Source organism: Homo sapiens, chromosome 9, assembly GCF_000001405.40.
Source record: "Homo sapiens chromosome 9, GRCh38.p14 Primary Assembly".
Classification (NCBI taxonomy): Eukaryota; Metazoa; Chordata; class Mammalia; order Primates; family Hominidae; genus Homo; species Homo sapiens.
In genome coordinates, this window is record NC_000009.12 from 25541028 (window position 1) to 25613116 (window position 72089).

The following is a 72089-nucleotide window of genomic DNA, read 5'->3' on the forward strand; positions in this document are numbered from 1 at the left end:
AAATATTGAGATACGTGTGCAAAAGTCACATCCAGGTCTCGCTTCGTTTATGAGCCACAAGCAATAATAATACAGAATAAGTCTTTTTGCAGAATGGCCAAACTTAACTATTTCTTTATAATCTTCATGTTACAATATTTTTTAGATGCAATTCACCCGATTTCCCATCCCAACCTTATCATTTCCCACTCTTATCAACTTCTGGCTAATAAGGCTCACAAGCCAACAGGGAAAGTATGCCTTTACAGCTATACTAGATAAGCAAGCACTTTACAAATGCCAAGACACAAGATTTATAGTAACGTGTAATCTTAGACGTGGTGTCACCACAGACCCTTCGACTCCCTCCTGCTTCCTATTTATCTCTAATCAAAACCACTTGGGCTCACAGTGTAGCATCCATCAGATGTAAGTGACAAAACTGGGAGAGAATAGTGAACCTCACTGAGACTAGAAGATCTCAGGTGTGTTTAGTATAGGAAAGCAGGCAGTGCATGAGTGACTACAATCCCTGAGCAACACAACTAGAAAGGACATATGGATACAGGTTCAAATTTTTAAAATATATTTACCCTATCCACTAGCAAAATGTGACCAAGTGAATACAAATACACCTACAGTATTTTCTCCAAAACTGCCCTCAGTGAGAAAAGGGATCTTGCACTAATGGCATCTCCTTTCAATGAGTAGAGGCAGGAACATGGAGAAAGCTAGAGAAGGGCTCTCCCTTTCGAAAGAACCAATAGCAAAAAGACTAGTTCTCAATTCTATTTGCTCCAGGATGTGGAGTAAAAATAATTTATTGATAGTTTCTCAGAAGGACAAGAACATTTAGATTTGGAAGGTAGCATCTAGGATACCAATAAAAATATCTAACTATTAAACAGTTACCTGGTGTTAGGTATTACATTGTGACCTCCACATATGGCATTTTATTTAGTCTTCACAGCAATGTCTGAGAACAAATTATACATATGTAACAGATATAAAAACCTAAAAAAAAGATATTAAAGAGTTTACTCAAGGGTGAAAACAGTCAGAATGCAGAATTCAACCATATTATTTTATGAATTTTTACTGACAAAATATAAAAATTTACTATATGAAGTTAGTATGATATTTGATATTATCTGTCAGGAAAAAAAGCAGCATTTAGGATACATAAGCAAGTATAACTGATTTCAAAATATTGTCCCTTCTGCCATGCAATCTTTGCAGGAGTTGCTAATTCAGAGGTAATGAGCTCTTTTCTCTCATACATTGCAAGGAATTTACCTTTGCCTGCACATGAGCAGATGATAATCATCTGTGGAACAAGATGCAGCATAGGGAAGAAGCTGGTGAGGGCAAGACTACTAAGATTTTACAATATGTTATAAACAGGCTCTCTATGTAGGGGCCGGTATGTCACTGGTCTTTTCCTCGCTGATAAAAATCAGTGCGTTAGCCAGGCGCAGTGGCTCACAGCTGTATTCTCAGCACTTTGTGAGGCCAAGGTGGGAAGGTTGCTTGAGTCCAGGAGTTCCAGACCAGCTTAGGCAACATGACGAAACCCCATCTCTACAAAAGTGCAAAAATTAGCCAGGCGTCATGGCATGCGCCTGTCCCAGCTAATCAGGAGGCTGAGGCACAGAAGGATCGCTTGAGCCTTGGAAGTGGAAGTTACAATGAGCTGAGATCACACCACTGCACTGCAGCTTGGGTGGCAAGCCAGACTGTCAAAAAATAAAAATAAAAATAAAAAACAGAAAGAGAAAAAGAAATCAGAGTGCTCATACTTTGAAGTATTCATTTTGCAGGTGGGGAAAAGAGATGTTAATGCACTAAGTAAGAAGTTAATAGGTAATATTTTTCCTTTCTGTCTTTCTGAGAAGGCTTGCATAAATAAAAATACACTCAGCAGCCATTTTCTTTTGCCCCCTATAATTAAATCTCAGAATACTATTACCTTCAAATATTTAGCCTTGGTTTCATTAATTTCATTAATTTCTTTTGGTAGGCATATTGCTTTACCACATGATGTTTGATTGCAAATTGTTTTGAATCCAGAATTTGCTTTGTAGTTCTCCTACCAGGAATTTCTTCAGCATAAGTTTTAACAAAACCTATTTTCTAAAATTTTATTTCAAAGAGAAATATAAGTAAAAAGATATCTGGATTCTGAGTACTCAGTTTTGAAATAAAGACAATAGACTTATTCAGCCAACAATGGTTGGACTTTATATTAGGTTGGTGCAAAAGTAATTGTGTTTTTGCCAGTGCACTTTTTTATTTTTATTATTTTTTATTTTATTTTGTTTTATTTTATTTTATTTTATTTTATTTTATTTTATTTTATTTTATTTTATTTTATTTTATGTTATTTTATTTTATTTTTAGAGGCAGAGTCTCACTCTGTTGTCCAGGCTGGACGGCAGTGGCCCGATCTTGGCTCACTGCAAGCTCCGCCTCCCGGGTTCACACCATTCTCCTGCCTCAGCCTCCCGAGTAGCTGGGACTACAGGCGCCCGGCTAATTTTTTTTTTTTTTTTTTTTTTTTTTTTTAATAGAGATGGGGTTTCACCTTGTTAGCCAGGATGGTCTCGACCTCCTGACCTCGTGATCCGCCTGCCTCGGCCTCCCAAAGTGCTGGGATTACAGGCATGAGCCACCTCTCCCAGTCTTGCCAATACATTTAATGGCAAAAACCACAATTACTTTTGCACCAACTTAATATATTCTCCAGTGTCTTAGGAACTGTGAAATGTACCAAGAAAGTTGTGGCTTATCTCCTTCCTAGAGGGACCATCCGATACTCCTTTACTCCGCTGTTTGCCCGTGTTGCAGTGGTTTTGAGGGCTTGATGAATAACTATTCATCCAATCAGCGAGTATATAGTATTTTCTCTTATGTACTTGGTATGGGCTAGGACCAAGATATTCGATCTTGAATTGGACATGGTAGTAGAGAGGAGCAGATAAATAGCTGACTTTCGAAGTCACAAAATGAAAGTGATTCCCTGAACAGCTGTGACCTGAATTTGAATCTTTGGTCTACTATGTGTAAGCTGTATGACCTTGAAAATAATGTGATTTCTGTAAATCCCAGACCCGAATTAGTAGCATGAGATCACAAATTTCTTCTTCACTGGCTTGTTATGAGGATTAAATGACCATGTATATAAAACACTACAACCTAGAAATTGTTTAATAAATAGTAGTTGTTTCCTCATCCTTTTTTCAGCCACACATAAAGGTAGACCTAAAAAAAAAAAAGCAAATTCAGGAAGGATATGTTGATTATGGAGGTAGAAGGTGAATAAGACCTTTGGGGAAATGAGCCCTGTGTTGCAATAATCTCACTTATGAGACTAAGAGAAGTTCTCTTAGACAGATCTGGTATTTTCTCTTTCTCTCTCTCAACTCTTTAATCTTTGTTAAGCCATACCCACCAGGGTACATAAAACCAGAAAATATTCCATTAAGCCCCTGATGGTTTCAGCCTATTTTTCACCAGAGCACAATCTAATAAATCTTTTCTTGGGATCCTTTACTCTTTCATTGAACTGATAGACTTTGGTTTTGAAGATAGATTAATAATTCCACTTATTATGCTATAACTATGTTCCAAAGAATTTATCCTTGGTCTTCAAAGAAACACTCTGAAATAGGTCCTATAATTATATTTATTTTATACAAGTGGAAAGGGAGAATAATAGAGAAGAAATAATTTGTTCAAAGTCACATGTCTACTATGGAGAAATGAACCAAGGTTTGTATGGCTGCAGTAGCTGCTGTTTTGAAATTGAAAATAACAATAATAGTTATTCAACATTCTAGTTATTCAGCATTCTAAGCAAATTCACCAAGAAATAAAGGACAGGGGCCCTTGCTTCTTCACTTCAAAAGCTCTTGAAATGATGTCGTGTAGCTGTTACTCTCTGAAATTGGCTTATCCTCTGGGAATAATTATGCAATAATCACTTATAAATGGCTGCAGGGAAATGCTGAAGCTGGACTGTGTAAGTCTTGCACTGCTAAAGAAAATAATTGCAAATATTACCATGGTTAAGACAGCTGTTTATTTCTGTCGAATGCATGAGAATATATGGAACAAATAAAGACTAATTTATCTGTGTAAAAACATATATACACATTTGATTCAAAATTGATATCCGGGGAAAAGTTTTATCTTTTTTTTTTTTGCCCTGATGGAAAGATAATGCTGCCTAAAAATAATACACTATGTAAATGTCATCAGATTCAATCATATCTTTACCATGTTCAGCAGTTTTTAATGCCGGAATGGGTATTGTAGATATAACAAAAAGTAAACTCAGTTTTTCATACTATACTCTCACAACAAAAACACTTCTGTGACCAAATGTATGTGGGGGGAGTAAGCAAGCAATTCTGCAGATGATTCTGCAGGAGATCCTGTAGTGAATACCAGCTAGACGTTCTCTATTTCAATTCAGTTTTGACATTATCCACCTGAAGACAGTATCACATCCCACAGACTGAGGGCTCAGTCCCACAGGACTGCTCTGCACTTCCAATGGCAATCACAGGTCCCAGGTTGTTTTACCTGTGTTTCTGACCAACTGGCTATAAATTTGCGTTCCCATGACCCCCTTCCTGTGTTGCATTAATTAGCTAAAGAGGCTCAAAAAACTCAGGGGAACACGTACTTACATTTACCAGTTCAGTATAAAGGATATTACAAAGGATAAAGATGAACAGCCAGATGGAAGAGACACATAAGGCAAAGCGTGGGAGAAGGGAGCACCAAGATTCCATACCCTCTCAGCACACACCACCCTCCAGGAACCTCCACTTGTTTAGCTATCTGGAAGCTACTGACCCCAATTCTTTTGGGTTTTCATGGAAGTCTTATTATGTAGTCATGATTGATTAAGTCATTGGCCATTGGTGACCACCTTAACTTTTAGCCCTTACCTTCCTCCAGAGGTAGGAGGGGAGGGGTTAAAAATCCCAACCCTCTAACAAAGCCTTGGTCTTTCTGGTAACCAGCCTCCATCCTGAAGCTACCTAGGGGCTGCTAGTCACTAGTCATCTCATTAACATATAACAGATACTCTCCATTCTACTTACTCCAAGGATTTTAGGAGCTATATGTCAGGAAATTGGGATAAAGACCAAATATGTATTTCACAATATCACAGTTATATTTTAACAAACACCATTAGTGAGTAGTATTTTTAGTGAAAATGAATGCATTATTTCCATATTATTGAAAGGAGTATTTGTTCTTCCTCTTTACTAAAACTAAGCTACAGTTTCAATGAGAAAAAATAAAGTAATGGTATCAATCATGAAATTGAGTAGATAAGATTAATGCATTCTTGTATCCTGAGTATAAACAAAACAAATAGTTCCACCATGGCTCAGTTCCTCAGTTTGCTAAATTTTATCACATCTTCTAACTTCAGACTATGTTCTTCTTTCACATGGACTACCTGCCTTCATCCCCAAATTTTTATTGAAACTAACTTTCATTGTGCATTGTATTTTTTTTTTTTTTTTTTTTTGAGACAGAGTTTTGCTCTGTTTCCCAGGCTGGAGTCCAGTGGCATGATCTCGGCTCACTGCAACCTCTGTCTCTCACATTCAAGCAATTCTCCTCCCTCGGCCTCCTGAGTAGTTGGGACTACAGGCACATGCCACCACGCCTGGCTACTTTTTTTGTATTTTAGTAGAGATGAGATTTCACCATGTTGCCCAGGATGGTCATGAACTCCTGAGCTCAGGCAATTTGCACGCCTCGGTCTCCCAAAGTGCTGGAATTACAGGCATGAGACACCGTGCCCAGCCTGTGCATGGTATTTATCACTATTTGCAGTTCTACATTTCTGTTGGATAACTTATTTACCTATTATGTTGACACCTTAAACTACAATCTCTATCAATTTGCTTATTTATCTATCCCAGATTCCAAAAAGTTATAGATACGTAGTAAGTTTTTGAAATAAAAAATTTATTATATTCCACTCCTTTGCACATCACTCATTCTCATCCCATTCCTTTTTCAGTGCTGGTCTTGAACATTTTTCCTATTCCTACATGAATTAATATATCTAAACCTTGTTTCATACTGAATCTAGTGCACAGAGTATTACTGGTTGTTATCTTAATGTGTCCCCCAAATTTCATGTGTTGGAAACTTCATCACCCAATTCATGTGTTGATAGTATTTGGAGGTGGGGTCTTTAAGAGGTAATTAGGATTATATAAAGTAATCAGAATGGGATTTCCATCATGGGACTGGTGGCTTTATAAGAAGAGAAAGACCTGAGCTGATGTACTCTAGCACTCTGGCCATGTGATGGCATCTGACATGTTATGACACAGCAAAAAGGCCCTAACAAGATGAGGCTCCTGACCTTGGACTTTCCTGCCTCTAGAACTGTAAGAAATAAATTTATGTTAAGTATAAATTGCCCAGTCTCAGGTATTCTGTTATAGCAACAGAAAACAGACTAAGACAGTGGTGGCTTTAATAATTAATTATTTTGTCTCCTTCATTTATTTGCCGATTATTCAAATTGTATATGTGTCACATATGCACAAATATGATTTTTCTGTACCAAGTCCATCATTTAGTCAAATAACTTGGCCTTAATAGTATTCTGGTAGTGTTCAATTTAAATGACTAGTCAACAAATAAAAATAATTACTTTGTTTCTTTTACCTTTTCTTCTCTGTTACCTTAAGTACTTACATTTGATATTTCATCACCGAATTATATATTTAGGGAGTTATTTTCAGTTCTACCCACAGTATAAAATTTGGTTTTTATTTTTGTTAATGCTGTTTTTCCCATAAAAGATCAGAGTATTTTAAATAGGGCATTGTGTTCAGGAAACCTGTCATAGATATTATATAAATGTTCTTTAGCTATTGACTTTTAAATGTAACATCAACTGATTAATGTACAAAAGGGATGTGCATCATGGGGATACAAACACTGACCTAACTGCAATAACTAAATTTCAAAATGTGGTTTAAAAAAACCCAGCAAACCCTACATTAAGAATCAGGATTCTAGTCTTGGTTTTTCTACTTGGTGACAAAGTTTTGGATCATTGGTAATATGACTAGGTTGACGTAGTTTTCAAATACGTCTAAACAGTTGTATCCATTTTCCAAAGAAATCCTTCAATAGAACCCATTAGATTAAACAGGTAAAGTGAATGCGATCTGGCTGAAACTTGAAAGGAAATGTGAGGGCCTCCAAAGAAGCATGTAAATCTCCCCTTGTCTCAGTTCCCAGGCTTTCCACTTAAAGCTACCCGCAAGGCAACTTCATGGAACAGCTTAAAACCAGTGAAACTAGATGATCTTTAAAATTTCTTCTAGCTTTAACATTTTATATCAAGCTGCAATAACTACATGTATCACAAAGCTTGAGTGTTTTGTTATTTTTATTGTTGTTACTTGTTTTGCTTTTAAAGTGCGTTAGAATTCATTAGGAGAAGAAAAGCTATCCCTTTTTCTATGGGCAATTATATGATGAGAAGAATCATGTCAATTTATTGCCTAGAGTCCACGGGGACATTTTGACTGGAGATAGAATCCCTTACCTGTGAATTCCACTAGAATAAAATGGCCTAAAAATCCAACTCCATATTTTGTGTATGTAAATATTTGAGAGGTACATTGAAAAGCAGAATTAGTTCTGATTATTTCTTTTTCTGGTGGGGAGCAGAAAGCGTAAAGGTGAATGTTCATTCCTATAAATTAGGGGCGACTGGTATAAACTTTAAGATCCCTGTTAAATGCAGAAAACATTCAATCTCTAGACCATCTGTAGCAAATTTACAGCAAACACTTCTGCATCCCTGGAAACAGTTTTATGCCACAAACCAGGAATTTCTCCAAAGTTACAATTACGTGATGCAAAACAGGTAATTTTCACCCCAATCTCGTGTTTTCATTCCAGGTCTTAGTTAATGCTGTCTTGATGGTTGCTGTTTGATGAATCAGCTTTCCTGTTAACTAGAGGTGCAGGGCCATCATCTAATGAAAACACTCTGTATTTTATTACTCCCTGGGCTGCAGTTCTGCATATTAAAATAGAATTTCAATCTCACTGTTAGAAACAAAATCAAACGTAGCATCTGTGGTTTGAACAGAACTGAGAAAAATGCTGCTCATTTAATCTTAACAATATTTTTCATGCTAGACAGTATAAAAAAAGAGGCCCTGGATATAATTTTAAAATGCCTATAAATTAGAAATAAATTGGTAGAAATCAGCACAATAGTTCAGAGCACGGGTTAGCTCATTTTACCTACAAATTTGCTGAAAGTTTTCTGTTCTAGTTATAAGTTCATGAAAATATTCACAAATTAAGGTTTCCTGTGTTCCTCAAATATCACTGTTAGCAGATCACTTTCATTCTACTTACTGCAAGAATTGAGCCACTCTGATTACTTTCTGAACGTTTCTGTTTTATTCAGGAATCATTGCACATTCACATTCAAGAAGAAGAAATAATTTCATAGCTAAAAGTTCAAGTCAAGGCAACATACTAATAAAAGAGTTGAAACTTCACCATCAGGTAGTTTTCACCAATCATGTACACACAAAAGTACAACAAGATCACAGGGAGACAAAGTAGCAAATTTCCCATTCATCAGTTAACAAACAACATGGCCTTATGGAGTGTGTTCAGTGTTTGCCCATCCAGCTCTTTCACCCCTGTCCTTTACTATCTCTCTCTCATTCTTTCTCTCTCTTACATACACACACTCATATACACACACAAGGCATATTAATTATGCAAGAGTTTTTAAAGCTTCTGTGTAAGTAAAATTTTTAAGAGAGTATAATACAATAAATATAAATGCAAACCACCTATTTATACAACACATACTATATCTCAAGAATTATGCTAATCCTGTGCCCAGTCTTTATCTTGTTCAGTGTTCTCAACAATCCACAAAGTAGGAGCTATTAATAGCCTCCTTTTATCAAATGTAACTAAAATTCAAAGTACTTAAGTCATTTCTCCAGGTCATAAAACTGATATGTTTTGAAATGAGGATTTAAACTATTGGTTTTGCAATTACAAATCCCATGCTCGTAACTTTTAAATCATATTGCTTTATACAGCTAATTGTGTGGCTATATATGGGGGTTTGGTACAACTGGCATTTATATCTCTATAGAACATGGTCTTATGAGAGAAAAATACTTTGAACTTGGGAAAGAACTGGGGCTGTGTTCCATGCTTGTTCTCATTTTATTTCTACTGCCACACCTCCTGCTGTTTACCTAATTCTTTTCTTCATCTTCTTACTCTTTCTTTGCCTCATATTTTCATCCTCAAAAGAACTCTCAACATGCACCATACAGAATCATCTTCATTCTAGTTAGCTTTTACGGAGTTAGTTAAAGCACTTTACACCTATTACCATATTTAATCCTCATCTATGCAATATGAACTATTATTATCATTACCATTTTATAGATGAGGAAGTTAAATCTTTGACCAGGTAACTGTTGCTCCTCTTCAAAACCCACACACATAAGATTATTACACTGTTTAAAACAGACAGAATTGGGGAGAAAAAGATAAAATGTTGGTATCAAGAAGAAAAAAAAACTGTAAGAAGTTTTATGGTATTTCAGCTAAACTCATCTTCCCTCAAATTAAATAGCACAACTGAGAGCCTTCTAGCCTCTTCAGCGTCAAACACATGTTTGCCAGAGCATCTATTGTTCGGTTCTGGAGTTTCTGCAGGAATTTTACATAGTTTATTGTATTAAATTTAGCTCTCAAAGAACTTATAATTTAACCAGACAATTTTAGACATAATATTCTAACATGAAGTGCCACCCCCAACTACTTGCTACCAGGTTCCTTTGACTATAACCTCTCTTTCAGAATTTCTCTTGCTTTTTACTCTTAAAATACTACCAGAACATGACCCCAGGGTCTATGCATTACCTCAGGGTTTTTTCAGTCTCAGGTTTGGACTTTAATTTTCCTTGGCTACTGTATTTCCTGCCAAAGACATGAAACGGGCTAATGTACTGAAAGTTGCAGAATTTTATTATATGGAAGAAAAACACACTTTGGGAAAAATTACTCTATTGTTAATGTGAGTGATCTTGAAAGCCAAACACCACCTCAGTTCTTTACATTAAATTTTGACAAAAGAATACACACCATACGCTAAGTAGTAAGGTGAATTCACAGATTGAAAGCCCTTAAAAGATTCACTTTTTCAATTTAAGTTAGGTGAAACAGTTATTTCCCCCTCTTTAGAGAAGAATTAGTAGCCATAAAAACTAGTAAGTGATTTCTACAAGGTTACAGGACAACGTTAGCAGGTCGAAAGGCTGAAACTTTGGGCACCTTTTTCTTTTATTTGACAAATGGGGCGGGGAGGGGGGTCAGTAGCATTTAATATGTGTCTTCAGTAAAATTCTTGCGTGTGGGAAGTATTAGCTATCTGTTTTACAGATGGAAAAGCACAGGCTCAGAAAGGTTTGTTTATTTATCAGTAGTCAAACCTATTTGAAAATGGCCTATCCATTTTCAAAACTCAAGATCTTTGTATAAATAGTCATTCACCATATAAAGACATTTTAATCAACAATGGACCACATATATAACAGAGGTCCCACAAGATTATAGTACTGAATGCTGGGGACAGGTTTTTAGCCTAAGGGCACTAGGATACACCAAATAGCCTACGTAGATAGAAGGCTGTACCATCTACATTTGCGTAAGTACACTCTATGATGTTTGCACAAAATGAAATTGCCTGAGGAAACGTTTCTCCAAATGTATACCTGTCATTAAGTGACACATGACTATACCACAGCAGCCTTCTTAAATGTGCCAGTAATTAATAATGTGTCAACAGTTCGCATCTCTACATATAATAAAGAAAATAATAAAAGTTGTTCTAACACATTATGAGAAAAGAAAACATAACTAATCATTTAAGTAACTTTCTTATCTTTATCAATATTCCACATAAACTTGATTCACCTTGTTAAACATAGCCAATCCAGTAATTTCCTGGAACACTTAGACAAAGATGTACATAGTAATTTAAACTCTTACATGACTCCATCTTGTTATGGGTTGATAGAAATAAGACATGATTTCTAATCACTATATGCTTAAGGTTTAGTTGAGAAGGGTGAAAAAACGTAGAACACTTACAGACCTATCCCCATCTAATGTTAAATTGTGTGGCTTTTAAGTGCGGAAGAAAGATACATTGGGTTGTGTTTCTGCGACCCAAGTTTCACTGTGGGGGTTGCAGGGTTTGACTTAAGCTGTGTATTAAAGCAATTATAAGGTTTCTATTTGTGAGTGTGGGAATAAGTTTACATTTTAGATAACATGATGACCTTAAGATAATGAAAGTGTTATTAATTCCTCAATTCCTAATATTCAGCCCTGAAATCCACAAAGTTCTGAAAAATGAAAGTTTTTGTAACACACTTATTGATAAAATAGGACCTGAACTGATGTAAAGATTTTAATAGTCTATATGTATCACAATTAGTGTGAGTCTTTACCTATTTAGCTGAAAAATATTAATATGTTTATTTAAGGATGCTGCCTTGGATCTAACTAGGATTGCTACATAGTTTACAGATATGCCTCCATTAGTATCTTTCCAAGATCTAAAGATTTCTGAAATCTTTTCTACATCTGATCCCTAAACAGCCATGTTTAGACACATAGAGCCCAGCATCATTGGGTTAAATTTATTCTTCCACTTTGGTGTGCCATACTTATAATATGGATTACCCAAGCATTCTGAGTAAACGATTATGATACTTTATTTGTGTTGAGGATTGAGAAGAAGAACTAAGATGTTGAGGAGACCAGAGTGTATGGTGCAAAATGAAGCTGATTACATAGCCCCTTAAAAATTGGTTAATAATAGAAATTAATGCGGGAGGCATTGAGTAGGTGTTATTAACAGTGATATTTATAGGGAAGGGTTGCCTGTCAATGCATTTGATATAGATTGGATGGAGGAAAGAAAGAGAAATGTAAAACAACAACACAAAATATCAAAAAAATACTGTAATACTTCTCAACTTTGCAACTGTAAGGTCATGAGCAAGCTAAACCTTCTGACTGCATTTCCTTTCACATAAAACAAATAATAGCATGTAAATTATTAGGGTGTTATGAACATTAAATGTTTTAATGCACGTAAGCCACCTAAAAAGTTTCTGGTATATATGAAGGGCCCAACTAACATATGTAATTGTCATTCTCATTATTAGCAGAGAAAGACTCTGTCAAAAATGTGGCAGGACAAGGAATTCAAGACATAGTTTAAAGAAAATTATAAGACTAACGAATGTGGATAAGAATAGAAGCAAATGTCAAAATTGACCCTAAAGTTTCTTCTCCCAGGAAATGGGGAAAAATGGCCTTACTATACAAGAAAGAAATATAAACACTGTTATGGCTTTATTTGTTCGCCTCAAGGTCCGAGGGTAGATGCTCTGATTTTTGGAAAAGACAGATAAAAATATCATGAAAATTATTGTCACCTAAATCAAATGCAGGAAAGATAATATATCAATAGAATCATGCAAATCTCTAGTAGATGTAGGATTCATAACTGATAAACCACTAGGATATCAAATGGGCAAACAGATGAAAAGTTTGTCACTTTTTTTGTTTTTTTCCCCATAAAATGTTAAAATAACTAAATGACAAAAATTCATCTCATTTCCGTGATTCAAATATGGTCAACTTGCCTTGTATATTACTAACTAGCCCATGGGAATGTCAAAATACCACTTGAACCAGCACAGAATCAAGCTACTGGTAGAGTAGGAAACACACCATGGACAGGGAATTGTCCTAGTGGAGGGTTGAAGGCATACCTTATAGGCATATCTCTGTCTAACTGTAGAATCCCTTCTCTTCAAAACAGCCATGCTTAGACACATAGAGCCCAGCATCATTGAGTTAAATTTATTATTCCACTTTGGTGTGCTATACTTATAATATGGATTACCCTAGCAAAGAATATGATCAAACTTTCTCTGGAATATTCCTAATAAATAAAAAAATGTATTGAGCAAAAATGATAATGTAGGGAGAGAGAGTTTGCTTTATCTAGGGATATACCAGAGGAATATTTTAACAAATAAAAATTTCCATTATAAACTAAAAATTAAGCTCTTCACTGCACATACAAAAATAAAAGGTATAATTCCTGTGTTCTTGGGTGTTAAAATGCCTGAAACCAGATTCCAACTGAGCATCCTGAGTCACCAGTCTGGAATAGATTCCTGTCCTGCACATAGAATATGGCTCACTTAATGCCAGACTTTCGCTGTTACTGGTGTGTTGAAGTGCTTAAGCTGTAACATGCGTCAAATTTAATTCAAATGTTTACTGCCGTTTGCTAAGTTTCTGATCCTGGACAACTTAATTTTCTGCCTGTTCATTGTTTTCACTGACAAAATTCAGATAATAATATATTTCCTATAGCACCATTGTTCTTACTGAACATATATAAAGAGTTCAGCAAAGATAGAGAAGATACTCAACAAATATGAGTTCTCTTTCTAATGCTAATGTCTCGCCCTGGTTTTCTGTGTCCCTTCAATTCCTGTGGCTTCCTGGTTCCAGATGTATCTCAGTCTTTTGACAACCCTACTGGCTTTATCCCTTGGTGATAAAAAGAGCAAGATCTTATTAACTGGTTCATTACAGGTTTTTCTGCACTAACGTATGTTACATAAAGCAACAGAGATTAACATGTGTCTAAAATATAACAATGGCAAAAACGTTTTAATTGCTTACTATGCGTTCAGGCCCTATACTAAGAGCTTTTACATGTATTTTCTCATTTTATCTTTATAATTGTTTTAAGAGGTAGATTCTATTTCTTTTTCCAGTTTTTAAATACAGAAAAAATAAGACTCAAAGAGCTTAATAACTCCCCTTCTATTGCAGGCCTACTAAGCAATAGTGCCTGATTCTAAAACAGACACTCCTGGCTGTAAAAACCTTACTTTGCCTGAGACATGGTAAAACTATGACAACTTCCAAAGTGCTTACATGCCTCAGAAATTTTATCACAAATTTTAAAATGAATTGTATTAGTTTTCTATTATTGTTTTCACAATTGGCCACAAATGTGGTGGATTAAAACAACACAAATTTAATCTCTTACAGTTTTGAATGTCAGAAGTCCAACATCATTTCTGCTGAGCTTAAGTCAAGGTGTCAGCAGGTCTAGTTCCTTCTCAAGGCGCTGAGGGGGAAATCTGTTTCGTTGCTTTTTTCAGCTTCTAGTGACTGCCCGTATTCTTTGGCTTATAATCAGTTTTCAAAAAGTATCTCACTGTATTCTCTAATTTGGTATCACATTGCCTTCTTCTCTGACTCTGACACCCCCTACCTCCCTCTTATAAGGACCACTGTGAAGATACTGGGCCCACCTGGATAGTACAGGTTAATCTTCCCATCCCCAAATCATACTTGAACAGCATCTACAAAGTTCCTTTTCTAATATAAAATAATATTTACAGATTCCAAGGACTAGAGCATGAATATATTTGTAGGGTCATTATTTAATCTGCCATGTGTATTTTACTTGTATTCACATTAACTCTAAAAGTACATGAATAGAAAAGTTACCTTGGAAAGTTTTAATGAAATTAAATACAGTCTTCTAAATCACTGTTACAGTTTTGGAATTATAATAGAAATATTGTTATTTAGTCTTATCTACTAAATGAAAAAATATCTTCCAAAATACTGAAAAACATAAATTACTAAATTAATGTCAGTATTAATAAACCAGAATTGTTTAAAGCAGCATAGCATCTCTATGTACATAAAACAACAGATTTTTCTCCAGTAAACACTTGTTAATGGAACAGATGTATTAAACGAATACATTTTTATGTAACAAGGATATCTATTACTTAAGCTGCTTCTGTACTCACTTTCTTCTGTTTCTATTCAAATACAATGCATTATATTCATATTCAGTCGTATTAGCCACAGTTCCCAATGTACTTGTTTATCTGATGCAAGGTTAATGTGGTATCAAGGAATTTTATGGAATTAGAATTTCTCGTTATTGAACAAGAGTTACAACATCACCATCAAAGGCTTTGTATCAAATGTGATACAAAGGGAAGGAAAAAATTAAAAACTAATATAAACTAGGGCAGAATATTCTGATAATGACTTTCTCACATGGCATTTCATATTGTGCATGTTATGAATTGGTCCAGCATGCCAGAAAACTATATCTTTAATTGGCTTTATAACCATCTTTCCAGCCTCTGAAAGATATTAGCTAATAAAAGAGAACATGGCTTGCATTATTTAGGGCCTGAGTAATTAGGAAGTCAATCTCCAGACAAAGCTGATATGCTTCATTATTGGAAAAGCGGAGGCTACCACATTAACTACATCTTTGCTCTCTGAAAGGCACCCAACGACATGGTAGTCAGAGATCTGCTTCAGTATCCTCTCTGATCTGAATTGCTTGCAATGTACAGAAAACTTGTTTTTCTTTAATTTGAATTTAAATAACAGTCCCTACCAACTGGTTGAGAAACATTAGTACTTTTAGTTTCCTTTGGGATAAAAGAAACTGGTTTATGTATCACAGACCACATCTAATTCTTAGTCTCTCATTCAGTCAAAGCAGCATTTGCTATTACATGCACTGAAATTGGAAAGTGCTGACCAAGGGAAAAATAAATTAAAAGGAAATTAAATTCTCTCTCACAGATGGAGAGAGTCAATCAGTTATGAACTTCAGTGAAGTGAAAATGTAATATGCAGTGGCTCAGGATTTTGTTTTTGTCTGTGTGTATTGTGCAAGAATGTATATGTGTGCGTGTGCATATCTGCATTAGAAACACAGAAAATTCTCAGGCCTCCTAAGAATGTTGACATTGAAATGAACAACAGGCATTGGGTGTAACAAGAGTTCTTTCAAGTGAACACTAGAGCATAGTGTCCATGGCTTCATGTTTAGGTGAAGGTAGAAATAGGTGTGTCCACACTTTGATTTTAAGGACTAATTGTCAGTGATTCTTTAGACCCCAATTCAATTCACTTCAGTAATTTGGGTACTTACTACGTGCAAAACTCTTAGTTGAGTCCTAAGATATGTTCAACGTTATATAAGACTAGCCTTTGCCCATAATGTATATGTGATATAATAGCCCTGTTACATAATTTAAGAGGTATTGCGGAGACTTTAAAAAGATAATAATCAATGACTCATTTTCTTAAAAATAAATGTCATGAAAATGGAGGAACTGTTATGATCATTAGAAGACACTTAGACATCAACAATATGTGTGGAATTTGTTTATATCCTAATCTGAACAAACCAACTATAAGAAGATAACTTTAAAACAATTCAGAAAAAGTGAGCACAGATGAGGTATTAGATGATATTGCAGGGAAAAATTATGTGGTCTAATTTTGTTTTTAAATGAAAATAATTAACTTGAACTGGCAAGCCTGGTTTGGATTCTCCATTAAAATCACCAGTAACCTGAGTAAAATTATTAGGTGATACTTTTGCATTTTGATGTTGATTAAAATAGATTACTCCTGCACCCCTACGCGGGCACGCTCACGTGCACGCATGCACACACACATACACACACACACACGAGCACTCTAATTTCCTTAACCTTAGAGTATTTGGCCTTTTCTGTTTCATTTTATATGCCAGAAAACTGACATAACATTACTGAGTTGAAGTCAGAGGTAAATAGCAACCAGTGCTAGCTTCCTCACTTGGTAGTTAGGTAACTTGGCCAGGTTACTTAAAAAACCCCAGATGCTACATTCTCATCATTTGTGAGATGAAATCATATTACTGATCATATTAGTAACCACCGTTGTGATTGGGGAGAGGATTTAATGAGAGTGTGTCACACAGTGCAAATAGCTTAGAGGAAATAAATTAGAAGGACTATCTGAAAATAACTATCTTAGAATTCATGGCAATGGTTAAAGTAGCATAAAGTTTCCATTATATGTACTTTCTACTTCCTCTCATGTGATGTTCAGAGAACGCTAAAATCGGGAAGGGAATGTACTGTGGAAAATACCTAAGTCAGAAGTCATACTTTAAAAGCCAGAAATATTACAAGCTTACTCCCCAGGGTTCTCAGTATCAAGATAAAAAAAAATACCCAGTTTATATAAGCTAAACTATGCATTTCAAATTATCTCAGTGATTCAAAGGGTCTTAGCTACAAAAAAAGTGACTTTTAAGACTGTGAAGAAGGGATAAAATATAAATATAATCAGAGAGATACATACTAGAGGCTTACGAAGATTCATAAGCAAAATACATAATTTCTAGTTTGGGAGAACAATGAAAGCTTCATGGAAGAAGCAGCCTTTGAAATGGGTTATAGAAAACCGTGATTTTGACAATAAGCTGAGGATAAAAGGAGGATATGTCAAAAGCAGGGAGTAGTCGGAACAAAAGCAGGCAAACCAGTATGGACAAGGGTTACCTTCCGTATCTCCACAAATGTTGAGTAGTAGACCACAATAAAAATCACTGGAAGATACTTTTCTTCAAGATTTGACTTTGGAATCTTAAAAACATTTATTTTTAAGTTTTATTGACTTTGTTTAATATATTTGGAGATATAATTGAAATTTACATGTGCAATTCAATTTAATAAGTTTGACATAGGTATATAACTGCAAAATGAACATTACATTCAAGATAGTGAACGTATCCATAACTCCTAGAAGTTTCCCATGTCCCTTTGTGATCTCCCCCAACTCCCTATCCCAAGTAACTACCGATTTGTTTTCTGTCACTATCAATTGGATTACACTGATATACCTATGTACATATATCAATCTGGAGATTTACATAAATACAAGTACATATTATGTACTCTTTTATATCTAGTTCTTTGACTCTATACATGTTGTGAGATTCATTCATGTTGTTGCATATATTGAGTTCAATCCTTCTTATTGCTGAGTAGTATTCTGTTATTTAAATATACCAATTTGTTTACCCATTCATTTATTGATGGACATTTGGGTTGTTTTCATTTTTGACTATTCTAAACAAAGAAGCTATGAGCATTTAGGTATAAATTTTTCTATGGATATAGGCTTTATTTTCCTTTGGGTAAATAATTAGGACTGGAATTGATAATTTATATGGTATATATGTGCCTAATATTTTTGAAACTTCTAATTTTTTTCCCCAAAGTGTTTGTATTATTTTACATTTCTATCAGCAGTACGTGAAAATTGTAGCTCTTTCACATTCTCAATAGCATTTGATATTGTCGATCTATTTAAGTATATCATCTAGAAGAAGTGTAGCAGTATTTCATTGTGGTTTTAATTTGAATTTACCTGATAACTAATGATGTAGAGCATCTTTCATGTGCTTATTTTCAATGGGCATACATTCTTTGGTAAAATGTTCAAATATTTTGCTAAATTTTTAGTAGGTTATTTGGTTATAAATAAGTGTTTAAATGTGCATTGAAAACTGAAAAAAAAACTTTGTCAGATTTATTCCTAGTTATTTCAGATTGTCTTTGTAAATGGTATTGTCACTGTAAGTGCATTTTGTACATTCAAAAAGTTGAGTAGAGACAACAAAGATATAAAAATATAAAAATAGAACTTCTTATAAATATGAAAACTCCAATGTCTATATGCAAAAATATTGTGGAAAGGATTGATGCAATTAAACACTGCAAAGAAATGAGCTCTACATTGAATAGAAATAGCAAGAGATGGAGAGCATCCTTGCCTTGCTCCAGATCTTAAACTAAAAGTTTTTTATTTTCACTACTGAATATGATGTTTAACTGTGGACTTTTCATATAGATGGTCTTTATTGTATTGACAAAATTTCACTCTATATCTAAGAATTTTTGAGCTTTTATTATGAAATGTTGTTGAATTTCACCAAATGCTTTCCGGCATCTATTATGATGGTCATATGATTTTTGAATCCTTTGTTCTGTTGGTGTGATGTCTTTGCCAGATAAATTAGGCAAGAAAAAGAAATAAAAGGCATCCAAATCAGAAAATAAGAAGTAAAATTATCTTTGTTTTCAGATGACATGAACTTAGATGTAGAAAACTCACAAGACTCCATGCAAAAAAACCTATTAGAATTAATAAACAAATTCAGTAAAGTTGGAGTACACAAAATCAGCATATAAAAATGAGCAGTGTTTCTATACACTAACAGCAAAATATCTGAAAAAAATTTAGAAAACCATCCCATTTACCATAGCACCTAAAATAATAAAATGCTTAGGAATAAACTTAACCGAGGAGCTGAAAGAGTTTTGTACACTGACACCTATAAAACGTTCATGAAAGAAATTCAAGCAGACACAAATAAAATAGGAATCTCATGGTTAGGGTTCGAAAAAAATTAGTATTGTTAATTAAATATTCATACTACCCAAACTGGTCTACAGATTTAATGCAATCTCTATCAAAATCCTTTTGGCATTTTTTACAAAAAAGAGAAAATCATAAAATTAATTGCAAACCACAAAAGACCTCAAACAGTCAAAAGAAAGTTTGATCAAGAACAAAGCTGGAGGAATCCATGTACTACTTTCAAAATACATTAGAAAACTACAGTAATGAAAACTCTGTGGTACTGGCATAAAGATAGACAAAACAAGTGAGCCCAGAAACAAAACTAGGGATATATGGTCAGTTGATCTTAAACAAGGTTGCCAAGAATATACAATAGAGAAAGGATACTTTCTTCAACAAGAAGTATTGGGAAAACTGGATATCTACATGCAAAAAAGAAAAAAAAAAAACGAACTCTTGTCTTTCATGGTACACAAAAATTAACTCATAATGGTTAAAGATTAAACACAGGACCTGAAATTATAAAGCTCCTAAAAGGAAACATAGAGGAAAATCTTCTTGACATTGGTCTTAGGAATAATTGTTTGGATATGATGCTTAAAGCAAAGGCAACAAAGCAAAAATAATCAAGCAGGATTGCATTCAATTAAAATGTTTCTGGAGAGTGGAAGAAACAATCCACATAATAAAAAGTCGACCTATGAAATAAAAGAAAATATTTGCAAACTATGTGTCTGGTAAAGGGTTAATATTCAGAAATATAAGGAACTCCTACATCTCAAAAGCAATAAATCTCAATTTTAAAATGGGCAAAATAATTGTATAGACATTTTCCAAAACAAGACATACCAATGACCAACAAGCTTATGAAAAGGCATCAATATCATTATCATCAGGGAAATGTATATCAAAACAACAATGAGATACCACCTCATATCTGTTAGGATGGCCAGTATAAGAGAAAATAAATGGCTGGGTGTGGTGCCTCATGCCTGTAATCCCAGTACTTTGGGAAGCGCAGGTGGGTAGATTACCTGAGGTCAGGAGTTCAAGACAAGCCTGGCCAACACGGTGAAACCTCATCTCTACTAAAAATGCAAAAAAATTAGCTGGGCACGGTGGTGGGCGCCTATTATCCCAGCTACTCGGGAGGCTGAGGCAGGGAATCATTTGAACCCAGGAGGCAGAGGTTGCAATGAGCCGAGTTCAAGCCACTGCACTCCAGCCTGGGCAACACGAGCGACACTCCCTCTCAACAACAACAACAACAACAAAAATAAAAACAAAAATAAATAAACCCAAAAGATAACAAGAGTTGGCAAGGATGTCGAGAAAAAGAAACACTTGTACATGTTGATGGGAATGTAAATTAGTGCAGTCACTCTGGAAAACAGTATGAGGGATCCTCCAAAAATTAAAAATAGAACTTCTATATGATCCAGTCCCACTTCTGAATATGTATCCTGTGAACCCCAAATATCTGAGACAGGTCTCAGTCAATGTAGAAAGTGCATTTTGCCAAGGAGCGCATGGACACACTCACGACACAGCCTCAGGAAGTCCTGACGACATGTGCCCAAGGTGGTTGGGGCACATCTTGGTTTTATACATTTTAGGGAGGCATGAGACATCAATCAATATATGTAAGATGTACATTAATTTGGTCTGGAAAGGTGAGACAACCCTAAGTGGGGAGGGGGCTTCCAGGTCATAGGTAGATAAGAGACAAATGGTTGCATTCTTTTGAGTTTCTGGTTAGCCTTTCATTGAATATGCAATTTACCGGCATAGTCACTTATCACTCAGTCTGGCTTAGTGAAACAATAGGGCAAAAGAAGCAATCAGATATGCATTTGTCTCGTGTGCAGAGAGATCACTTTGAGTTCTGTCTGTCCTTCACCCACAAGGAATTTCCTTGTGGGCAAATTGTGAGGGAGGTATGTAGCAGTTTTATCTTTGTAGCTATCTTATTTAGGAATGGAATGAGAGGCAGGTTTGCCCAATGAAGTTCCCAGCTTAACTTTTCCCTTTGGCTTGGTGATTTTTCAGTCCCAAGGTTTACTCTCCTTTCACAATCCAAAAAAACTAAAACCAGCATCTCAAAAAGTTTCTACACTCCCATTTTCATTGAAGCATCATTCACATTAACCTTAAATGTCCTTAAATGTCCATTGATAGATAAATGGACAAAGAAAATGTAGCATATACAAACAATGGAATGTTATTCAGCCTTTAAAAAGAAGGAAATTCTGCCATTTGAAACAACATGGTGAATGTGGAGGATATTATGCTACATAAAATAAGCCAGATACAGAAGGACAAATATGAGGAATTATTTGACAATTATATGAAGAATTTTAAATATTGGAACTCTTAGAAGCAGAGAGTAGAAAGGTGGCTTCCAGCGGAAGGGGAAGAGGGAAATGGGGAGGTAGTAGTCAAAGGGTACAGGGCTTCAGTTATGCAAGGTAAATAAGATCTGGAGATCTATTCTACAGCATAATGCTTGTAGTTAACCATTTTGTATACCTAAAAACTTTCTAAGAGGGTAAATCTTATGTAAGTGTCAAATAATGATATTTATTAAATAGGGTGGAAGAAACTTTTAGGGTTAAAAGATATGTTAATGGCACAGACTGTGGTGATGATTTTATGGATACTTATCTCCAAATTCATCAAGTTCTATGTGTTAAATATGTAGAACTCTTTGTATGTCAATTATACTTCAATAAGGTTTTGTTGATAAAATATATTAGTTGGTCAAAAATGACATTCAACATATAATAAAAATTCTCAATAAAGGAATACGAAGCTTAAGCAATAAATGAACATGACATAATGAAGAAACGGTAACTACTTGGATAAATGCATAAGATTTTTAAATTATTATTTAAATGTGTTTAAAAGATAATTGGCTGTTTAAACAAAAATTTTACTCTTTTGGATGCTGGATATTTTGTATTCCTGTAAATCTTCTTGAGCTTTTTCTCAAGATAAATCATTTGAAAACAGTTTTATCCTTTTGGGTCTTGCTGTGAAAATTCCTTAGGTACGTTCAAAAATAATAATTCCTCTCTACTAAGGCAGACCCCTTCTGATGATTCTACCAATGACCAGTGACTAATGAGGTCTTTCAGTTTGGCTGGTAAGAACAGGCACTACTCTTGGCCCTGTGTAAACTCCAGACAAAGTTCCCTCCAATCATTTTGGATGTGTTTTATTTCCCCTCGACCCCATATAGTTTCTTCATGTCCGCGCACTGGTCAGTACTCTGCTGAAGGCTTATTGGCGACTGTCTACAGATCTATATATTCTCTTTTTGTGCAGTCTCCTGTCCTCCAAACTCTAGCCACCTGGATCTCCCACAGCGCTCACCTCTACCTCAATTCAGGGAGTCCTTCAAGCTTCACCTCGATACCCCTCCCTAATCAGCAGGAACATTGCACATTGCATCAGCTTAGTGCCTGGAAACTCTCAAGGCACTAAGCTAATGCAGTCATGGAGGTTGCCTCCTCTGTTTTACATCTTGCCGGGACCACTGTCCTTTATTGTCTGTAGTGCAGTTTCTTGAAAACGACTGTTTCACAGCTTTGTTGCTGATTTTGGTTGTTTCCTGAGGGAGAATATACCCAATCCCTGTTATTCCTGTCTTGGTCAGAAATATAGGTCCTGAACAGTTTAATAGAAAGAGCTTACACTTTCCTGCTGAAGCATCTGTTCTTGTTAGGAAGGATAATTCTAGACTTTTTTGGGGGGGGGAAATTTCACATATTAGAGGACCACTGGAAGGCATAGGAAAATTTCTGTTCCAGGATGTGGATTATACACCTATTTATCCTTTTCCCCTGATATTTTATACCCATCTTCCCAAAAAGGAGAAGCTGGATAAGAATGGAATGATTATCCATGCAATGAGTGACATCAACAGAGGACAGGGAAGATTTGTGGGAGAGAGCCACGTTATTATCCTCATTACCTCGTTATTACTATGTCCCATGATACTTCCCATCTTGATACTCAAATTGACTAATGGGATACTGAAAGAGAACTCTGAACTACTATCATTGTTGATTCCAGGGACTATTGCTGGCTAGGTATTGTTAACAGATTATTCTCCTATAACCTAGAGCCAGACATGTGACAGTGCCAGGAACCCTGGGGTAACTTGAAAGGCAATGACTTCCAGTTGCTTCAGCCTAGAAAAACAGAACACTCAAAGATGTAACCTGTTCCTTTAACACTGTAAGTCAGTTTGATTCAAGCACAACATAAGAAAAAAATAATTGTATAACCCACTTAATCCTAACTGGCAGTGGTATACTTTGTACATTAACATGATGTATCCTCAGTTCTTGAGAATGTCATTCTTTCTTCCCTTCTATTACTGTTGCCTGAAGAGCTGCTTCCTACATTGGGTCCATTAGTCCACTGCAAAGCACCTAAAAGAGCTTTACCTATTCAGTCCCACAGGCATTCACATTTCTACCTCCTTTCCTCAAAAATAGGTTTTATTGAAACCTAACTATCTTTTCTGTCTGCTTAGAGCTTAATGTATTTGAAGCCAGTCAAATCTGGGACCTTAAGAGTATCTCTCAAATTTATTCTTCTCGTTAATCAGATGGAATAATAACAGCCCTCGCCCCCACAAAGTATAGTTATGATTTTAAAATTAGGTAAATTGAATTTCATCTGTTGTACACAGGTTTAATAATTCAACCTGAAGTTCTCAACATTATTTTTATTCATTATATTAATATTATATTTTAGGTATTGTGAACTACTCCCTTGCATGCTAAATACTTTTAGCATTGGCCTTACTGATGAACTCTAAAATAATCCCAAAGGCTGAGTTACCATCTTCCACGTTCAAGTCATGATGTACAGGAGCAAAGTTCTGGGGCCCACTGTATTAGCCTTCTTTCACGGCCTTTGAGGCCCATGCTGTTAGAGTTTGAAGTCGTCATTTGACTACTGCTACATTTCTGTTTCTCCCTCCTTCTCCTCTACTCTCCTTCTTCCTTTCCATGTCTCATTATACATTTTAATTTGCTTAATTCTGACAGAAAAATAAAGTAAGTATGGCTAAATATCTAACTCTTCAATTGATATTTCAAATGAACAAAACAGATCTAGATTTTCTATATATTGGTCATAAACCTACTCCTGAAGAAGTCATCTTGATAGTCTTGGCTTCTAGCAAAAGCCTACAATATTTCCTTATTCATTAGCTAGTATGGTTCTCTTTACTGAGAAATAAATGCACAGGGTCAATCCAAATTAAAATACCCCGCTTTTCATCAAGTCAAAGATACTCTTTATTTTTAACCCAATTTTGATGATACGTGGTAGTAATTCATATATGGCTCCCTCCTACCTGAGAATCTCAGCCTACTTCTCCTGAAATATAACAACTAGGATGGTTTTGTAAAGTAAAACCTTTCCCCCAATTTTTTCAATATCTGTATAAGCTTCACTTTTCAGGTTTTAATTTTGGGGAGGGAGGGGTTGTTTGTTACATAAATGGGAGGAAAGTACATGGATTGTTCTACACCATGATTTTTTACTTAATAATATGTCTTGGAAATCAAATGTGTATTTATTGTGGCATTTTTGTTCATTTCACTTTGTCTCCCCCTACGGCCCACCACCACTGAACATATTGTATTCTGCTATGTTCTTTTATCAACATTCAGAGAAATTCTTCTGCTATCATCTTTTAATAATTACTTACCAGGGATGTCAGGAGGTAATCCCAGAGTATTACCTGTGCTAAAGGAGAAGAAATTGGCAGTTTGCAATAATAAAACCCTGTCTGAGTGTTCTCTTACCTGAACCATTTTGTATGACTTCAGCAGTCTCGGTTTATTTTATTCTTTAGCTCAAAAGCCTTCTTTGGTCCCAAATACTTATTGAACCAGATACAATTTATCTTAACTCATCATTTAAGATGGAAATATCTGCAAATCTCTATGTCCTAGTATTCCTATACACATATACCATGTTTTGTTCAATGTGAGCTTAGTCCATAAAGAGACCCATGCGTTCCTAACTCCCTGTCTTTTCTTAGATGTTTTACTCTGTCTAGAACCCCCTCTGCTCTCCTCCAATAGTCAAAAAGCCACAAAGCCTTTTTTGTTTTCCTAAAGCAGGGTATGATATCACTTTTATCTGAAGTCACATAATATATTGTTTATATCTTTTAACACCTTTGTATTCCTCTTGAATTAGACATATTTGCATACTAACTATTCCTTCTAGGGTGATGATTAATAACTTGAGAGCAGTGCCAAGGTCGTCTTCTTCTGTGTATGCCATGCAGTGCTCAGCACAATATCTTAGGTGAAGTAAGTGCTCAATAAATATTTGCTGATTTGAACTGGGTAGAATTTGGTGCTTTTCTCCCCCAGCATGGGAATAAGTTTCTGATTTATGATGAGAATCAGTGGGAAGTATTTCAACTAGGCTTACTGGAGTTTATCCATTCCATTAAGTGAAAAGTAACTGTGCAATAACTAGGTAGGTGTTTATATTTTTTTCTACAGAGTGTAAAAGTTCAAGTTTTTCATTTAATGATAACAATCAAAAAAACAAAGGAAACTATCAGCAGTAATAGTTCCCATTACCGTGAACGAAAATATTTGGCTTTTAATAAGAGACAGACCAGAATGCAATGGCAGAGAAAGTGATCTCAAATAACAATCATTTTTCCCTAGAACTGGCTGAAGTCATAAAATGGAAAAGATTATATGGTGGCTATGTTGTAATAAATAGAAAGCATAATCAATCAAGTTAATTACAAGAAATAAAAACAAATTTTATCTTTAAATAAACAACGTGAGCCCAATTTCTCACTTGCCAAGAGAAAACAGATTTTCTTGGAGCTGATTTCTGAGTTTTCAATATAAATAATATTCTCTCATTCAAAACGAAAAAGAAACAACAAAAAAGTGAGTCCTTACTTGATAGGTTAACTTTCGTTTCTGTCAAATTCTTTTAAAAAAAATTTTCTCATTCACATTGGAGTCCCAGAACTTAGCATATGTCTATAGTCTATGATGAGCCATCTTAGGAAAAACAGGAATTTTGCTACCAGATATTGGAGAAAATGGCATTAATACTCATAAAGCCAGTGACACCAGGCTGCACAGGGCAATCATTTTTCACTTCAGCAGCACCACAGCCCTCTCCACATTGGCTTCCACTATTTCCATTGCGAAAGCATCACGTATCACATTTGTACAACGTGTATTAAATGAGTTTTTTTGAACTTGCCAAGGGGACAAGGGGTGCAGAAATCAGCCCATGAAACTTTTCCATATGGGGAAAATCATTATTACTTCCAACTGAATAGATGGAAAAAAATTTATTTTAAATTTGTAAAGAACTTTTGGAATTTAATCTATTTGCAAACAAAAAGTGTATTCTGATCTAATTGTAGTTTAAGGAGAAATACAAGAGTAAAATCGTGTACCCTCATTTTATCAATAGACAAACAGGTTTGAGAAAAACACATATTAAGGTAGAAAAGTAGAAAGAAGCCAATAAGCCAATAATAAGTTTAGAAAACAAATGTATTTTAACAGATTTTGTTCATTTGCTGAATTCAGATTCCACATTTATTTGGCTTTTTGTTTGCTTAAGTTAGAGCAAACAAAGTTAAAGGGAAATATGATTATTTATAAAACTGGTTATGTTTATAAGATTTTCTTTAAAGGAGAAGTAGCGTAGTTTTTCTTGGTATTATGTTTCGTGAAAAAAAATTCTCAGGTGGCTTTCAATTTGTCAGATACCATGATGCATTGAAAAATTTTCCTGGTAATGATTACGTAGAATATGGCATATGGTTGTTTCTTATAACAACCTCTTCATCACACAGCATCAATAAAAATAATGAAATAGTTAACAAGTATTGACCATGTATCATCAGCCACATCTAGTGCTAAATGCTATATATTTACTACCTTATTTAATTTTCACAGGAGATATTTTAATTAAAATTTACTTTAAAGATAAAGAACCAGGGATTTGGAGACATCAAGCAAATTTTTCAAGGTCACACAGCTGCCAAAAGAGGCAGGCAGAACTCAAACCTAAGACTGGCAGGCAGGAAGATGCATCTAACCGTACAGCTCCTCTAAGTATTTTATAAATGAACAAAATTAGTGGATCTGATAATAATAACAAGCAACATTTATTGAGTGCCTATTATGTGTGAGACACTCTTCCTATTATCTTACATGTAACAATTCATTTAGACAGTATAAGGACCTATGAGTAAGTACCAGTATTTGAAAGAGAATTATAAAAATGCTGCAGAGCGTTTAAGCAGCACTTACTTGCTCAATGCCACATGGCTGGTAAGAGCAGAGTTAGAGTTCAGGTTCTTGACTGCCTAATCTTCAAATAATGTTTTTTTTTTTTTATATCCAAGCTTTTGAAAATGGAACAGCAAGAATCTTCAAGATATATTCTTTTCGTTATTCATACATAGTATTTGTACATATTTGTGGGGTATATGTGATATTTCATACATGTACACAATGTGTAATGATTAAATCAGAATTTAGAATACTCATCACTTTGGACACTTATTATTTCTTTATGTTGGGAACATTTCAAATCTAGTTATTTTAAGATGTAAATGAACAAAATCAATGAATCTAATAATAATAAAAAGTAACATATATTGAGTGCTTATTATGTGTGAGACACTCTTTCTATTATTTTACATGTAACAATTCATTTAGACACTATAAGGACCCATGAGTGAGTACCATTATTTCAAAGAGAACTGTAAGGTGCAGAGAGTTTAAGAGTTAACCATAGTTACCCGACTGGGTTATTTTTTCTTTGTCTTGAATTAGAGATTAATTATAATTTTGAGGTTTGGCTGTAATGGAGAGACCCAGTGAAAATAGGTAGGAGGATTTTGCAGTTATCCAGGCATGAGGTTTATGAGTAGCTATTTTACTAATAGTAGAAACTGAAAGAAAAATAACTGATTTAAATTACACATTAAAGAACAATCACAATTTACTAACTGGGTTTAGGGAGAGAGTGAAAATGGCTGCAAATTTCTGAGTCAGAAAAAAATGCTGTTTCTGTTGCCAGTAGTCACTAGGAAGGAATAGTCGTTGAGCAAGTAAATTCATTGCTTATTAATACTTATATTTATTAGCTATTATTGTGGCATTCTATCATCACTTGGGTTGATAGCTTTTTGCAATATTGTATTGTTTATAAAAAGAAAAAAATAAGCTATTAAAGTGAGACAAATAGTAGAAGCTGGTTCTGGTTCATACTATGCCACTCACTAAACATATGATATTGGAAAAATCACTTATTGCCCCTGAACATTAGTGTTTTCAGCTATATAATATACTATCTTCACTTACAAAAGAGTTATGAAGATCAAAACAATTAAAGAATGGAACATTGTTTTATAAGATATATAGAAATGACAAATAGAATGACTATCACTGTTTTCTATGTCTAAGCCACTACTCATAGAATGCCAACAGCCTGGTTGTACTCTCTCTAAATAATATTTTTGATGGTGGCAAGGATTCAGATCTCAGCTCCGCCACTTACCTTATGTTTGATCATGAACAAATTACTCAAACTCTCTGTGTCAGTTCTGTAAAATGAAATCCATAGTAGTACCAAACTCATGATATTTTACTGCGGATTATGATACAATAAATGAATGTATGATGCCTATAATAGTGCCTGAACTACATAGTAAGTCAATATATGGCATTGTTATTATTACTAACATTATTATTAACTCAATAATTTTTATTGTTCAGCCATTCTAATGATGGTATTGTAACCATATGGATTTCTCTACCTTAACATGTACAGAAATTATTACATCAATTTTCACCTGTATCATAATATTTAGATATTCATTATGATACGCCAATGTAAAAATTGTCACATAACCAATATATTTGTGTGTATCTAATTGTGCAAATAAAAAAAGATACTTTGCCTTATATGCGTATCCAAAACATACTGTACTTATATTTTATTGAACAATAACAATTATGTCTTATCTAGTTGTTTAACGTGTTTCTATGACTATATAATAAAAGAAGAGTAGTTCTAATATGTCACAGTTTGATTTAAAGGCACAATGACCTTTCATGTTTTTCTCTTTGCTTTCAGTAAGAGCATTGAATAATCCAATGGGGAAGGCATTTTCCTTGACAGATATTTATCATAGTAAAAAAAAATGCTGAAACTACAAAATATTTTAAAATGTTACCATGTGAATATTATTTCAGTGCATATATTTCTAGTGTAATGGCATTTGCCATCTGGCATTCTTGTGAATAAGTCTTCTTTCTTCACACACCGTACATCTTTTTGCCTTTCTCAGTTTGTGTCTATTCATAATTAATCTCTAGGTTCACGTAATAGGCCTCTCCTGCATGTTCTCTTAGCTAAGGAAACAAGTACTCAGGAGTGTAACATCATAGACAGGGAACAAAGGATTCACATTCCGCTTTCTGTGTTAGAGAGCACTGATGTGATTCTCAGGAGCCAAGCTTCTTAGCAACGAAACGAAGGATTTACAGCCCTCCAGCTTTCTCAGCTACCAAAGCTCTTGAAGGCTTTCAAGAGCTGACCTTCTTAGCAAAGGGCTGGATTCTTTTCATGCACTCACTTTCAAAAGGTAGCATACCTGTTTGTCCAGTGTGATGCGGATGCTATTAAAAGGGAGTTTCCATGGATACGGACATTAGTGGGAATGAAAAAGGATTGTCCTCTTTTCAGGCTCATTGTTGCTCCAAATATTCCTAAGACCTAGATCGTGTCACTCCTTTTATTCACCCTCTTGTGGCTAGCTTCTTGTTTAGGAAGCATTGCCAATGGTTGGTAATTAATACCTTTTTAAATGTGTAGATTCAAACACCTAGGTTTTTGTATGTGAATAAGGGTTTAGTTAATTTCTAAGACTTCATTGAGTGTGAATTTTGTTATGACTCTTATATATGATTTCAGAGAATACACATTAATAAGAGATACCATCACTTTCTTTTAAGTGATACAGAATTTGTCAAACTTAGAACCTTCCTTAAATAGTGTGAATTTGAAGTTGTATCAGAACAGAACTACAAAGTCCCACCTCCCCCTGCTCTCTTGTATTTTGGATGAATTTATTCAAAGTATACATTATGCCCTAGAATTACACATTTTTGGAATATTATGGTTAAAATATGTCAAACTCTCTTTGCCAAGACCTAATTGAATGTGAAATGAAACCAAATCAATTCATTTGTTGAGTCTATCATGTGTCAGGCAATATGGCTTGTCAGTGCAACTTATATAATGAAGAGAATAATGACTTTATCTGGAGAACTCACGAAAGAGCTGTACCACCACCTGTTCATAGAGGTAAAAGACATTGCCAGTGAATGTCCCCAGTCTTGAGAAAACAGTCACGAAATATCTGAGTCATTTGTCATAAATCTATGGTGCAGGAATCCCTCACATGGAACAAGGAGACAGAACACCAAAATTGAAAATAGAATTATGAAAATAAGTAATTGAGCTAACTTTTTCATATAGAAACAACTTCAACTTGGACAAATTTTCCAAATTTAGGTCACCAGCATCAGTTATTTAATAACACATCAATAGAGGGAATCAGTCTATTCTATTCCCTCTGGAGAGGGAAATCAGTCTTCTGTTAAAGATACCACTGATCAAGTTGATCAGAAATTCAGCTGACTCCACATGGTTTTAAGGAAATGCAATGTAGTTAATGAGCTTTTGATCCCCTTACATTGATTTCTGGTCAAATAAATACAGGCTGAAATATATTTTCTCATGTTATGTGATTTTAGTTTTTTAATAAGCTGAAATATTCATTTGTGAAAAATTTTATTTCAGTTTGTGAAATAAGAAAAATTTAATCCTTATTTGCTAATAATCTGGTCTCCTTAAGTTAAATATGTGTTAAATCATTTCAGTTAGTGTTTAAGAGAAACTAAGGAATTAAAATAATACTAATGTTTCTGTAAGTATTAACATTACTGTACAAGAAGTACATCCCTAGAAATGTACATATAATTTCTAAGAAGTGACCTAGAAACTCTACGGCATCTCATTAATTTATGGATTGGCATTTATAAGCTTAACATAAACATCAATCCTTTCCACCAGAAACTTATGTGTTTTTCAATTTTTTTTTCTTTTCATCTTGGTAATGAAAAGACTAAAAAATGCAAGTTCATGTTAAAAAGCTGACTATTATTCTGATAACCAAAAGTTTAATATAAATTCCCAAATTAGAACTTCAAAACAATGGTGAGATTAAGAGAAACAAAATTACCTGTCTTAATTTGAGGACAAGGGCATGACTTGTGAGATGTTCAGATGGCCTTTGAAAAATAGTCATCATCTTTCATGACAAAATTTTACTTTCCTATTTAATATTACTATTTAAATTATTTCTCTTTAAATTTGGGGAACCACCACAAATATTCATTATTATCAAAAGCTCCAAGTTTTAAAACTTTAATTAGCTACCCATCCAAAGAAACGATATATCAGACTCTGAAAGTGAAGGAAATTTTTTTTTTCAGATTCTAACCTTTATTTCATTTTTTAAAATAAGTTTCTAAATGTTTTCAAACAAACACATTTAACATTTAACATATGTTTTCTTTACTGCCGTTTTTGCCTTCTTGGAAAAGAAGTAAGAAAAATATTAACTATTCCTTTAAATATCTACCTACATTCCAGCCAAAAAGTTTAAAGGGTGTTGTGGAAGGCGGGGAAAACTTTCACAGAAATTCTTAAACCCTTCAAGTACCACAAATGGGTTTTAGGTAGAATGAGCAATTTGTTAGATTTATTGCTTGTACTTGTTCACATAAAGGAAGTTATAAGGTTTTCTAAAAAAGAAGATAAAATTGAAGGTTGTTGGCGGAAACCGTTATTGTCGTAAACTAGCCAAATGAGGGATGTGACTCAGGAATGAAGAAGATGTTATTTTATCTTTTCTGTCACCTGCGTATGCCTCTCCTTTGAGTCATCTCTGAGTATATTCCACTGTTTTATCTTTCATCCTTGTTGTGAAAGCGCTTTTATTGTTTAGTAAGCAAAATTAGGGTAGCTGAGGTTGATAGAGCCAATGGCTGACAAACAATGAGGTCAATATCTGTCCCATCCTGGAAAGATTGAGGTTACAGCAGGTGAAATTATCATTCTGTTTTGTTTTTATTGCTCTAATAGAATGCCACAGAGTCCCTGACCTCTGCTGCCAGTCATGTCTTACTCTAATAGCAACATGTAACCTTTGACACTCAATTAAAATAGGAAATAAGGCAAAGAATGGGTCAATATGCATGTTTGGCCAATACAAGCCTTTGAAATGAATTCCAGGGGGCTTTCAAGGAAGCTGTAACCCTTATTCCTTTGGCACACAGACGTTAAAGTTATGGTCAGTAAATTAAACAAAACATAGACACAAACAATCAAAAATAGCCTATACCAGTAATTTTCTTTCTGATTTTAAGATCTGTATATTAAGGTATCTCTCAACTTACCAATTCACACATAAATTTTCTGATTACTGAGGGGAAGATACTGCTATCTGCTGGATAGGACAGGAGAGATGCTTTGGGCAGAGAAGTTTGTTGACTTGAATAGCCAGATCTTTTTATTTAATGTGAATTTATTTTATAAGTAAAAGAGAAACAGAGTGTATTTTTTAAATGGCACATTAGCATTGTTTTTAAGAAGAGTTCGATATGTGAATGTCAGTGTCGGTGATAGGATTGGTGATCAGTTGGAGAAGTGTCCATATTGGAGACAACAGGTGTACCAGAAGTCTGCTATATACTGACAAATTCCAAGTGAAACCGACAATTCCAAGTAAAATGGTTTAGACAGGTTTTAGCCTACACACAACACAAAGAAACATACGCACATGCACACACATTGGAAGAGATCTGGAAAGACAGACATAAAATATATATAGCAGCAATCTATGGGTAGTAGGAATATGGTATCTTATTCTTAATTTCTAAATTATACATTTACTGCTTTTGTAATAATAATACAAAAAATAATATTGCAAATCATCTACTTTATTCAAAAAGTATAAATTACATTACTGATAATCTCTCCTAATAGCCTCTTACTTAAAATATTATCAATATTATCTTTATCACTGTCTCGTCTCCAGCACTCATAGATCCATTAATTTCCGCCTGCATATGTTAATTGATGGCAAATGCTTCTGCTCTGCATGCCAGCTGAGACTAGTCTCATCTTCGCATATTCAAATAAAACTTTAGCCTCTTATTGTTTTAATATGAGGAAGGGGATACTGAGCTCTGCTAGTGTTTTACATAGACTGGGTATATAGATCTGTGGAAAAATGAGATGGTCTTTAGTTTTTATTTTTGTGCAGTATTCGTGAGAATGTATTATAAATGTTCTATTTCGTTTCTCTAGAAAAAGTGGATGCTCTCTTTCATTAAATATGCACTGAAACATTTAAGTAACATTATGATAAGTTGTGATAAGGTTTTCTTTTTTTTTTTTTTTTGAGACCGAGTCTCACTCTGTCCCCCAGGCTGGAGTGCAGTGGCGCGATCTTCGCTCACTGCAAGCTCCGCCTCACAGGTTCACGCCATTCTCCTGCCTCAGCCTCCTGAGTAGTTGGGACTACAGGCGCCCGCCACCATGCCCGGCTAATTTTTTGTATTTTCAGTAGAGACGGGGTTTCACCGTGTTAGCCAGGATGGTCTCGATCTCCTGACCTCGTGATCTGCCCGCCTCAGCTTCCCAAAGTGCTGGGATTACAGGCGTGAGCCACCGCGCCCGGGGTCATAAGTTTTTTAAAGATATGTAGAATTATTTTGCGGAAACAGCTGGACTTGGTACATTTCTGAAAGATAGCCTTTTGTACATTTTCTTTATTGTGTTAACAGAATGAAACTTTATATTTATTCTGGGGTCAGTTTTGGTAAATTATGTTTTCTTAAAAATATCAAATATATAGCATAAAATTTTTCAAAATATTTAAAGTTTTTACTATCTTGGATATATCCCTCCTTTTACTAATTATTTTGTATACTCTCCATTACTTACTTGATTAGGATATTCCTAGTTATTCTTTTATTTATTTTGTTTTAATGAAACTACTTTTATTAGTTACATGTTTTCTAGCTTAAGATTTCTATTTTCCAATAATTTATTAATTATTCTAATTTGGGGAGTACAAAATTTTTTATTTACCTGTAAGATCTACTTTATAACTTATTTTGTTTAGATATTTTATATTCTTGCTTTTTTGACTAGTTGATCTATCTTTAGCAGAGAGAAGGTATTAAAGTATCCTATTATATTTGTGTTTCTGCCTATTTTGCCTCATATCTCTTATAGCTTCTGTTTTATGACAGCTTCTGCTATGCTGTTTGGTGGATAAATATTCATAACTGTCATGTCATCAACATAAGTTGTAACCTTTAGAATTATAACTTCCATCTCTTGCCTGTTTAACAGTTTCGTGGCTGAATTATACCTTGTTATACCAATTTATGCATCCTCCCTTTTTTCACATACCTACTATATATCCTTGACCTTCAACTCTTCTGAATGACTTTGCTTACATGTGTTTTGAACCTAGAATTCTATAGCAAGCAAAATTAATAATAAAAAAGAGAGCAAATAAATACATTTTCAATCAAAAGATGCATGTATTGCACATTATTGTATTCTTATTCTATCCTACTGAGTTTTGGAGAATGCTAAAAGAGGTTATTCACCATTTTTTTCTAGAAACTCAGATCTTTTGTGCTTATTACTCATGTTTTATATATTAACATGCAATAGAGTTCCCCAAGTATGGTGCTATGCACTATTATATTTTTGATATTTAAGTATTTATGTTGTAAAATATATTTATATGTGGCCCCATGATCAATAAATTGGGGAAACACCATCAACTATAGCACTTTTTGGTAAATTCCCAAACTAAATAGCATGTGAATAGCCCTGAAAAATACTGTGATTAAAAGCAAATAAAAACTAAAATCTTGTTTGTTTAACTCATCATTCGTGATACAATCACAGTACAATTATAGTGTTGTTTGTCCCTTCAAAAATGTATTCAATGGAATTAACCTAATCTGACTCATAAATGAAAACTTTAGCAGGCCCATCTATTAATTACTGTTAAATGATGATTTGATTGCCCTAGAGGTACTTTAGTGAAAAAACAGTTTCAATACATAAATTAGATTATCTATGCCAAGATATAAGTCTTCATTCTAACTCCAGTCAAAGCCTGTTTTACACTGAATGAAAAGATACAGTTTATAGCCTTAAACTTAATGTTCTCATGCCTCTCCTTTCCCCCGGATTCTGACCCCTCTGATGATTCAGGGATGGGTGGAAGAGTAATAAGGGCATAGTAAAGGACTTAATGAAAAATCAATTCATAGTTTTCGAGTCTGGTCAAGTTTACAGTTCTTGGTTATGAGCATTTTTTTGTTAGTGGGAATCTCTGTAAACGTTTATTTGACCCACTAAATTCCATGTAGTCACTTGAGACTTCTTCTGTCGTTGCTAGCTAACCCATAATCATGTCCAGCTTCTTACTGCTAGCATCCCTGTGCCCAACTAGGTAACTTTCCTAGCCAGGAGTCAAGACTGCTCCACCCTGACCTCTGTCCTTTGTGATCACATCCATTTACAGGAAACATTCATACATCCCTTGCCCTGATAAACTCTGAGTATGCTAGTTAATCCCAATATAGTCTTCTCTACGCTGCTGTCAATGCCACTTTGGTTTTCTTGAAAATGGGTCAGGAAGCCATCTTCAGGGTCTCCAGATGGCAGGGAGCATATTTTAAACTCTGGGAGTTCCATGAAAGCCCTCTTCACTAGGCTTGTTGGCAAGGTCGCATACCCCACTGCCCTCAGCAGTGAGTGTAAGTGTAGGAGAGGCAGTGTATTTCATGACTACAGGAAGTGATACAGCATGCAGTTTATGTGAATGACCGACAGCTGGGAAAAAAAGGGTGTACTTCACAGAAAGTATCGCACCCTCGGAAGTTGTATAGCATGAAAGCTTTGACAGTTGAGACTTACAGCATAGCAATTGCTCTCGCCAAAGTTACGTATTCACAAATCACCTGTTTCTTTCTGTGGTTTATATAGTCATCCTTCAGTATCCATTGGGGATTGATTTCGCGACCCTCATGGATAACAAAATCTGAGAACGCTCAAGTCCCTTATATAAAATGGCATAGTATTTGCATATAACCTACATATATCCTTCCATATACTTGAAATCGTCTATAAATTACTTATAGTACCTAACACAATGCCTACACATCACTTCATTCGTGTAGATTCAACCTAGTACTCTGTAAGCTGCTAATTTAACTTAAGCTTTTCTTTTCTTTCTTTTTTTAATTTTTTTCTTTTTTAGATGGGGTCTCTGTCACCCAGGTTAGCTGGGACTACATGTGTGTGCCACCACACCCAGCTAATGTTTGTATTTTTCTTAGAGATGGGGTTTCTCCACGTTATGCAGGCTGGTCTTCAACTCCTGAGCTCAAGCGATCCACCCACCTTGACCACCCAAAGTGCTGGGATTACAGATGTGAGCCACCTAGCTAATTTAAGTTTTGCTTTTTGGAACTGCATAAAATCTTTTTTTTTTCCTGAATATTTTATTTGGTGGCTGGCTGAGTCCAAGGATATGAAACCCACGCATAGGGAGGGCTGACTGTATTCTGTAGCTGAGTCAGAGGGTGCAAAAGTCATGAAACTTGCTCTTGTACATTTCTTACGATGTTAAATTTTCATATGGAACTCTGTATCCCTCTCCCTTTAAGACCTGATATCTATTATGTTTGCATCTTAGTAAATAATAAGGTAGAAAAAAAATTGTAATGTCTTGTTAACCAAATATTTTCCAAAATTGTTTTATTACCAAAACTGTTTTTCCCCACATAATATTGACTAATTTTCTTGAATCAGTGATAATCCAGGTAACAGAGTTTCAGTGACGCCAACATGTAACCTGAGTTCAAACATAATAGCCAAGATAACTAGTTTTTGTCTGCCCAGAAACAGCTTTCCACTCTCTTTTTTTTTCATCCTTTTGGAGAATTTTTCTTTTTTTTTTCATGTATCAGTGGCCTGTCTTCTGTCAGAAAATAAAAGTGGGCAAAAAACTCCCCAAATCAGGCCAAAGCACTTTTTTCCACAGGATATTTTTAATAGAACCAATTTTTCTCCTCCATAGCTTTCTTAAGAAGGAAAAATATGAATCTAGAGGAGATGAGGGCACCATATTTATCTCCACATGAAGAAAGTTTGTCTGCAGAATGAAGTCAATGTACAGAGGGAGTCAGAGCCAAGAAAGAATATTTTTTGAGTTCCTGGACATAGCTGAGTCTCACGAGACAAATATATCACCAAACTTGCTTGTTACATGAGAAATCACATTCTGTTTTTTTCTTTCTCCCAAGATAGTTTGGGTTAGCTCTCTGTCTCACTTGCAACTACAAAAAATTTGACCAAAACACCCTAAATGTACCAACAACCCCTAATTAATTGTTTTCCTTTGGGAAATATTAGAAAACTATTGGGTTTTTTTTTTTTTTACCCCCAATAGCAAATTCGCAGGCATATCACAGGCAAATATTAGATGCTTCATCATTTTCCCCAATCTGTCTCCTATTTCCTATGATCCTTAATACAAAGCCAGAAACCCTGTTTGTTAGATAACTTTGCTATGCTAATGCCAAATCTGACTCCAATATCTCTTACTCTTTGCAGAACATAATAAGGCAATATCAAAGTAATATTAAATCAGTTGGCTTAACTCAAAAGCATAATTTATGTTTTGCAGTTTATGTCAATTCATGACTGCCACTAAACTAAAGCTAATGATGTTTGTACCTGAACTTCGTATTTTAAAATGAGCAAGTATATTCAGTTCTAAAGGAATATATACAAAAGTAACAGTTCCCACTGGAACCTTCTTTCTTATGCTTGTGATACACTTGGAATTATTTGCTAGTATCTACTATTATTCTTAGCGATTGAGGTACATGCTTACTAAAATTAGAATATATTTCTAAACTCAGAAGAACATGCATAGTCCACTTGAGGAACCTACTTGTTATTAAACGCTTCCCTGTGTTGGATCAAAGGATGAGCAACCACGGGAAATCAAAGAATAAAAATAAGCGTAAGACTGAACCAATTTAAAAAGCCATATTTTATTAAATGCCACTGCTATTAAATATTTTTATAGTTTCCCATCCTCTAGTGAATTTAATCTTGAGAAAAAATATACATCACTAATAGATTGGTATATGTTTGTGTGTATTGAAAATAATACATAAGCTTTTCAAGACTTAAGACATATATGTTTAAATAATTATCAAAAAAGGTAAGCATATAATGATCTTATCTTTCAAAATTCAGCCTCACATCATCAAGTAATGACGATTACCACAATAAGTTGCCCTTTGGAAAAGATAGATAGAAGAAAAATAGAAAGAGCGTAATACAGCTAGACTAAGCTACATATAGCACCTGCTAGAGTTGTGTAGTATGGAAGTTTTGGTGGGTAGAGACCCACTGAAGAGAAACAGTTCTCTCCAAAGAAATACATTCACAAATCTTTGTCATGACACTTAATCTCTAAGTGAGTTAACCTGTTAAAAATCTTCCTTTAACTAAGTAGGTAAAGCACTGATCAACTGCATTTCATAATTTTAAATGGCCACACTGGTATAAAAAAAATTGGATGGTTATTGCCATAAATTTATGAACAGAAAGAGTAAAATTGGAAAATGTAGTTTTATTTTAATTTAAGGGATTTTTCTAAAAATCAAAATGAGTGCATTCTTTGAGGCTTAATATAGATCTCTTTTTTTTGGCAGAACAACAAATGATGAAAGTAAAAGAGAGTGAACAGAGTTTTCCTATGGGAATTTAACCACATAGTTATTAGTGATGGGAAATTCATGTCTGGCTCAAAGATGCACGTATTCATAGGACTTTAGAGCTAAAGAAAATATGTAATCAGCAAATCCTACTCCTTTAGTTTACAAATGGGAAAACGAAACTCAAAAAGTTGAAGTGATTTGCTCAATGTCATACAAGGAGATACTAATAAATCTATACATGAAATTTAGTTTGTAGCCTTTTTCTATAAAATCGTGAACTTGCATATCTCTCAATTACTTTAAAGCCCTCAAAAATCCTACCCTTCCATCTTCATCTTCTCTGCTAAAATCAGAATCTTCAGGCTAGCAATGGGGCACACAAGGACAATTAATCCCACGTAATCACTGCACACCATGTAAATAATCAGCTGTCATTTTCTCAACTAAATTCCCTAATTAATACAATAATCAAAACAGAACTTTCAAAATATGTGTTTACCTTTTGAAAAGTTAAATATCTTGTGTAAGTATTGTAAAGATGCTCTTAATGGGAAAATAACTTTAAAAAGTTATGATCTAGTATGTAATAATTTTATAATAAGAGCATGCATTAAATATTATAAAAGCTGAAAGATTTTAAGTTTAGGGTATGTGCATTTATCACCTTTAAATTTATAACTTCCAACTGTAAGCCTGAATAAGATATAAATTCATTTGTCTTTGAGTGAATTAAAGTAAAATGGTTTATTTTGATCATTAAACTTTCATATGATTTACAACTTCTTGGCAACAAACGCGTATTTTTTATTGTCTAAAAGGCATAAAATACAACTACCTCAGAAATTATCTCTTGTCCATCTCCATATACGGCAAGGATTCTGGAGGACAAAAAAAGCACTCCAGTTTATTGAAGATTACCCAACTCCAATGGTGGTATCACTATCAGAAGTCATCTATTGAGTTTCAGCTTGCTGTACTTTCTACCACTTGTTACTAGAGCATACCTTCAACTTCAATAAATGGACCTTTTGTCGTCTCTGATATTTAGCTTTACTTTATATTAAGGACATCCTTTAATCTGTGAAGTGACTGTCAATAGCTACACACAAAAATTCTTAACTCTTCTTTACCTCAGTTATGGAAGAAATAGAAATTGAGGTGACAGCCTGCAGTAGACAGCACAAAGGATCATGAGGAATCAAGTGGGGTTATTTCCACAGCCATTTGCTACTCTCAGCTTAGAAGACTCTTATGTCATGTTGGGTTCTTTCTTCTAAGGGCTGGCATCACTTGAGAGAAGAAACAGGGCAAAGAATGCAGCATCCTCAGTTGAGGTCAGGAATACTGAAAAGGGATATTAATGGATTGAGCGTCAAAATGTCGTGATGGATGTCTTTCCAAGTATTTAACAGAGGAAGCAATTTGCAGGCTGGACAACCTGATTTCTAAATTCTAGCAGTTTCTCCTTCCACTCAGGATCCTGACTGCTCAAAATTAAATCACAATAAAGATAAATGCAATGTGTTAAGTTGTCCCTGAACTATTGGAATCAGATAAGAGGTGTACAGCATTGTGGGGAGATCACATAAGATTGTGATAACTCAAATGCTCAATTTGTCAAATGGCTCCTTCTGTTGGTGCAGAGAGCTGAAGCATTTTCATGAGCTTCAGATCAAGATCTTGAGCAAATGCTAGAAATAACTATTTTGTTTTGTGGGGGAACAAAGATAAATGTGTTCTGAATTATGAGGAGGAAAAACTAGGTGTGATTAAGCTTACATATTTCCAATGCGTGTTTCTTCAGGAATAAAACTACATAAACATTTTATTTGCCTCCAGTTCTCATTATTCTGCACACTATTTTCAGTCCTGGTAAAAGTAACAGCAATAGCACTTTGCATTTATACAGCACCATTTGTCCAAAAACTCAGTAATATTATGGATAGAAATAGTTTAATTTATTCTTACAGTGCATTTTTATGTAAATAAAGGGTTATATTTCATTTTACCTTTTTGTTTTTTTGTTTTAGATATAGAATAAATTAAAATCCAATTGGCAAAGTTTTGCAGAGAACATTACATAATAACTGAAAACTGCTTCCCTATTCACCATTATACTTCCATCAAGGACAGGGATTTGGCAAATACTTTGGCAAAAAATATCACAATAGAAGTTTAAAAATACTCCCCCTACCTGCATTTGAGCCATTAGCTTACATGCAGCTTTTCCTACCAAGCCACCAAGTCTCTCTTGCAACACTCTTTTTGCTTGAAGAAATGCAAATCTCTGTGAACAGTTAATTATATTAAATTTTTAATGTCATTTAAGACCAGATTTTGAACCCAAAAAAGATGCTTACTCAATCATTAAATTATAAGCCAAGCATAGGAGCCACTTTGTATAAGCAATGGGCTTTCAAATAATGGTCAAGTGCTGTAAAGTCATTTAAAAATTAAATGTGTTTATAGGCATATGTTATAATAGTCAAAAATACTGCAAACTAGATGAAACTGAGTATATAAAACAGTGGAAAGGGCTTAGGACTCTTCTCAGAATAACTGATGAGGGGAAAATGGTTAAATATTCAGGAAATATATCAGGATCATTAACATCATGATCAAGGACTCAAGAAATAATTAGGCTTCTGACAATCAGAATCCTGGACAGATTAACAAGTCCAGTAAATAGTCCTCAAACAGTGATTTGTCTCTACCATTGAACTTTTAATGGCACCAGAAGTAACCAGCTTTCCTCCTTCAGCATGAAACTCTTCAAAAAGTTATTTCCCTCTCAGCAACAGTGATTGATTAGATGTGGACTGAACCTCTCATGTATGTATCACAGATTTTCTGACTTGAGAGCCTGTGTTCAGTCTGTCCAGACATATTTTAATTTTCCTCCTAGCTCTCTTCCATGCTATTTGTCATTTTTGGTTCCTACATTTTCTAATGTGAGGAAAAAATTTGAAATTCTCAAAAATCCTGTTTTACAAAAAAATTAAAAAGATGGCCTAACCTCAAGACCTTATGTAACACTGAAAAATGTCTATATTAAAAAGCCATGCTTTAAGTGAATTTGAGAAATCTGAAGTACAGGAAGAAGAGAAATACAAAGAAATAAAATAAATTGCTACCATTAGGTATCATAATAACCTGTATTCAAGTGCACTAACAAGTAAAAAAGAGTAATAGTAAATAATGCTATGAACCTCCAAAACATAGATAAAAATGAGTTAAAAGAAGAATTCCACTGTGTGTGTATGAGTGTGTGTGTGTGTCTATGAATAGCACCATTATGTTTTGTCATTGAGTTCAAACTCCATTTCAAATAATGTTATGATGTGAGTAGACTGGGAAACCTCTCCTAAATCGGTATTTATAATGTACAGAGTGATTCTTAATCTAAAGTTTTAGTTTCTGAAAACATACATTATCCAAAGCCTCAGAGAGCACAAGTAGTTAGGCAACTAGGTAAAAGCAATGGTCTATAATGTTTCATGTAGAATGCCAGGAGACATACATTCAAAATGAAGGATCAACATCCCAGAGTCTGAAAAATAGCTAAAGCAGTGTTAAGAGGGAAGTTTACGAAGCTAAATGCTTAATCAACAAGTTAGAAAGATCTCAAATTAACAACTTAACATACCTAAAAGAATGAAAGAAACAAGGGCAAATCAGCTCTAAAACTAGCAGAAGACAAGGAAAAGATGAAATCAGAGCTGAACTGAAAAAACTGATATGTGAAAAACCATACAAAAAAAAATCAATGAATCCAGGAGGTTTTTTTTTTGAAAGAATAACATAGATAGATAGACCCCTAAGTGGACTAATAAAGAAAAAAGAAGATCCAAATAAAAACAATCAGATATAACAAAGGGAATGTTACCACTGACCCCAAAGAAGTAAAAAAAAAAAAAAAAGTCCCTCAGAGACTACTAGGGACACCACTATGCACACAGCTAAAAAACTTAGAAGAAATGGATAAATTCCTGGAAACACAACCTCCCAAGATTGAACTCCTCAAAATATTGTATCCCTGAAGAGCCCAATAATGAGCTCCAAAATTGAATCAGTAATAAAAAGCCTACCAACCAACAAAAAAAAAAAAAAAAGAAAGAAAAAAATGGCAAGGACCATAGCCAAATCCTACCAAATGTATAATGAAGAGCTGGTACCATTGCCACTATAACTAGTCCAATAAACTGAGGAGGAGGGGCTCCTCCATAACTCATTCTATGAGGCCACCATCATCCTGATACCAAAACATGGCAGAGACACAACAAAAAACTTCAGACTAATACTCTTGATGAACATAGATGCAAAAATCCTCAACAAAATACTAGCAAATCCAATTCAGCAGCATATCAAAAACGAATCCATCACAATCAAGTAGGCTTTTATCCCTGGGATGCAAGTTCAATTCAACAGACTCAAATCACATAACCAGAACTAAAAACAAAAACCACATGATCATTTCAAGATACAGAAAAGGCTTTGATAAAATTCAACGTCCCTTCATGCTAAAAACTCTCAACAAACTAGGCATTGAAGAAACATACTTTAAAATAATAAGAGCCATCTATGACAAACCCACAACTAACATCACTGAATAGGAAAAAGCTGGCAGAATGCCCCTTAAAAACCAGCACAAGACAAGCATGCCCTCTCTCACCACTCCTATTCAACATAGTCATAACCAGAGCATTAAGGCAAGAGAAAGAAATAAAAGGCATCCAAATAGAAAGAGAGGAAGTCAAACTATCACTGTTTATAGATGATATGATTCTATGTCTAGGAAATCCCATAGTCTCGACTCAAAAGCTCCCTGATGTGATAAACAGTTTTAGTCATGTTTCAGGATACAAAATCAATGTACAAAAATAAGTACACAAACAATATCCAAGGTGAGAGCCAAATCAAGAATGCAATCCCATTTACAATTGCCACACCAAAAAAAAAAAAACTAGTAATGCAGCTAACCACAGAGATGAAAAATCTCCACAGTGAGAATTACAAAACACTGCTCAAAAAAGTCAGAGATGACATGACACAAACAATGGAAAACATGCCATGCCCATGGATGGGAAGAATCAATATTGTTAAAGTAGCCATATTGCCCAAAGCAATTTACAAATTCAATGCTATACCTATGAATATACCATTGACATTTTTCACAGAATTGTAAAAAATCTACTTTAGAATTCATGTTAAACCAAAAAAAGAGCTCAAATAGCCAAGACAATCCTAAGCCCAAAGAACAAAGCTGGAGGCATCATGCTACCCAAATTCAAACTATACAACAGGGCTATAGTAACCGAAACAGCATAGTACTGGTACAAAAACAGACACATAGACCAAGGAAATGGGATAGAGAACCCAGAAATAATGCTGCACAACTACAACCATCTGATCTTTGACAAAGCTGACAAAAACAAGCAATGGGGAAAGGACTCCCTATTTAGTAAATGGTTCTGGGATAACTGGCTAGCACTATGCAGAAGATTGACACTGGACCCCTTCCTTATACCATACACAAAAATCAACTCAAGATGGATTAAAGACTTAAACGTAAAACCCAAAACTCTAAAAACTCTGGAAGACAACTTAGGAAATACCATTCATGACATAAGCACAAACAAAGAGTTAATGACGAAAATGCCAAAAGCAATTGCAACAAAGGCCAAAATTGACAAATGGGATCGAATTAAAAAGCTTCTGCACAACAACAACAAAAGAAGCTATCAACAGAGTAAACAGACAACCTCCAGAATGGGAGAAAATTTTTGCAAACTATTCATTCGACAGAGGTCTACTATCTGGCATCTATAAGGAATTAACCAAATTTACAGGAAAAAAACAAACAGCCCCATTAAAACATGGGCAAAAGACATGAACAGGCACCTCTCAAAAGAAGACATACATGTGGCCAATGATAATATGAAAGAAAGCTTAAAATCACTGATCATTAGGGAAGTGCAAATCAAAACCACATTGATTTGCCATCTCACAACCTGTCAGAATGCTTATTATTATAAAGTCAAAAAATAACATATGTTGGTGGGTTGCAGAGCAAAGGGAATGCTTATACACTGCTGGTGGGAATGTATAATTAGTTCTGCCATTGTGGAAAGCAGTTTGGCAATTTCTAAAGGAACTTAAAACAGAATTACCCTTTGACCCAGCAATCCCATTATTGGGTGTATACTCAAAGGAATTAGGAATACACATCATTCTACCATAAAGACACAAGCATGCATATGTTTATCACAATCCTATTCACAATAGCAAAGACATAGAATCAACCTAACATGCACATCAACAATAACATGGATAGGCTGGATAAAGACTGGATAGACTTTATCCAGTCTGGATAAAGAAAATGCGATATAAATACACCATAAAATATCACACAGCCATAAAAAAGAATATCATAAAATATCACACAGCCGTAAAAAAGAATGAGATTATGTCCTTTGCAGCAACATGGATGGAGGTGGAGCCATTATCCTAAGCAAACTAATGCAAGAACAAAAACCAAATGCCATATGTTTTCATACCTAAGTGGAAACTAAACATTGACTACAGATGGACTCAAAGAAGGGAACAACAGTTACACTGGGGCCTACATGTGGGTGGAGCGTGAGAAGAGGGTGAGGATAGAAAAACTACCTATCAGGTACCATGCTTATTACCTGGGTGATGATGAAATAATCTGTACACCAAACCCTGTGACACGCAATTTACCTACATAACAAACCTGCACATGTACCCCCGAACCTGAAATAAAAGTTAAAAAAAAAATGTAAATAAATGTATTTTAAAGAATTTTTAAATATAAAAGCACAGTTGAATTTAGAAAAAAAAAGGATCAGTATAGCATATATTCTTATTTAAGGCAACTTGCAGTTAATAGTATTTATTCATTTACTCACTCATTTACTCGACAACCAAAAATATATCTTAAATACTCATTACATACCAGGCACTTTTATAGGTATAGAGGTTATATCAGTAAATAAAATAGTCAAAAATCTCTGCCTTCATGAAGTTTCTGTGGGAAAGACCATGTAAAAGTTGATAAATCTATAGAGTAAGATTCAAGGTGTTACTGAGGAAATAAAGCTGCAGAGGAGAACCAGGAGGCCTAGTTGGGGATTGGGATATAAGTTAAATAGAGGGCTCAGAGAAGAACTCTCAAGAAGATGGCAGTTAAGCAAAGACTTGAAGGAGGTGAGGAAATTCACTCTGTAGATAGATTGGGGTATAGCATCATAGGAAGGAGGGTATAAACAAATGCGAGATTGCAGAGGTGGGAGTCTACCTAACATTTGTGAAGATCTGTATGGCTGATGAAAAGTGGGAAGGATAGGAAGTAGTAGGAGAGGAAGTGAGAAATATAATAAAAGGTGGGAAGACAAATCATGTAGGGTTTTTAGGCCATTTTAAAGACATTGGCTTTTATTCCAAGTAAAATCTGAATTCACTGGAGAGTTTTTAAGCAGAGAAATGACTTCTGCTGATGCATGCTTTGGCAGATCTACTCAGAATGCTTTGCTGAGAACAGACTTCAGAGGGATAAGATGAAAACAGAAAGATCAGTCAGGAAACTATTGTAAAAATCTACAGCAGGGTGTTTGCAGATAGAACCAGGACGATTATAGAAAAGGTACTGAAAAATGGGAAAATTCAGATATATTTTAATGATAGGGACAACAGAATTTTCTGTTGTAAGTTTTGAAACAAGAAACAGAGACAATATACAAAAACTAACAAAACCCTTGGGGGAATGCGGGATATTTTGTCCTGAGCAATTAAAAGTGAAATTACCACTAACTGAGGTGGGAACAATTGTACCAGGACCTGATCTGTGTGACAGAAGAAAATCAAGAGCTCTAGCTTGCACCTGTTAAGTTTAGACATTTTTCAGGTATCACAGTAAAGTTGTCTATAATCCAGGGGTGAGGTCCACACTAGAAAGAAAATGCTGTCAGTCATCAGATGGTATTTAAAGCACAAAGCCAAATAAGAATCCCAAGACAGCATAGATAGAAAAAAGGTCAAAGCAACTGACAAAGTCCAACATTAAGAGATCAAGAAGATGAGGATAAAACCATTAAAAAGATTAATATAGTGAAGATGACAAAGAAAAAAGAAAATCAGAAGAAATGTGGTGTCAAAAAGTCAAGTGAAGAAAGCAATTTAAGGAGAAAGGAATCTTCAGCTATGTCCTATGTGAATGATAAATCAAGTCATGAGAATCAAAACTTGACCATTAGATTTAGCATTGTGATGTCATTGGTAACCATGCCAGAAGTAGTTTTAGTAGAGAGGCGAAGGTTGCTGAGAGAATGGGGAAAAGAATTGGAGGCAGAAAGCGTAAACAACTGTTTTGAGGAATTTTGCTACAAGGATGAGCAAAAAAATGGTGTGATACCTGGAGGGTAGTAGAGATGAATAATTTTTTTAAAAATAGAAGCATACAATTTTGGGGAACAGCACTGTGATGAGACTGATAGAGTAGAAAAGGGAAATTTGGTGATAGAGGACAGAGAGTGATGTTTTTGAGTAGGCAAGAAAAGATGAATCTATTATATCAGTAAACAGGTGGGCCTTAGATACAGGCATGGTGAGTTCATCCCTGGGAACAACAGAGAGAGAGGACACATGCAAACAGATGCAGATGGAGGATTTATGAAGAAAGTTTGTAGTATTTTTCTTGCAACTTTCAATTTTCTAAGTGAATTGGGAAGTACAGTCATTGACTAAGAATAGGCATAAATTTAAGAAAGGGAAATGTTTAATAAGACATTGGGATAATAAATAAGCTGGAAATTGTATGATGCTAGAAGTATTTAGATTCATTTAAAGTTAGTGGATAGTAATTTTAGATGAGAATAATCAGCATGTTTCTAGATATTTCTCTAGCCATAGTCAACTGCATGAATGCAAATGTGTGCAGGAAACAGTACAGGCCAGGCACGGTGGCTCACACCTATAATCCCAGCACTCTGAGATGCTGAGGCGGGTGGATAATTTGAGGTCAGGAGATCGAGACCAACCTGGCCAAAATGATAAAACCCCATCTATACTAAAAATACAAAAAAAAAAAAAATTAGATGGGCATGGTGGCCCTATGCCCAGCTACTCAGGAGGCTGAAGCAGGAGAATCCCTTGAACCTGGGAGGCGGAGGTTGCAAGCCGAGATTGTGCCACTGCACTCCAGCCTGGGTGACAGAATGAGTGAGACTCCATCTCAAAATAACTAAATAATAACAGTTATACTTTTCCAGGGTTGATGTTTTGTCAAGTATGTAAAGTGAGAGGGTGGTAAAGAAGTTGCATGTGTGTATCACGGCATGGTTTAATGATGGTCAACAAATTCAAGCTGGGGTGGAGGGTTACAAGGACATGCAGGGGTAGAGAGGGTGTAGAAAGCTATGAGAATAATTGAATTTTTTTTTTTTTTTTGAGATGGAATGTCACCCAAGCTGGAGTGCAGTAGCACGATCTCGGCTCACTGCAACCTCCGCCTCCTAGGTTCAAGCGGTTCTCCTCCCTTGGCCTCCTGAGTAGCTGGGATTACAGGCACCTGCCACCACGTCCAGCTAATTTTTTTGTATTTTTAGTAGAGACGGGGTTTCACCATGTTGGCCAGGGTGGTTTTGAACTCCTGACCTCAGGTGATCTGCCCACCTCGGCCTCCCAAAATGCTGGGATTACAGGCATGAGCCACCGTGTCTGGCCCTCTTTAGTTGTTTCTTAACCTGTAAGTTGTTTTCCTTGAACTAATCCTATTTTTTTTGTATTTTTCCTACTTTACCATTTAATTTTGTAATCGTGTTTTCTCTCCTCAATCTGTCTTCTCTATTTTTTATCTTTTTCTTCCTTTCCCAGAATTCTATCTTTCAAATGTGCTGAAGCAGAGTTCTTTACCACCATATTCCTTATTGTCACCGTTTGTCCCAGCATTGTAAGACATTTGTCATCTTACATGAGTTGTACTTATGAAAAGGTATTGTTCACTATCCCTAGCATTTGTTGCCAAAGGTCTCTCATTAATATTTCTGACTTCACTTAGTACCACCATGTTAGTAAGCAGTGTGCAGTGACATTTCAAACATATTTAGAATTTATAGCGATTGTACAAAACAATTATTCTTGTTCATTCTATTTTTTCTTTAGACAAGAATGAAACTGAAACAGAGATGATGAGTCACCGAAAAGTTTATTTTATTCTTCTAATGAGCAGAAATATTTAACACAATTTAAGCAAATTTTTTTAAGTATTTAGAAAATTTTATTTATTTTAGTGTTCCAAACAACCTAGCAATTTTTTTAACAGATGGAAAAAAATCATGGACATTATTAAATATGGTATCCCATAATTACTTCAAAGTAAATTCTATCATATATCTGACATATTAAAATATATACTGAGATGGTAGAGTAAGCTTATCCAACCTGCAGCCCACGAGCTGCAAGCGGACCAGGACAGCTTTGAATGCGGCCCAACACAAATTCACAAACTTTCTGAAAACATTATGAGACTTTTGTGATTTTTTTTTTAGTTTATCAGCTATCATTAGTGTTAGTCTATTTTATGTGTGGCCCAACACAATTCCTCTTTTTCCAAAGTGGCCCAAAATATTGGACACCCCTGTGGTAAAGTTTTGTAGTTAATTAATTGCAAGACTTTATGATACAGATATGTCATTTTGAGTCCCAGGCAATGTCACCTACTAACTACATAACTTCTCTTTTCCTCGTGTACAACCATATGCACTAAGGCTAGGCACAGTGGCTCACGCCTGTAATCCTAGCACTTTGGGAGGCTGAGATGGGCAGCCAGATCACTTGAGTTCAGGACTTTGAGACCAATCTGAGCAACGTGGTGAATGCCTGTCTCTATAAAAAATACAAAAAATTAGTCAGTGTGGTGTTGCACACCTGTAGTCATAGCTGCTCAGGAGGCTGAGGTGGGAGGATGGCTTGAGCCTGGGAGGTGGAGGATGCAGTGAGCCGAGATTGCTCCACTGCACGGTAGCCTGGGCAGCAGAGCCAGACCCTGACGTGGCACATATACACCGTGGAATACTATGCAGCCATAAAAAGGATGAGTTTATGTCCTTTGCAGGGACATGGATGAAGCTGGAAACCACGATTCTGAGCAAACTATCACAAGGACAGAAAACCAAACACTGCATGTTCTCACTCATAGGTGGGAATTGAACAATGAGAATACTTGAACACAGGGCAGGGAACATCACACACCGGGGCCTTTTGCGGGGCGGGGGGCTGGGGGAGGGATAGCGTTAGGAGAAATACCTAATGTAAATGACGAGTTGATGGGTGCAGCAAACCAACATGGCACATGTATACCTATGTAACCTGTAGGTTGTGCACATGTACCCTAGAACTTAAAGTATAATTTAAGAAAAGCAATATTGGAGGGATTACAGTAACAAATAAAGCACTGAAAACTGTGTCTAGCAATTAAATAGTATTAACAATAAAAGTCATTATTGTTGTATAACACTTTGGTATTTTTAACATTCATAGATGACCAAGAAAGTGAATAGATTCCAGAGACTTATTCACAGTGTTTCCTCTCAGATTTTTAATGGATAAGCATTAATAAAAACAGATGAGTGAGTACAGTTAATTAAATGAATGCTAAGTCAATTTATATGGCTTGCTGAATTATGATAGGCACATTTTAAAATGTGGTAACACATACATAGAATCATAAAACACATAGAATTAGGTAACATATAGAATAATAAAAGCAAAAGGTAAATAAAGCGAATAAAATATACAGAATAAAATGTCTTCTGCCTCCAAAATAGCATTTATTTGTATTAATTCTTCGAAATATTTTCTCATGTTCAGATGAAATGTGGAAAATGAATTTTTTTAATCTTTTTATTACAAATAGATATGCTTCTATTTTAATTGTGTTAAGAAATATCTAGGATTTATATTATAGAATTTCATTAATGCCTAAATTCAAACTATGGATGAATTAAAATTACATATAACCTATGATAATGTCTTGATCAATGTGTCAGAGAATGATTTTTTAATGGCATTGCTTGTCCTTTTTTTGACATAAAGTATATAAAGTATTGCTCATGTGTTACCTCATTTTCATGGTTATGTTTTCAAAGCAAAGTGAGATACATTAGTAAATCAAACCAAACTTTTTACAAACAATTGAATTGTAGACTATAGAAGAAAAGTCAGGATACAACACTCGATATTAATGTTCTCTCTCAAGTCACTTGACAAAATATCTGAGCCCAGTATTTGTCAATAAAACCAGTGCATGCACAACCGCACGATAGGCAGGTGTATTAAGCAAAATGTCTGTTTCTCAGAGTCTATTCAACCTGGTTCAGAACTGTTTTCCTCTCTGTGTGGTACTGCCCCTTGAGACTTTATAAACCGAGCTCAAAATTAGCTCTTCTATCCAGCTGGCATCTTTCTACTTGACCAACTATTAATTTCCAAAGTGCAAAAAACCCTTTAAGTCTGATTAAGAAATTAAGTGAATTTAAAAACCTATTTATTAACTTAGTACTTCACTTGGTCCTTAAAACACTAGGAATTTGGGTAAAAAATAGATAAGAAAACTGGAATTAATTAGGATTAGATAATTTGCCAAAGCTATTAAGTGTTGGTACTGGAGTTTGAATCCCAGAACCGGTGTTATTAACCATTCTGCTCTACTACTCCAGCTTGTCTATTAATTGTTTGACGTTACAAAATCACAGGTGGGGAAATATGGTCACTAAGCTCTCACACTTTCTGTTTTTGAGGATTATCTGATTATATTAGGGAGGAATAGATCTTGGCTTCTTAAAGCAATAGTTAATTCTGTGATACAAAATGTTTATTTTCAAAAGCAGTTCTTTAGAGCTAGGCCTTAATGGCTGCTCTTAATCTTAACTCATTCCACCGTATAACCAGAATAATAACTCAAATAGATTCCACTCTAAAAGCAGTGACTCTTAAATAGATTTTAGTAAAAGTTATTAAAAGGTAAGGATTACAGGGTGTCATCAAATGGCCAGTGACCGCTATTTATCACATTCTCCAAATTATCTTCCTGACTGCCCTCTTTTTTCTCAGAAACCTTGTGTCAAGTTCTTTTATCTTATTCCTCAGCCTTTATTAACATCTTCTACTCTCAAGAATTCCACTCTTTAGATGAAATGTTTTCTTTCCCATGTTCTCCCATTCTCTCAGACTAAATTCTTCCCATCATCCCTCCAGGTTTTTGTAAGCATTTAATCAGAAATGTATCCTCCCTAGAACAATGCCGATGTTCTAGGAAAGGGAATTGAGGGTTGTAAAAAGTGTACACACACATACACACACACACACAAATACAATTATGTAAGTTTCCCAGTAGCAATATTTGATAGATTTCTTCTCTTTGGGAAATTTGCAAAGAAAATGATGCTCTGGTTAAATATCTGTACACTTCCACGTTAATAATTTTGTTAAGGAGGCCAGTGAATGCGGAAATAAAATTTTTTTGCAAAAAGAATAAAATTCTTGCTACACAAAGTAGCTGCTGTTTGTGGACTTAGGTTTATATTTACGTGTCAAAGGAAGAGACTAGACCAATATTAAAGGAAGATACTGATGAATTTATAGTAGATAATAACATAAAATAACTCATTGAGGTCATCAAGGCATAAAAGAAGGATTGAGGAGAAGACCCGACTTGCTTTTAATAATAATGATGGGCCGGGTGCGGTGGCTCACGCCTGTAATCCCAGCACTTTGGGAGGCCGAGGCGGGTGGATCACGAGGTCAGGAGATCGAGACCATCCTGGCTAACGCGGTGAAACCCCGTCTCTACTAAAAATACAAAAAATTAGCCGGGCGCGGTGGCGGGCGCCTGTAGTCCCAGCTACTCGGGAGGCTGAGGCAGGAGAATGGCGTGAACCCGGGAAGCAGAGCTTGCAGTGAGCCGAGATTGCGCCACTGCAGTCCGCAGTCCGGCCTGGGCGACAGAGCGAGACTCCGTCTCAAAAAAAAAAAAAAAAAAAAAAAAAAAAAAAAAAATAATAATAATAATAATAATAATAATAATAATAATGATGGCCACAAAAAATACTATGCCCTTGAAAAAAGTATTATTCTTTTTAAGCTACTCTATATATTGCCTTTAATTGTAACTTACTTTATAACGTGTATTAAAGACTGAGACTTTCCATATTGAATTTTTTTTTGTTCCTCATTACTTTTCCTCATTTGAGAGAATACGAAAAATTTGGTTTTCCCTATAATGGTTAATCTGACCATTATAGGGAAACATGACACAAACAATAGCTAAAATTTTTAAGTAAGCGCATGAAATTGAAGGTAATGAATGTGATGTAATGATGGAACATTTCTGTTAATGATTGTCACTGATTATTATTTAAAGTGTATTATAATCTTTTAAAAATCACTTTATTGAGGTATGATTGACATACAGATAGCTGTATAGATTTAATATACAGAAGCTGATGAATTTGGAGATAAGTATAAATCCATAAAACCATCACCACAATCAAGGCCCTAAACATACCCATCACCATCAAAAGTTTCCTCCTGCCCTCTTTATGTTATTCTTAGTTTTTATTTTGGGTCGTGGGGGTGGTAAAGAACACAACATAAGATCTAACCTGTCATTAATTTGTTAAGTATACATTGCAATATTGTTAACTATAGGTACTATACCGAACAGTCGACCTCCAGAACTTATCTCATAAAACTGAGACTTTGTACCCTTTGACTGTCACATCCCTATTTTCTACCCCCATAAGCCTGGCAACCAACTTTGTACTGTCTGCTTCTATGAGCTTGACTACTGAAGATTTTTTGTATAAGTGGGAACATGCAGTATTTGTCTTTCTGTGTCTGGCTTATTTCACTTTACGTGTCCTCCAGGTTTATCTAATGTTGATGTAAAGAAATGCCAGGATTTCTTTCATTTTAAAGCTGAGTAATATTCCCTTGTATGCATATACCCATTCTTTCGTTCATTCATTCATTAATAGACATTTAAGTTGCTTTAATATCAGGGATATAGTAAGTAATGCTGCAATAAACATTGGAGTTCACATATCCCTTAGAGAGCCTGATTTCAATTATTTTGGATATATACCTTTCTTTGGGCTTTTTTTTTTTTTTTTTTTTTGAGCCGGGGTCTCCCTCTATCGCCCAGGCTGGAGTGCAGTGGTGCGATCTTGGCTCACTGCAACCTCCACCTCCTGAGTTTAAGCGATTATTCTGCATCAGCCTTCCAAGTAGCTGGGACTACAGGCGTATGCCACCACGCCTGGCCAATTTTTTTTATATTTTTAGTAGAGATGAAGTTTCACCATGTTAGTGAGGATAGTCTTGATCTCCTGACCTCGTGATCCGCCCTCCTCGGCCTCCAAAAGTGCTGGGATTACAGGCGTCAGCCACCACACCCAGCCTAATTTTAATTTCTTAAGGAAACTCCATTCTGTTTTTCATAGCAGCTGCACCATTTACATTTCTGCCAACAGTGTAAAGGGGTTCCCTTCTTTTCCACATCCTTGCAAACTCTTGTTTTTGTTTTTTGTTTTAGTTTTATAATAGCCATCCTAACAGATATGAAGTGATATCTTATTGTGGTCTTGATTTTTCATTTCCCTGATGATTAATGATGTTGAGCATCTGTTTACATATCAGTTGGTCATTTGTATGTCTTCTTTGGAGAAATGTCAGTTTAGTTTCTTTGCCCATTTTTTAATCAGACTATTATTATTATCATTATTATATGCTAAAGAGTTGAATAAGCTCCATATATATTTTGAGTATTAACCTCTTAACAGATACATGATTTCCAATTTTTCCAATTTCATAGGTTAATTTTTCATTTCATTGATTGTTTTGCTGTACAGAAGCTTTTCAGTTTGGTATAATCCTACTTCCCTATTTTTGCTTTTGTTGCCTAGGCTTTTGGGGTCATATTCAAGGAATCATTGCAAAGAGCAATTTCAAGAAGGTTTTCCCCTATGTTTTCTTCTAGGATTTTTATTCATGTTTTACATTTAAGTCGTTAATGCCCTTTAAGTTGACTTTTGTGTATGGTATAAGATATGGATCCAATTCCATTCTTTTGCATATGGACAGCCAGTTTCCCCAACACTATCTGTTGAAGAAAGTGTTCTTTCTCTATTGTTTATTCTTGGCATCTTTGTTGGTGCTCAACTAATCATATGTGCCTGAGTTTGTTTCTGAGCTGTCTATTCTATTCCATTGGTCTATATGGGTGTCTTCATGCCAGTACTATGCTGTTTTGATTACTATTGCTTTGTAATATGTTTTGAAATCAGGAAATATAATGCTTCAAGCTTTATTTTTGCTCACAATTGTTTTGGCTATTCAAGGTCTTTTTTTTGGTCCAAAATGTTTTCTCTATTTGTATGAAAAATGTCATTGGGAATTTGATAGAAATTGTATTGAATCTGTAGAGTGCTTAAGAAAGTATGGACATTTTAACAATCTTAATTCTTCCAATTCATAAACACAGGATGCCTCTCTATATTATTCATGTCTGCCTGAATGTTATTTACCAATATTATATAATTTTCCATGTACAAGTCTTTGCCTTTTTGGTTACATTTATTTCTAAGTATTTTATTATTTTTTGACATCATTGTAAATGAGGTCATTTTATTAATTTATTTTTCATTATTAAAGTATAGAAAGGCAACTGATATTTGTATGTTAATTTTATACCCTTGCAAGTTTACTGAATTCATTTTTAGTTCTAACAGTTTTTTTGTCTGTGGAGACTTCAGGGTTTTCTATATATAAAATTATGTCATCTACAAACAGATAATTTTACTTCATTTTTTTTCAATTTAGTGTATTTTATTTTATTTTCTTGCCTAACTACAAGTTGTTACATAATGTTAGTGATGAGTTTTTCATACGTTACCTTTGTTTTACTGAGGTAAGTTTCCTTTATATCTAATTTGTTGAGAGATCTTATTATAAAAGGGTTGGATTTTATCAAGTGCTTTTTCTGCATTTACCTAGAAGATCATGTGATTTTTCTCCTTTATTCTATTTGTAGTACACTTTTAATCACACTTCAATTTCTCTATATTTTTATTCTTCTCTCTCCCCAGTTTTGATTAATCCCTAAAATAAAATGTATATATTTGTAACATATTTGGTAAGATTCACATAATTGTTTCATTTAAACAATTTTGAAATCCTCATTAATTAAAATGAGTTCTCCTTCAGTCTAGATCATACAAGAAATCAGTGTAGTGTGCTGTCATAAAAAAATGAGATAGCTCTGTATCATACAATGAAGGAAAAAAAAAGGACCTCCATTTTCTTTCCAGCCATTATTTTATTTTCTTGTTCTAGTTTTGAGATTGTCCATTAAATAAAAAGGAAAAGTGGATATTTTACAAAAGGGTGATATTTTTTCTTTATAACAGAGAGATAGATAATAATAAGAGAATGGTAGCAGGACATGTCAATCCAAAGCCAGCATCATACTTAGCGGTGAAAAATTAGAAGCATTCTGACAACACAACAAGCATATTTAATGCTATTCTTTAATGATGTTTATTCGGTACCATTCAAACAATTGAAGAAAGACAAAAAATAGAAGACATAAAAATTGGATGGAAGAAATAAAATGGCCTTTTTTGCATATGACATGATTATATTAGGAAAACTCAAGGAATTTCAGTATAATTATAAACATCGCGTTCTTTCAATAAGTTGAGTGATTACAAAATTAATACATACTAAGTAGTCTTTATATTTAAAAGCAATATCCAGCTGGAAATATATTAAAAAGAAAAACCCCTTGAAAATTTTAACTATGAAAAAATTATTTCCAAGAAATTAAGTTTAACAATATGCAGAATCTATATTTAAATTTTTTTAAAACTTCTGAGAGCAAAAAAGTGGACTTTAAAAATATAGCTAAATCTTAAATGGAATTATTATTACTGTATGAACATGTCAACTTTTCCTAAGTTATTCTATAAATTTCACATGACCCAAATTAAAAGCATATTTTATAAATAGACAAATAGATTTTAATATATACATGGAAAAAAAGTATTGAATGAAATCTTACTAGAAAAACTCTGGAAAAAAAGAGTATTAAAGAATGGTTACCCAAATATGAAAATATTTTGAATGCTATAGCAATTAAAATTATATGGCACTGGTACTTGGACAACATCAAGGAAACATTGCAGAAAAGAAATAGCAAATACAAGCAAGAATTCAAATTCTTGTAGAAATTTTGCCTTTATGAATACGACTTCTCATAATTTTAGGATAACAGTGTTTAATTATACACAGGTAAAGAACGTTTGTATCTTTCTGGAAGAGTGTAAACTCCTTAAACTACTATAGGATCAATTGCAGCAATAATTATATGAATTAGCATGCACAAAACATTTACCTTAGCAATTCCACATTTTGAAATATTTATATATATAATCCCATATGTGTAATACAGTACTAATGTGAGAATCTTTTAATTTTAGCAATGTTCACAGTGGTAATATACTAGAAACTAAAGAAATATTTAAAGTATATGTCATCTATTAAATATAATAGTATGCTATCACCCAAATAATAGCAATAACTATATATTTGCATAAAGCAATTTAAAATTTATACCAATAACTGGAGGGAAAAATATGCAGAAGGCTATGTTGCTGATTTTATATAAAGATTTAAAAAAAAAAAAACACCAAACAGGCACATACGTAAACATTTGTGTATATTTACATTATCTCTAAAAGAGTTGCTAAGGTTTTCCCTCTGGAGAAAGGTACTGTATAGCTCCCAAATATGGACAGAAGGAAAATGTAGTCTTCATTGTATTAGCTTTTGGATTTTTGATTCTTTATCAATGTACATATTTCATGTTAAAAAAATAAAATTTAAGAAGAAGCTATCAGTAGCTACGCAAAGAAGGGTTAGCACTCATTATTACTGGGACCCAATGCTAATTTTATTGCTCATCTGGATTTGGGACAGATCCAAGACTTTCGCAAACTCTCTGAAAGCTTCTTTTATTTGTTGCAAGCACTATATATATATACACACACAAGCACTAACACTTCTGTGTACTATGTAACCTGAATGAGAAATTGCTTTGATGATGTATTAAGCTATACATCATCAGAGCCAGCTGCCATTCTGATGATGTATTAGTGCAATAAATCTTAAGATGTGACACATTGAAAAAGTATTACTCAAAAGAGAATGATCTCCAAGTTAAAAACTGATCCAACACAAAATTCAAAGAGAAACCTATAGATAAACAATTTATCTGTTGCCAAGAAGTGATATGCAAGCAAAGATGTCCTCTCAGGGCGCTTCTATTTTAGGCATTAGAATGTTAGCAAGCTCAGGGGAGATCAAAACTATTCGTCCCTTCCTCCAGCATCCAAAATTAATCCTGGAGATAACTGGTTAAGAGCACATGAAAGAATCATCAGAGGAGAAAAGAAAATAAAATGAGCACAAGAGTTTTAAGGGTTATATGTAAGTAGACGGAAAAATATCTGGGCACTGGAGGCATTTCAGAGGAAGGTGCACGCCTAATTTCAGATGAGGATTTGTTTTGAAAAACTGAAAAACTGCAATGAAAATGCAGAACTCAAGTCGAGAATATGGCAGAAAACAGGGGAGAATCATGTGCATGTTTCAGGTCTTGTTCAAAAGCAGCTTAGGGAATTCTCCCTGAATTAAAAACTGACAACAACGAGAAAATTTTATAGATTGGTTTTGAATTTTGCCATTTATTAACTGTGTAACCTTGGGAATTTTTAAATAAGCTTTTGGCACACAAACTAGAGAAAGAAACTTAACATAGAAAGTGCTTATTTTCATCCAATAAAAGACACTGAAGAAAGTTTTCACACAAATTTTTATTTGTGGTTGTTTAGCATTTTTGCTCGAGAATCTTTAAGTGAATACAGAAAGTGACTTTTTAGATGACATCCCATTTGTAAGCAATAGGGGCATGTCCCAATTTGTTCATTTCTTAAGTGTAGTATATACTGCTTCTGTGTGTCAGGAACTGTGGCTAGCCCCAACGACACAAACTGAACAAAACAGACATGTTATTTATTTTCCTTTGCTTCTGTATTGTCCCTCTTTTATCCCTTATCTAAAAACACACATCCTCTTTTTTTTTTTTCAATGTTTAGCTCATTTTTCATGGGTCTCATGTAATCATCCATGAGCACATCATCCCTAAGTATGATCTCCCTCCTCGGAATTTCAATGAACTTCAAAATTGGAAGGAACATTCTAATCTATTTCAACATTTTCAGTTTAGAAATGAGAAAATTGTAGCCTAGCTGGGTCAACTGACTTACATGCCCAAGGATCATAGTTATGAAACTGTATGTGTATATATATATGACTTGAATCAGGTCTTCTAACTTTTCACAAGAATGTTTCCACTTAATCACACCTCTATATTATTTACCCATCTATGCCACTCATTTGGCATATGACCTACACTGTCTTGTTTTATTTTTCACTTTTTGTTTCTATAATGTATGCTTTTCCTAATTGAAGAGAACTTTCTGAGACTACATCTAATTTATAGATGTGTTCTCCTCTCTCCCAACACAGGACCTAACTGTCTTTCTGACATAAAGTGACTCTGCAAATGTTAATCTATTCAACTTTCCAAAATTGCTGAATTTTGAGAGAAGAACCATGTCAAATGGTGCTCTTCATGTGGCCCCAATCATGTCACTATTTTTGAATAAATTATAAGTCTTTTCTAACATCACTCTATATGAAGAAATTCCATCTCTATATGGAATTGTGGCAAAAAGTACTTGAAGGAATATCAGTGAGTTCTAGGGAAGCACTAGAAGGTCAACTGTTGGGCTGCCCAGTCCTGTTCAAAACTTTTTAACAAACACACAGAATAAAACGGTTTCTGAAAACCCTCATGCTGAATCTGAGTGACATATTTGAGATAGGAAAGAAGTAAGCCAGTTGGCTAGACAGCTCAGTGGCAACAGATAGGTTTGTTGTATGGATGGTTTCTTTAAGGATTAGAGTGAGGAACTCCTGCAATCAGCTCTGGCTAATGAAATGGAGGATATTGCTACAAATTCCTGCAGGATTATTTTAAAGATATAAACTTAATACACATATTAATTACATCTACACATAAGAAACACTCTTCACTCCTTCCCCTTGTTCAGGTTTCATTTGAAAATCCAATTATACAAAAATGCAGTTTTAATTATTAATATTGATTTTACTTCTTTGCTAGGAGTGGAACTAATTCAATTAGTTCTAATTATGTGCATAGAGTGGCTGGACTAATCTTTCAGGATGTTGGCCCACTAATTTCATACTACTTTTCCTCACATCCGAGTCAGAGAGGAATATTAAGGCTCTGAAAGTCTGAAATTGTGCAGACCTTTAACAAAGAAAAACAAGGAAAAGGATACAATAATCTGTTAAATAATTTGACAGTGATTTTTCAGATGCAAAATTTTCCAAATCAAATTCTATTTAGCCTTTGCAAGCAGCAACACCAGCAGGGTTTAGAGAACTCTTGTAAGAAGCAAGAGGAAGACTAATGATAACAGAAACAAAGAAGAAATATTGTTAAGTGGCAACAACTACTTTTCGATTTAAAATATCAAAGTGAGATCAAATGAAGTAGGTTTAATAATTTATGTAAAATAAGCTGGACGTTTTGTAGAAATAAGAAGTGCTATGATACTGTCAAAGCAAATTATACCAGATAAACAGGCAGGGAAGACTTTTTTCAAGGTTCTTGCAATAGAGACATAAAACTCATCTGATCTCAACTCTGCTGAAACGAAGAGCAGGATGACAGATCTGAGTCCATCTGTGTGTTAACTGGCTTTACAGAAGCAAAAAGAAAACTTTCTCTTGTCTTCATCATGAGATACTTTTACAGCTTGAAGCAAGATACCCACTTAGGCTCCCACCCTCCCACAGTGACTGGGAGACTGGGGTGCTATCTTCCTTCATGATTTTAAAGGGATGGCTTCCAGGCCCTAGAGGAAGACAGCCCTGGGTGTAAAACTGGCAAGAAGCTTTTAAAATGATTTGCATCTCAACCGGGCTGAGAAAAAATTAACTAGCTTCCTCAAGTAAACACTCTAAGATAAAGAGCAGAAGCCTAGACTCAGGAAGAAGTAGGCCTAAGGTCTAGTCAAGCTGAGAGGAACCAGTAAGACCAGTTTGGTCTGTAAGTTGAAAGAAGGTGAGGTGTTTCCTAGAATACAAAGATTCAGGGTCTTTCTATGGCAATTAAAGCAACAACAATTAAAAAAAAAATCAACCGGAAAACACTAACAGTGAAGTACTTATTTGTGTGTACCTTAATCTTTGTTCACATTTACAGCTGATATTTAGCTTTCGAAAAACGTAACCACCTCTGGTAGAGAGAGTTCTGTAGTGGAAGCCAGGAGATCTGAATACAAGCTGCATCTCTGCCCAGGGACTTACTAGTTAGGAGACTTCGAAAAATTAAAGTTATTACCTCATCTATGAAATGAAAGACTTGGAAAAACTCGGTCTTGGTGATAGTCTCAGGTCTCTTGCTTATTTTATATTTTACAAGCCTATGTTTATGGTCTCTATAGAAATGTTTATAATTATTGTCATCTCATTTAATGGCTAATTTCAACCTAAAATTATTACCCTCGCGTTTTAGGAAAAACTTTGAGTAATTGAACCCTTCTCTACAATTAAATGGCAAGCTAAATAAGGATTAGGTAAAGTCCTCTTCCTCCAGCACACTCTTCCTACCTCCCCAACAAAAACAAACACAAACACAAAACAAAACCCTAAGTCCTTTCCCTCATGCCTCACATACCTATTTTGCCTGAAATTCCTTAAAATCAGATGTCTGCCTGACCTCTTCCTCAGGGTATCAATATAGCCTCAGGAGATGAAGAATCAAAAAGCTTTTGTCAATGGCTATTTAAGACCTTGATGCTACCATCTTTTGTTTTGCACATACACTAAGACATACACAACTGATGGAATTTTATCTATTTGAAACAACCTCCCCATACAACTTTACATTTGACACTTCTGACAGCCAAACCTATTAGGACATTCAAATATGTAAAAGTATTTAAGGGAAGGCTTGCATTAGCTTCCTACATAGTCATCCAGAATTAACCTTTCTCTCTGCATTAATGACAGAGACACAGGTCATTGTGTAGTGTTAACCCTTTTGGAAAAGACAGCTAATCCAGATAAACATGTCTTTAGAAAGTCTGTGAATTTCAGTTTTAGAATAAGCACTGTAGTAAGTCTGAAATTTTATCACGTTGGTGGTTGCTCTAAGAAAATTAATGTTTATAATTAAAGACGCAAACACAATCAGCAAAACGCTAGGTTTATCAAAAATGCTTATTGGAAAAGCCAAATTATTGTAGAAAACATAGTAAAAATAAGTATAGCAATGATGATTATGGGCACTGGTGTAAGCACTTTACCTGTATTAACTCATTTCATCCTAATTTTCAAGGTTGTACATAACAGGAAACAAGGCAAAGAAAGATGAAGTAATTTCCCTTCACACAATTTATAAATAGCAAAATGAGTATTCAAAGCTAGAAGGTCCTATATGTTTTAAGCCCTTTCATACTGTTCATACTGTCAAAATTGCTTTAAGAAAAGTTGTACCAAATTTTAATTCCAATAGCAATGTACCTACATATCTTTATTTTCAACAATATTGAAGTTATTGCAGGGATACTTCGTTTTATTGTGATTCACTTCGTTCCACTTCACAGATATTGCATTTTTTTACAGATGGAAGGTTTATGGCAACCCTGTGTTGACCAAGTGTGTTGGCACCATTTCTCCAACAGCACGTGCTCGCTTCATGTCTCTGCGTCACAATTTTGTTAATTTCCACAATATTTCAAACTTTTTCATTATCGTTATATTGTTACGGTGTTCTAGGATCAGTGATTTTTGATGTTACTACTGTAATCATTTGGGAGCAACACAATCCAGGCCTACAGAAGATGATGAACTTAATTGATAAATGCGTATTCTGACTTTTCCACAGACTGGCCTCTGAGTGTTCAATTGAAAGGAAGAGTCGCATGTCTTTTGCTTTAAATCAAAAGCTAGGAAAGATTAAGCTTAGTGAGGAAGGCACGTTGGAAGCAAAGATAGGCTGAAAGCTAGGCCTGTTGTGCCAAACAGTTGGGAATGAAAAAAAAAAAAAAAGAACCTTAAAGAGAATTAAAACTGCTACTCCAGTGACCACACAAATGATAAGAAAGTAAAACAGCTTTATTGCTGATATGAAGAATGTTTTAATGGTCTAGATAGAAGGCCACACCAGCCACAACATCCCCTTAATCTAAAGCTTATTCCAGAGCAAGGACCTAACTCTCTTCAAATCCATGAAATCAGAGAAAGGTAAAGAAGCTGCAGAAGAAAAGTTTGAAGCTAGCAAAGGTTGATTCATGAGGGTTGAGGAAGCAAGCTACCTCCAAAACATAAAGGTGCAAGGTGAAGCAGCAAGAGCTGATGTAGCAGCTGCAGCAAGTTATCCAGAAGCCCTAGCTTAAGAGAACTGAAGAAAGTGGGTACCCTAAACAACAGATTTTTAATGTTGAAAAACAGCCTTATATTGGAAGAAAATGCCATCTAGGACTTTGACAGCTAGAGAGAAGCAGCCAGTGTTTGCCTTTTAAAGCTTCAAAGGATAGCCTGACTCTTACATTAGAGGCTAATGCAGCTGGTGACTTAAGTTGAAGCCAATGTTCATTTACCCTTCAGAAGGCCCTAGGGTCCTTAAGAATTATGCTAAATCTACCTTGCCTATACGTACAAATGGAACAACAAAGCCTGCATGACAGCACATCTGTTTATAGTATGATTTACAGAAAATTTTAAGCCAATATTTTGAGACTTGACTGTTCAGAAAAAACTGTATTTTTCAAAATATTACTACTCATTGACAACACACCTGGTCACCCAAGAGTTTTGATGGAGCTGTACAAAGAGATTAATGTTGTTTTCATGCCTGCTAACCCAACATCAATTCCATAACTCATGGATGAAGGTGTAATTTCAACTTTCAAGTCTTATTTAAGAAATACATTTTCTAAGAAATAGCCAGAGAGCAAGAATTAGATGTGGAGCCTGAAGATGTGACTGAATTGGTATTATCTTACGGTAATACTCTAATGGATAAGGAGTTGCTTCTTATAGATGTCCAAAGAGAGTGGTTTCTTTTTTGTTAGAAACTATTTATTTATTTATTTATTTATTTAGAGACGGAGTCTCCCTCTGTCGCCCAGGCTGGAGTGCAGTGGCACGATCTCGGCTCATTGCAACCTCCACTTCCCAGGTTCAAATGATTCTCCTGCCTCAGCCTCCCGAGTAGCTGGGAATACAGGTAAGTGCCACCACGCCCAGCTAATTTTTATTTATTTATTTATTTATTTATTTTTAGTAGAGGCGGGATTTCACCGTGTTAGCCAGGATGGTCTTGATCTCCTGACCTCGTGATCCGTCCACCTCGGCCTTCCAAAGTACTAGGATTACAGGTGTGAGCCACTGCGCCCAGCTCAAAAAATTTTTTAATGAGAAAGATTTTATCAGAACAGTTGTACATATTTATGGGATATATATGATATTTCTATACATGCGTACTCTCTATCCCCGTGAGATAATTTGCTAAGCTCCAGCATACAAGTGAAAAACATGCAATATTTGTCTTCCTCTGCCTGGCTTATTGATAGGTAATAATTGTTCATATTTATGATATTCATGTGATATTTTGAGATATGCATAACAATGTGTACTGATTAAATCAGGGTAATTAGGATATCCATCACCTCAAACATTGATCATTTCTCTGTGTTGGGAATATGGCTTCTTGAGATGGAATCTACTCCTGGTCAAGATGCTGTGAACATTGTTGAAATGACAACAATGAATTTAGAATAATACACAAACTTAGTTGATAAAGCATTGGCAGAGTTTGAGAGGATTTACTGCAAGTTTGGAAGAAGTTCTGCTGTGAGTAAAATGCTATCAAACAGCATTGCATGCTACAGACAAATCTTTCATGAAAAAAAGTCAATTGATGCAGCAAACCTCATTACTGTCTTATTTTAAGAAATTTACACAACCGCCCCAACCTTCAGCAACCATCACTCTAATCAGTCGGCAGACATCAATGTCAGGGCAAAACATTCAATTGGCAAAAAGATTATGACTCTCTGAAGGTTCAGGTGACAGTATTTTCTAGCAATAAAGTATTTTCAAATTAAGATACGCACATTATTTTTTAGACATAATGCTATTGCACACTTAATAGACTATAGTGTAAATATAACTTTTATATCCATAGGACAACCAAAAATATCTTGTGGCTCACTGTATTGCAATATTGGCTTTATTGAGGTGGTCTGGAACCAAACCTTCAATATCTCTGAGGCATGCCTGTACTTAATTAAATATTTTGTCAATTTAATTAGCAAAAAGCAGTATTTAATTATTTGAATATGCATTTATTTAATTAATACTAAGTCTGAGCACTAAAAAAAATTATCCTTTTTTCATTTTTAATTGGTTTGTGTCTTAGAACCATTGATTTTCTGTTGAAGTAATGATGCATTAACATATGTGAATATGTTTATGTTAACTATGTATATAGTGGTTATTTATTTTCTTGACCAATTTATATATTCTTGTTCTATTTCTTTCCATATAGCTAAGTGATTAAAAAGGTATCTGTTTAGATTTAACTTAAAAATACTTACTAATTTTTTTTTCAAATTATAATTAGCTGTTATGCACTATCTGTGATTCAGGCTAAACATTATAATTGAATCAATCAGATTCAAAATAAAAAAAAAGAAAATTCCACTGATTAAAATTGAATTCAACTTATACATTAATATGTAAAGAATTAAAATGATGACATAATTCAATTTTAAAACCAAAACATAGCATTTATTTTCATTTTGTCAAGTCTTCGTCCTATTAGTCCTTCACATTTCTTGTAAAAATTGGTTCATAGGAATGAAATAATCTGACTGGCTGTGATGAACATATATACCAGCTACTTATATTTTATTTTTGTTTTGCTATTTAATAACACCACCCTTGTTAAACTCTATATTAATATTTTTCTATTAATTCTATTGCATTGTTCTCGGTATAAAATTATCTGAACTGTTAAATACAGATAGGCTTGATCTTTGCTTTCCAGTAAGCATACATTATTTTTATATATCTTCCAGCTTGGTGTCCAATATTGATCATATTATTGATTCTGTGAAAATTTTGTCTGTAGTATCACTTTTATACATTATGTTAGAGTTTGAGACTTACATTAAGTTTATCATGAATTTTTTTCTCATTTATTATCATATATTATAGATTTGCTAGCCTGAGAAGGGAACCTGATATCTTCATTCGTCATATGCTCTGAGGAGATTTTTTTTTTTTAGTATAGTGGATATAGTAAATGGATAGTTTGCAGTAGTCAGGGATTCTTCCTTTACCAAAGTAACTCTGCAACAGTTATTCCTAAGACATTGCTGCAAGGAAACTTCTAGGCTCTTCTCTTTCTATTGCCAACGTAGCAACTACATAAACATGTCTGCCCTTGATAGTATTGCCTGTGAAGGTACTCAAAGAGCAGATTTAAGAAAGGAAGTGATGGTTATGAATCGGGAAAGAGTGAGGAAAAGGGAAAACAGTCCTTTTGGCCTTAGAAACGTGCCTCCTTTTGGTAAAGGAAATGACTTCTGAGTTTAGGATCCAAAGTTATGCTAACTGAGCTGCAATTTCCTACCTTCACTCCCTGGGTGACCACATGTTTTCTCCTTAATGGTTCATTCTTACTTTAAGGAGTGGAAATCCCTTCTGAGGTTTGAAAAATTATTGAACGCCGAAACATTGCTTCTTTCCTTGTGTTTCCCTGAGGAATTCAATGAGAAATACCTGAGTGTAAAGCAATCCCTGCTTGCTTTCTGTTTAAACCAAAATATTTAGCATAAACACAATGCTTTAGCCTATTACAATTGTGTGTTTCTTGAGTTTGAAGATTTCTGTCTTTAAAATGAATTAATATTTTCTCTGTTATTTTGCCTCTTTCTCTAATCCTCTGGACTACAATCTCATGTTTCTTCAGTTTCACAGCAAATATGTACATTTTTTTTTTCCTTAGCGGGGCTTCTCCAAGATTATTATCCGTGCTATTGTGGTTTAAGACTGTGAGATTGGACTGACTTACTGTCATTTTTCAGAACACTGCTGACGGTGCTAAGGAATGGTAACTCACAAATTACTTCTGTGTCAGAAGATGGAAAAAAATGTTAAGTCAATTTCTTAAATTAATTAAGAGATAACGTTGATATAGGAATAGGCTAGTGCCACAGATAATTATCACTTGAAATTACATAGTCACAAAGGCCAGTTAAGGAACCAAATATAGCTAATGAGAAAATTTAATTGATAATGCTTCAAGCTGCTGGTCCTGCTTTTTTTCTAGTTAAATAACAACAAAGAAACAAAAACAACAACAAAACAGAGCAGTGGGCTAATTTTATATTAGAAAGCTCCTCTGGATCTCAGTTGAGGTTTATTTTGTTTTTAGCTACATGAATTCTCTTCTTTTTCCACCTCCTCTATATGTATTTAGCTTGTTAATTATTTTTTCAATGAAATGTAGTGTCTTCCACTTTTTAAGAATTCTGAAACTCGAAATAGAGAAATTTCTATACTTTAAAATTTCTGGTTTAAAAAGAAAAAGAAATTCAATCATGCCTGTAATCCCAGAACTTTGGGAGGCCGAGGCGGGTGGATCACGAGGTCAGGAGTTCAAGACCAGCCTGGCCAAGATGGTGAAACCCCGTCTCTACTAAAAATACAAGAATTAGCCAGGCGTGGTGGCAGGCGCCTGCAATCCCAGCTACTGAGAAAGCTGAGGCAGAGAATAGCTTGAACCCAGGAGGTAGAGGTTGCAGTGAGGCAAGATCGCGCCACTGCACTGCAACCTGGGGGACAGAGTGAGACTCCATCTCAAATAAATAAATAAATAAGTGAAATTCAAGTTTTTGTCTTTCACATTTTCTTTTTTGTAATAGACTATATAATCAATATATTCTGACTGCTCTTCCTGTAGAAAACATCTAAAAATTCTGGTTAAAATATAAGATTTTCTTCTGAAAATTAATTGCCAAGCAGGCAACATAGTAAGGAATTTTTATAGCTGAAAAAACAAAACAAAACAAACAAACAAACAAACTGAGAACAGGAACCAAGAGAGATAAGAGTGTTTCTGAAGCTACTTATCATTTTGAAGGCATTTTCCAATGCCCTGTAACTTTAAATTTGGTTTTCCAAGCACCACCTAGCAGGGATAAGAGAAAACCTAGAGTTAATTAATATAGGGAGAATAATAGGAGACACAGGCATAAAATCTCACCAAGGGAGCTGGAAATAATCCTGTTCTTTTCATACCTGGAGATAGAAGAAGGAGGAAAATGAGGGGAAGAATAAACAAGAGGAAGAGAAGAAGAAGAAAGAAAGAAAAAATGCACACCTCAAATAATCTGTTTTCAGAATTCGTGCTCACAATCTGATCCTTATAAGGGTCTACAGCCTAAAATTTACATTTGTTGCTTACACTGAAATAATTCAAAATGGAAAATTTATTTTAAAGCAGTACTACACTGATTGATAGTGTCCCTTGGCCCCTAGCAGAAGAAAACACAAATCCTCTTTGGAGAAATTCACACACTAAACTCATGCCTCAAAAACATCAGCTCGTAGGGTCAAAATTATAAAAGCAGAAGGAAATAAGGCCCCACAAATGAAATAGAAACAACTGAAAACCGTATCAGCTCAATATAAGACTTCAAGTATTGGAATTATCAGATTCAGAATATTTATAAATAATATTCAATTGTATAAAAATATAGAAATGGAAAACAACAGTTGGATAATGGAGAAAGAGGCCATAAAAATGTTCAGCCAAACTTGAAAGATATCTATATACTACTTCAAGATATGAAAAACATAACTAAAATTATAAATATACCACAGTATTAAACAATGTATCAAAGAATCCTCAAGATAAGTAATAAACTGAAATATAGATCTGAAAAAAATTAAAAATGCAGCACAGAGGGAGAAAATAAGCAAACTATGAAAGTCATGGTACCTAAAAAGTAAGGTTTAGTACTCTATCACTCCCTCTTGACACTTCACCTTCTCTGCAAATCGCTTTGCAAAATAAATTTATAAATGTTAAATTTAATAAAATATCATATGCTATCACTATTTACATATGCCAGCATTATAAAAGCTTGTGTGACACTGTGACATATTCACAAGAGCAAACTCTTATCAATAATATACTGTTAATCTACCCACATACATGGACAACTCTCAGACTACTAAATAAAGCAATAAGATTATTATTTTAAATGGTGAGGAAAACAAAGAGATTTCAAAGAAAAGCAGCAAATGTTATTAACAGGATAGAGTAATTTTTAAAAATTGTATAATATTTATATTTATAAAATTTTACCTATTAAAGTATTAATTAATATTATCTACTCTGTCCCTCCCAAATGAACTCCTATTGAATTCCCAAGTCAAATGTCATTTTTGTAATGAAGGTATCCAATTCAACTTTTTTGAATTTATTACTTCCTTCAGTTTTGTCACTGTCCACATTGTTGGTTAATAACACATGTCTCTTCTGCTAAATTGGAGCTCTCCGTAAGACAGGAGACTGCAAGCTTTGATCATGAAGTAGAACTATCCCTCATGCCTAAAGAAAGAGCTATAGAAGGGTTACTTTTCACTATACCAAGGATCATGCAACTCCATTGAGAAGCTCCTTAATAAGCCATTCCTTTTTATAATTACAAGATTTAAGCCCACCATTAAAAAGAAATTCCTCCATCAGCCTTTCTACCTTTGGGTATTTTAATGGTTATGGCCAGTGTCATCTTGGGTACCCCCTGGTGAAGTCTTTTTGTTAAATCTGTAACTATCTCATCCAAATGCCAAGGGGCACAAGTCTAAATCCTTTGCCCCTTTCAATATTCCTTACCTCACCAATTGATACCACCAACCCCCAAGTTGATTGAGTCTAAAAATTGCAGTTATCCTAGATTCCTTTGCCTTCCGTATGAACAAAACAATTCTTTCTATGTTAAAAAAAAAAAAAAGTATCTTGATGTGGACTATTTTGGACTATGATATGAATGAGAAATAAACTAAATTTTTTTTTTTTTTTTTTGAGGTAAGGTCTGCCTCTGTTGCCCAGGCTGGAGTACAGTGTTGTGGTCTTGGCTCACTGCTGCCACCATCCCCCCTAGGCTCAAGCCATCCTCCCACCTCAGCCTCCTGAGTAGCTGAGACTACAGGTGTGTGCCACCACACCTGGCTAATTTTAAAATTTTTTGTAGAGATGAGGTTTCGCCATGTTTCCCAGGCTGATCTCAAACTCCTGGGCTCAAGTGATCTACCCTCCTTGGCCTCCTGAAGTACTGGGATTACAGGTATGGGCCACTTTGCCCAGCAGAGAAATCAACTTTTATTATATTAAGCTATTAAAATTTGTGATTGATTTTAGAGCAACTGACCTATCTTGATTTATATACCCTCACCAAATAATAATCTAGTAGAATTATAATATAATGTAATAATGTCTTACCATGTTTTGCCGTTCTTTTAGTTTCAGAATATAATTACTCCACCATAGAGTGTGGTATTAGAACTCGTAAACTGAAGCCAAAATCACATAACAGGAAGTAAATGTCATTTTATAAAATGAGGCCAAAATTTACATGGAAAAGGAAGTCATAGAAATGTAGGATCATAGTTTACTAGAGACTTAAAAAAAAACTCGTTAAATCAGTTATTTTTAAGCTGTTTCTCATTTTCTGAAATTGTAATAAGAATCTGTTTTATGTCTAAATCTGCTTTGTGCAGCTTTATACTGCAATATGTCAGTTCTTTCTCTGTCTTTTCCAATTCATTCAGCTATTTAAAAACTGAAAGTATACCTGATCTGCCATTTCTAGGGACTAATTGGTACTTCTGCTAATTGCATGAGGTACAATCTCAGGATAATGGCAGTCATCTTGTTTTGGGTCATGAGGCTACTGGTACTCCCAGCTCTATAACAAGTCTTTTCATTACCATATAATATCCTTTAAGTGGGTTTTTAAATTTTATCTTCAGGTATTAATTGGTGCCCCCTTGAGTCTAAGAATTGGAAATGTCAAGAGTGACAGCAGTTATCTTGTTGATTGTTCACACTTCCTTTCACTGTTACTACTTGAATATTTGCATTATCTGATTATTTTACCTGTTATTAAATTGGCACAATACAAAACACCTGTCTCTTAGCTGTTTTTGCAGGTTGGCCCTAGAATGAGAAATGCATACAGGAAAGCCAACGTTCTAAAAGTTTAAGGAGAAAATGGAATTCCCAGAGCGTGATAGTCAGTTACCAAATTGGAGCCATATTCACAAGCTTTGGAATTTCACCTTTTGGTCATGTGTTATTTCATATTTTAAACTATTTTAAGCTAAACTTGTCTCATATTGTAAATGTATTGATGTTGTCAACCCAAGAAAACTAATGATATTAATCATTTTCTTTTTGTATACATTTCTGTAGTATCATATATATCATTTTTTTTTTCTCATGAAGAAGGT

The 72089-nt window shown here is 34.7% G+C and overlaps 2 long non-coding RNA genes across 2 annotated transcripts; both read right to left on the minus strand.

Annotated features, from left to right (window-relative positions):
• Positions 1 to 845: 845 nt before the first annotated feature.
• LOC105375996 (uncharacterized) lies at positions 846 to 29023 on the minus strand. The gene is made up of 3 exons (XR_929525.3): positions 28975 to 29023; positions 9465 to 9545; positions 846 to 993 (listed from the first exon to the last, which is right to left on the minus strand). It is a non-coding gene; the product is annotated as an uncharacterized LOC105375996 (long non-coding RNA).
• Positions 29024 to 40164: 11141 nt separating this feature from the next.
• LOC105375997 (uncharacterized) lies at positions 40165 to 46375 on the minus strand. The gene is made up of 3 exons (XR_929526.4): positions 46303 to 46375; positions 41518 to 41610; positions 40165 to 40667 (listed from the first exon to the last, which is right to left on the minus strand). It is a non-coding gene; the product is annotated as an uncharacterized LOC105375997 (long non-coding RNA).
• Between the last annotated feature and the right edge of the window lie 25714 nt (positions 46376 to 72089).